The sequence below is a fragment of the Theobroma cacao genome, chromosome 3 (genome assembly GCF_000208745.1).
Source record: "Theobroma cacao cultivar B97-61/B2 chromosome 3, Criollo_cocoa_genome_V2, whole genome shotgun sequence".
In the NCBI taxonomy this organism is placed as follows: Eukaryota; Viridiplantae; Streptophyta; class Magnoliopsida; order Malvales; family Malvaceae; genus Theobroma; species Theobroma cacao.
In genome coordinates this window covers 7614618-7686706 of record NC_030852.1, presented here as the reverse complement: position 1 = coordinate 7686706, position 72089 = coordinate 7614618, and the positions used below count along the sequence as shown (strand labels likewise).

The following is a 72089-nucleotide window of genomic DNA, read 5'->3' as shown; positions in this document are numbered from 1 at the left end:
GTGAGTGAACATAGGAAGGGAACAAGCATCAATACGGGAGGTTTTAGAAATTATGATGCATTTATGTTGAAGACAATCCAATCTAACTCAATTTCTTGTCACAACGGAAATTTATCTTTGCTGCGGTGAAAATCAAGTGGAAACCATTTCTCAAGTTTTAACATTCAAAAATCAATGCAGCCACAATATAATTTCCAAAAACCTCTATATATATATATATCATATAGAAACATATATAACCACCGGCCTCGCCCCCAACTCTGTCTTAGCTTATGTGCACTACCACTCCGTACATAGCCAGGTCAGCACAGCTCATGTGCACTCATACACCGAACATGGCTGGGTCAGCACAGCTCGTGTGCACTTCTACACCGCACATGGCTGGGTCAGCATAGCTCATGTGCACTCCTACACTGCACATGGCTAGGTCATAATTATCACACAAAAATATCATTTAATGTATAATATACACATAAATATAATGTAAAAACTCATGAATTCATCATGTTCATATATCATAATATCAAAACATTTCATCAAAGGCTTGTTCCCATGCAACTTTTAAAGAAAAACCAACAAAATATTTCAAGTGGCTCAATCAAGCATAAAATCATTTATTCCAAAACATTTTAATGCAAGTTCACTCACCTGGCAACAACGAGATAGTAAGTTGCTATTTGTTCGGAGGTGTCTCTAACTATTTTCACTGGCCGATCGCTCATTATTTACTCCGACACGCCCCCACAATACTCTAACTTTATCTTTGCACTTCCTAACAATAATACGAACTCAATATATTTAATTACATATGTATACAAGCAGCACTTCAATCAATTAATCTTTACTCAAATTTATATTTTTCCTAATATCATGAAACCATCTTCAATTAACTCACATCTTAATACATTTTTACTAAAATTACTTATATCCATTGCTTACGTAATTCCTTAAATTATATCACCGGTAACTTAATTATGATGTCACGTGTCTACTTCAGCCTTTCTAAATAATTTCCACCCAAATCCATCTTATATTTCCACACATAATCCACATATATGGCAACAACAATCATTCTCACTTTCACTCAATTATTTCCTAGTTTACACGCATCGTTATCTATTTAACTTTCAATACTTTGTTTCTCAATCCTCCATCCACAATATTCCTTTTTCATTTCTTTCAAATGACATGCCATACAATTTTAACAATTTTCAACTAGCTTATGCAAGTAGATCCTTTCAACAACCATAATTTCCCACAATATTCAACCAACCGTAGGCTTTAAAACATAGTGTTAAGCTTACCATTTTCCTTTTCCACTTTGAATGTACCCATGGGTTTATTGGCTTACATGTTATCAATTTTTCTCCAATCAAGCCAATCTTTACCGCCACAAGAGATTTCTCTAAGTCACTAACTCATTTTCAAAGACTATTTAAGCCAAAAACAAGAATTCTTACCATTCCTTGCTTGAATCACCAAAACCAAGCTTTTTTTTCCTTTCTCTCTTTTTCTTTCTTCTTCTCCTAGAGTTTATATGTGCTGAAAATTAGGGTTAGAAGTTATAACTTTGGTGCACATAAAGTTGGGAGAAGAATAAAGCAAGAAGAGAAAAGAAATGAAAAGAAAACAAGGAAAGAAAATGAAAGAAAATTAATTTTCCATGGGAGAATGAGAGAATGGCGTTGCAAGCTTCAAGAATGAAGAAGAACATATCTTGCTGGGAGGATAAGGACTGTTTTGGGCTGAAGCTTTGACCTAACTTTATGCAAAATTACCATTTTACCCTTTAAGTTTCTTTCCATTTTAATTTAGTCCTCCCAACACTCATTTAACTCCAATTTCCTTCTATTATCTTTTTCTACATATGTACAAACAAAGTATGAAGTTGGTACTCCAACGCAGTGTCCCCATAATATTTAAAATATTTATTTACTTGAGCTATCTTTACTTAATAAAGACACGCGGCCCCATTAACGTCATTTTTCTCCGAAATTTTTCTCATTCTTCTTCTCCCCCACTTAGGTTGCCCATATACTCATTTTTCATGAAAAATTTTGAAACTGAATAAAATATTAATATTTTAATATTATTTTATTAATAAAATATTATTTTATTTTAAAAATTTTCTTTTGTCTCCTCTTGTCCCCTTGGTACCCAAAATACCTTATTATGCCTCAATTGACTTCCGAATCACTTTTTATCTCACAAATTCTTTTCTGAAAAAAAATTATTATTTTATTATTATTTTCTCGTGTGCAGAATATTTTATCCCAAACCATTCTTTTCATTTTTCATTATTTTTAAATATTATAATTAACCTCAATTGGCATCCAATAAGTTTTATTAGTCACTGAATCAAAGTACGGGGTATTATAATGGTCATTGGTCTCTAGGCTTTTAAATCACCCTATTGTTAGGGCAAAATGAGTGTTTAGAAATAAGGTAGATGAGCAAGGAATTGTTATTAAAAACAAAGCTAGATTTGTGGCTCAAGGATATACCCAAGAGGAAGGAATTGACTATGATGAAACCTTTGCCCCGGTTACTAGAATAGAAGCTATAAGGTTGTTGCTTGCATTTGCTTGCTTTATGAACTTTAAATTATTTCAAATGGATGAAAAAAATGCATTTTTAAATGGTTTCATTCAAGAGGAAGTTTATGTTGAACAATCCCCTGGATTTGAGGACTATGAAAAACTAGATTATGTGTTCAAACTTCATAAGGCTTTGTATGGACTAAAACAAGCTCTAAGAGCTTAGTATGAAAGACTTTCTAAGTTCTTAGTTGAAAAAGATTATGTTAAAGGCAACATTGATACAACATTGTTTATTAAAAGATACTTAAATGTTTTAATTATTGTTCAAATCTATGTGGATGATATTGCTTTTGGTGCAACTAATGAGGCTTTATGCAAGAACTTTGTTGAAGAAATGCAAGGTGAATTTGAGATGAGCATGATGGGAGAGTTGAAATTCTTTCTTGGGCTCCAAATCAAACAAAGTGGGGAAGGAATTTTCATCAGCCAAGAAAGATACATTCAAGACATGCTCAAAAAGTTTGACATGCTGAAGTCAAAATCAATTAGCACACTAATGAGTTCATCCACCAAACTTGAGGTTGATGAAAAGGGAAATGATGTTTAGCAAAAACTCTATAGAGAAATTTCTCAAACCAAATGGTGAAATCATCACAGTCCAAAGAGATTCGAGAGAAGAAAAAGGTTGAACATCCATTGGAAGAAAGTTTGCAAGTAGAAGTACAGAAGAAGAAGATAGTGTCCACTACTGAGATTAGAAAAACTGAAAAATCACAGACAAAGAAGGAATACAAAGCCGAGAAAAAGAAAAAAAAATCCTTCAAGAAAGTAAGACTTCATCTTTAAAATTTAGAAATAAATTTCTTGTGGATTAGTTCAAAAAGATCGAAAATGCACCTATTACTTGTGGTAAATCTATTGATTGGAGTATTTTTGAGGAGTCTCCTGAATTTCAAGTGGTTTTGTCAGATTATTTTGAAGAGATGAACCTGAAGAAATTTAGTACTTTCAAGAACCAATCCTACAATCCTAGTCTAGTTAAAGAATTTTATGCTAGCACAGCTTTAGATGAAGATGAATTGGAGGACTTAGAGGACTTTAGTAATGAAGGTTTAAATGTCTTTGTGAATGGGAAAGAGTTTGTTGTAACAGCAGCAGACTTAGGAAGTCTGCTTAAAATTGAATATGATGAGGGAGATTTTGAAATGCTTGAGAACTATGACCCTTCATCTCTATGGGAAATTATAATAGAAAAGAAAGAAAAGTACTCATCTAAAAGTAATGTCGGTCTCATTACAAGCCCCCAAATCAAAATTTTGCATTACTTTATTGCTGCAAACATTCATGGCAGAGGTGGCAGTTTGGCTATGTTAGTCTTCAGGACTTATGGTTCATGGAGCATGCTTTCAATGGTGCTCCATTCAATTTAGGCCGGTTCATGATAGAGAGAATGAGGGGAGCCTGTAGAGTTGACAAGATAAATCTACCGTATAGGAACATTATCACTTCCTTGGTACAGAAAAAGGGAATATGGAGCTCAAGGTATCAACTGAATTTAGTAAAAAGCAAGGACCAAGTTATATATCTTGGGAGTCTGCCTAGAAAAAGAAGCAGCCAAAGTAGAAGCACAGAAGTCTGCATCCACTGAACTAGTTCACATAGTAGAGGAGCAGTCGTGTAAAGAAAAAGAAAAACCAACTGGAAAAGGAAAGAAAATAATGGCCACCAAGACCAAGTTCCTCAAAAGAAGAAAATCCTCCAAAATAGCTGAAAAGGCTAGGCCATCAGCCATTTCTTCTCCTCAAGACCCCTTGAAAATTTTTGATAAATCATCACCTGAACCCTCACCACAAAAATCACCACCAGAACCTTCTCTTAAACCCCTAAATGTGCAATATGGCATTGATGAGTCCACTTCTTCACCCTCTTCAGAAAATGATTAAACATCCTTAGGATTTGATGATGACAAAAATGGGGAGAATTAGGGTACAAAGTTTAGGGAAGAACTAGAGGTAATTTAGGAACATTTGTCAAGCCCAACCTTAAATTATCTACCATGTTACACATGAGATTGATAGAGTGATTGTATATTTGAACAGCCTTGGAAGAATATTTAAAAGTCGGTATTGTGCTTAGAAGTATAAGTAAGTCGATTTATACCTCGAACTAATTAAAATAGGGATTTTAAGGTGAAATTAAGAGTTTCACAGTCCAGGGATGACTCAAAATGGTAATTCAAAGTTCGAGGATCAATTTGGAGTCAAACCGAAATTTTTACTATTTAGGGCACAATGATCATTTGCCACTTGGGGACAAAATGAAAATTTTAGAAAAATTTTTTTGGCCCCATTTGACTTATTGAAGTATGATTTGAGGTTGAGAAGTGAAAAATTTTAATTCTGGTATAATTTGGAGTATAGGGGTGAAATAGTAATTTTGCCACCCGAGGGCAAATTGGTAAATTTTCACCCTCGACACTTGCCAAGACCAAGGGATTTTATTCATCATGGAAATGGATAAACATGAGAAATGTGTGGTGAAGAATTAAAGAATTAAAAGTCAAATATTTAAAACTTGAACCAATAAGGAAATGCCATGTGTCATGCTTTTATTATTTTATTGTTTCTTTATAAAAAGGCATAAAAATCAACCCATTTCTTTCATATGGTCGGCCAAACCAAGAGCAAAGAAGAAAAAAGGGAGAAAAGAAAAACAAAAGCCCTAACTGGAGAAATTCAAGGAAAAATTAGTGAAAATTCAAGGAAACAAGTGAGAAAAGGTAAAATTTCTTGATTTTGACTGGTGATCTACCTTTCCCATGCATTTCTCCTTGTTTTTCATGGTTAAATTGTATGTTTTCATGATGAATTCATGGCTGGTTGGAATGGGTATGGAGAGAGAATGATGTTAGATTGATTTGATTCTAAGTTATGTTAGTGTTTTTAGTTAGTTAAGCATGTTTAGAAACAAAACAACAAGAAAAGAATCCATTTTCCCCATGAACCTTCAATGGCCGAACCCTATGTGAAGTGTAGAAGTAATGAATTGATTTTGTGATCAAGTGAATTGGTTGAAAAATTGATGAAATGATGATTTATGGTGAGAAAATAGAATGGGAAAATTTTTAGTGATAGTGCACCACAATGGCCGAAATTTTCAAGAAGAATTGTGAGGGTTGTTAGGCTGAATTTTAGATTATTGAAATTGTATTTAGTGAATTGAAATATTAGAAATGAAATGGAGCAATTTGGAGCCAAATCGGACACAATTGTCATTTAATCGGATAATAGGTCGAATTAGGTCAGCATCGCATTTAAGTGGTAGTCGGATAAGTTGCATATCACATCATGCATATACACCGAGCTTGAATTGATTTTATAATGGTCAAGCATTGATGTGGTGAATTATGTATTGTACATTGTGGATAGGTGGTGAGTAAATTACACTAGTACAAGTACAGAGATTGTGCTTAGAGACTGAGATTAGGAGTACATCGACTCCTAGAACTGTGAATAAACTTATTATCGTCTTAATTATCTAGAGTAGTTTTATACAATTCTGTGATTTTATGAAAAATGGGTTTAAATGGTAAATTGCAATGTTTTAGGAGAAATTGTGATTTTATAAAATAATTTTATAAACTTTCTGGAAAATTGAATACTGATTTTGAAAATAAAGTAATTGGAGAATGCCTGCTTGTGTTGTAAATTTATGGTTTTAAATTGAATGGCTTATGACAATATATGAGCATGAATGACTAAACTGATTTTTGGTGTTAGAATTATTTGTACTGTGTATTCAGCCTTGAGAGGCTAGGTTGCGATAAATTGCCATATCATGCAGAAAAAGATTTTATAAATCAGGTGGTAGATAAAATAATCCATAGTCACTAAGTGGTGGAGGTTTCTGTGGACTGTCTATGAGAGTGCCACGGTAACCCAATTATATATTTACCTCTGAGGGAATATGTTGGATGAAATATCTCCTGAGGTAAAGATTTGAGTGCACTTCACGTGGACCACCGCGTGAGAGTGAGACTCAGCCAACGCCAAGGCATGGCTAAAATTTCGGATGTAAAGACATTTAACAGCCTTGGCAGATCGGTTGGGATAACCCTCGATCAAGGTATCCTTGATAATTGAGTATGAGAATGATTTTTGGTACGAGCCAAGCTTTTCAGGAAATCATAAGCCTAGTTGTTTATTTGGTTGAAATGAGTTGAAAGGTAATGAAATTACAGTATAATGACTTATTGTAATTCGTCTCCATTTACTCGCCTTTAGATAGTTTAGATGGTGTCTGTTTACTCACTAGGATTTTATAATCTCACCACCCTCATTTCCTCACATTTTAGGCTCGTGGGAATTCCGTAGTTAGCTGACTTTGACAAAGACCTTCATTTGGACTTGAATCTGTAAAAGTTGTAGGTTTTCAGCTTCCGATACATTTTGGTTAGATGTGGGCCCATGTGTCGCTGTAAAAGTAATTTTATGCTTTGGTTATTTGCTTTATAGTATATATGAATATAATGAACTTTTACGCTATAAGAATTATTTACCGATAGTTTTATAAAAATTATTTTACAAGAAAATAGTTTATTTTATTGAATATTTTTATTATATTCAAATGGTCAAATTTTCACTTCAAATGAACGTTTTAGATACTTAATTTGTTTTTAAATCACTAAATATATATTTTTTGCTTACCTACTACATTTTTAGCAAGTTTTGAGATTTTTGATAAAAAATGACGAAAATGCCCCTGTGAGCCAGAAAACAATATGTTATGTTCTGATTTGAAAATGACTTGTAATCCTTCGAATTACGATATTTGATAACTATTGCTCACTGAGGAAGTGCGAAAGCTGATACGAGAACCGTGCGAGGTTTCGATCAACATTCGGGGTGAAGAATGTCCGTCGAGGCTTCGCGTCGGTTGTCATGGGTTCGATGAGAGTTCCGGGTCATGACAACATTGACTATTGTTTTTGCTTTGATAGTTGAACAATAAAATTTGACTTTGTTGATAGATGTTTTCGAATGCTGATAGACATTGTTGTTTATGTTTTTGGATGTTGATAAGTTGATGGTTGAATATTTAAATCTATTATTGAAGTGTCTGTCATTAAGTTTCTGCTACTACTTTGGTGCTGATATTGGGCTATCATGCTGATGATTGATCTTTAATATGATAATGTGAATGGAAAATGGCTGTGGATGTAAATGGATGCTAATTATACTATATTTGTTGAATAATTAATGTCATAAATAAAATCTAGTAACAATATGCTGTTAACAAACACAATTGAAATATTGGTGATATTCTGTCAATCAATCACCTATTATTGATTACTCTATATGTTTGTATAAATATATTATGAATGTATAATGTCATTGTCTGTATGACATGAACAAAAATTTGCTGAAATGAATAAGTAGACTAAGCACACACTAAGGGGGAGCACTCACTTAGGGGGAGAAATCCTCATTTTTGTGCAAAACCAAAAAAGATTAAATGGACTTTGTACTGTTAATTAAGGAATGTTTTGTCATCATAAAAAAGGGGGAGATTGTTGGCTCCATTAGTTTTTGATGATAATAAAACATTTCTATTCATTTGTGTCTAATATTTTTACTTGAGTGTATAGGACAAGAATTGTATGCCAATGATAAATAAATTATTCCAAGGGACATATCAAAAAGTACTATTTGTTGGTCCCAAATAAATGTGCTAGAGGGGGGTGAATAGCACTTTTTGGCTCTTGGCAAGATGAGGAATTAATTTGAAAAGTAATGAAAATAAAAATAGAGTAGACAATGCGCAGAAATTTAGAGTAGTTCAGTCCAAGACCTACATCCACTACCTTGATTATTCAACCAAGGATTTTCCAACTAATCCACTATGAACGGTGAAATTCACAAGCTTTCACCAAATTTTTACAATGGCTTTTACCAGACTTAGCCAAAACCTTTCACAATGGTTTTTACCGGGATCAACCAAAGCCCAAAGTGATTTTTCAAAGGCTCAACCACAACCTTTCACAATGGTTTTTTGCAAGCTCAACCAAAACGCAAAGTGGTTTTTCAAAAGCTCAACCACAACCTACAACAATGTTTTTTCACGGGATCAACCAAAACCCAATAACTAACTATTCAAGGCTAAGTTAGAACTTATACACTCAATCAAGCAATCCAAGCTTGAATTAATCTCTTAGAGTGCCTTGCACACTCTAAGTAATCAAGAAATGAAGAAAAGATGAAGTACAATTGATCACCTAACTGATCTAAGATGTACAAAGCTAAGCTCAAACACTTTTTCAAAAGATAAAAATGAAATACAAGTGAAAAGAGAAGGTTTTTAGTCTTCTAAGCTCAAAATCACTTTGGATAACTTCTCTATCTTGTTTTTGACTGTTGGAGAGGCTTTAAATACTTGTAAAATCAATTCTGGCCATTGGAGACAAAAACTAGCCATTTCTAGCCGTTATTTTATCTTTCAATATTCAATTCAAATTTTCTGACAGAATGATCTTAGTTGACTAACTGCGCTCTTAGTTGACTAAGTCGTTTCTGTCTTCTGATCCCAACTTTTGGCAGTGAGCACTTAGTCCACTAACTTCCTTCTTAGTTGATTAAGTTGTTTTTGTCTTGAAGTCCAGATTTCTGGCAGTAGGCTCTTAGTCCACCAACTTAGTTCTTGGTCGACTAAGTCTTTTCTGTCTCTCAATCCTCTTGAGCCAGCCAACTTCATTTTTAAATTTTAGCTGACTAACTCCCATCATCATCCGTCTAAGAGGCTTATGTTTTATGACTCAATTGTAGCTCTTTCTTCTTTGCTTGTTTAACTAATTAACCCATCTTGCAACTGAACAAGCATCTTGACTTGCTTACAAATATCAAATATATTAATGATTTAAGCTTTCTCCTGCACACTTAAACAATATAATTAGACATTAATGAATGAGAATATTTTGCTATCATAAAAAACATATAGAGTCAATATTCTCTATCTCTTATTTTTGATGATCACAAAACACTCCAAGATTAAGAATGGAATGTCTATATTCAATATGAATGCTTCAAATCTTTATGCATAATGAGGTGCTCCCTCTTAGTCAATGCATCTACTTTTCTTTACATAATATTCAACAAAACCAAAATTGAGCATCACACACATAAATTAAACATAAAGACCTATTTAACTCTATTTAACTTAGTCTTCCTTCTCTCTTTTTTCTTTTTCATTATTAAACAAGATATTCAAAACTCTCCCTTAATGAGTACATTAAGATTTTCCTTTAATTTTTAAATCAAACTTTAATGAATGAGAATCATAAGCACTCATATACCTAAGTCATACAAGCTTATAGATATAGTTCAATAACTTCAAGAGTCAAGCTTGTGTCTATGTAAGAACAAATGTATGGGAGTTAAATCATTTCAAGAAATTGTCAAGGATTACTCAAATAATGTTCAAGCAAATTTGATCATTTTGTCATAATCAAAACTATAATAATTTTAAAGCTAACACTATTCACCCCCTCTAGCACATTTACTTGGGATCAATAATTCAATCAATTTATTTTCTTAATCCCACTAGCTAGGAATAGCCATTATCGAAAAGGGCTCAGTAATGACTATTTCTTTCAGTAATGGCTATTCCGATCCCTTCTGAAACGGTTATTCTATTAAAACAAATACAACCTTTAACTTAATAATAAGAATAGGGGAAACGACTATTCAATTCTCCAAAACCAAACATGTTATTAATCTTAACTAGACCTATTATTTCCCCAAATCAAATCCACTATCTTTTGTAGTTGGCTAAAATTTGGTGGCTTACCCAAAAGTTGGATATTTAACAAATTTCTTTTCCGTGGAGGGAGAAAGAGGAGGGAAATATAAAAGATTTTGGCTGACTATTGAAAATTCCAATAAATCTTTCAAAGACGTGTCGATTTGCTATTTAGGACGTGTTTCTCATGTGCTGGCACAAGTAAAATATTAGCAATAGTCACTCCCCCATGGGAGTCACTTGTATCGACCCCTACAAATGAAGAAGGTTTATCTAAGTTGTGATCTAAATCTGAATGTTCATGTTGCTAAAAAAGAAATAGAGCTCTTTAGGTTTACCTTGCAAATCTCGCCTGCAAAGAACGAGTTGCGTAGTTGCATCTCGACCAAATAGAGAACCTTTTTGGCTGTTGAATGGTTGAAATTAGGTAGGCAGTTAAGCTTGGTTGAGAGACGTTGGAAACATACTTGTGGAAGCCATGATAACAGTCCAAAGAGAATAATGAGGAAACAAGTAATTTGCAAAAATTTCCAATGAAAAGAATATCAGATCGAGAAATGTTAATATCATGATATAAAACTATGACTCGAGAAAGAAAGAAGTAAAGAGAGAACTAGTAAGTTGCTGAACAAAAGTAGAGCATTCTTCTATATGCATGATGATCACACAGTGATCATATATTTTACAAAATGTTAGAGTCAATGACATCTGTAACACACCGCTTAACAGGTGTTCAACTTACATGCAAACAACACAACATTGTTCTATTCTAATATTAGAAGTATTGACAGCTAGTAAGTATGCAGATCATGCTGTCCAAGGACTTGCACGTGTCCATGCAGGGGTTATCCTTTAACACTCCCCTTTAACACTTGCAATGGAGAGATTTAGTTGAGTTCTGAGAGATTCAAATCTTGACTTCTGAAGAGGCTTGGTTAGGATATCAGCTAGTTGTAACTCTGAAGTCAATATTGGACATTTATCTTATTCTTTTCCATTGTATCTGTGATGGCATGATATTTCACATTTATGTGCTTAGTCTTGCCATGCCAGATAGGATTTTTGACAATAGCAATGGCAGACTTATTGTCAATAAACAAATCTGTAGGAAACTTTTGCTCAAATTTGATGTCCATAAGTAACTTCCTCAACCAAAAAGCTTGATTTGCAGCTTCAGCAGCAACAACATATTTAGATTCTACTGAAGATTGAGCTACTACAGATTGTTTATGTGAATTCCAAGAGAAATGACCATTACCAAGTGTAAATAAATAACCTGATGTGTTTTTTGCATCTTCATTGCTTCCTGCAAAATCAGAATCAGTATATCCACACAATGCAAATTTTGTTGACTTGGTATAGTGAATCCCATAAAATTCTGTTTTCTTCAAATATCTTAGAATTCTTTTGGCAGCAATGATATGCTGATCATTTGGTACTTGCATAAATCGAGAGAGAAATGCCACTGAGAATTGTATATCTGGTCTTGAAGCACAGATATAAAGTAAGCATCCAATTAGTCTTCTATATGCAGAAGGGTCTTCAAGTTGGTTACCAGAATCAGCACAAAGCTTATTGTTTGCAACAAAAGAAGTTGACACAGACTTGCAATCTGACATTTGAAATTTCTTGAGAACCTTAGAGATATAATTTTTCTAAGATAACCACATGCCAATTCTTAAATGATGAACTTCAAGTCCAAGAAAATATCTCATAAGTCCCAAGTCAGTCATTTCAAATTCTGCTTGCATATAAGATTTGAAATTTTGCAAGGCTTTTTCATAATTTTCGGTAACTAACAGATCATCCACATACAATGACACTATCAATAGCAATTTGTTACTTGATTCAAGAGTGTACAATGTGGCTACATTCTGACTTTTAACAAAGCCTCAATGAATCAAGTGGTCATTGATTCTGCTATACCATCTCCTTGGTGCTTGCTTCAATCCATATAAAGCCTTGTGGAGCTTATATACCTTGTTCTCACTTGATGAAAGTTCAAACCCTTCAAGTTGTTCAATATAAATTTCCTCTCCTAAGATGCCATTAAGAAATTGAGATTTTATGTCTAAATGATAGACATTCCACTTAAGTGCAGTAGCCAGAGCTAACAATAATCTGATTGTGTCATACCTAGCTATTGGAGCAAACGTTTCTCCATAATCAACACCAGGTAGTTGACTGTAGCCCTTGGCTACTAACCGAGCTTTGCATCTGTTAAGAGAACCATCAGGATTTAACTTCATCTTGAATATCCATTTGACATCAATGATGTTTCTATTTTCAGGTCTGTCAATCAAAGACCAGGTGTCGATTTTGTAGATCATTTGAAGTTCTTCATGCATAGCTCTAAACCAGATAGGATTCTTATAAGCTTTAATATAGCAACTAGGTTTTTCAATAGTCACCAAGCTATTCTGATATATGTCTTCAAGTGATTTGGCTCACCTAACTGGCAGATCATCTATACTCTCATCTTCTTGAATTTCAACTTGAGTATTAGAAGCAAAAATTGATAATGTTGGCTTGGAGATGATAGTTGAGGCTGAGGTTCATTCCAATTCTAACTAGAAGCTTCATCAAACACTACATCTCTACTCACAACAACTTTATTTTTGCTTGGCAAATAAATTCTGTATGCCTTAGCTTGAGCATTATAGCCAACAAATACTCCTGATTCAGCTTTTTCACTCAATTTATTTCTCAAGATATCTAGTATGTGCACATAACATACACAACCAAACACTTTCAAATGAGCAACTGAGGGCGTGAAACCATACCATGCTTTAAAAGGGATTCGGTTATTCAGGGCATGAGTTGGTAACAAATTCTGTAAATATACAGCAGTATTGGCAGCTTCTACCCAAAACTTCTAGGGCATCCTCTTATGATATAACAGACATCTGCTTATATCCATGACTGCTCTGTTTTTCCTTTCACTGACTCCATTCTGCTGAGGAGAGTATGGAGCAGTAAGTTGGTGGACTATCCTTTCCTGATTGAGAAAATGAGTGAATTCATTTGAAGTGTATTCACCATTATTATCAGTCCTCAAGATTCTGATTCTGTGACCAGTTTCTAGTTCAATTCTGGTTTTGAAGTTTTTAAACAAAGCAAAGACTTCTGACTTGAATTTCACGAACAAAATCCAACTCCATCTGGTCATATCATCAATAAACAGAAGATAAAACTTATTACCATTTAGTGATTCCTCACTTAGAGGTCCACCAATATCAGAGTGAACAAGTTCATGTTTTGACTTGGTTCTGTTGGTACTGTTCAAAGGAAAAGGTTTCCTTGAAATCTTACCAAGCTGACATACATTGCATATTGAAGCATTATTAGATAACTTTGGAAGCTTATCAATTATACCTGAGTTGCTGACTTGTTCCAAGGTCTTGTAATTGAAGTGACCAAGTCTTCTGTGCCAAAGATCAATCAATGAAATAGATTGTTCCTCAACTTGCAAACATAGATGCTCAAGTTTAATAAGAAAACATATATTCCTCATTGGTATAGTCATAAGATATGCACCTGAGGGGTTGTAAATTCTGCAAGCTTTATCTTTGAACAACAAAACATAACCATCTTCCAACAATTGTCCAACACTCAGAATGTTTTGTGCAAAAAAAGGTACAAACAAAACATCAGATAAGTACCTGTGTCTAGTTGAGCTTTGTATTCGAACCTTCCCTATACCATATGCTTATAGGTAACCACCATTCCCTATTCTAACTCTTGATCGATGGTTCTTATCAAGATTAACAAACACAGCTTCAAAAAGTGCAATATGCCATGAGTTGCCACTATCAAGAAGCCATTCACAGTTACCAATGTCACTTTTAGAATCTGACTGAGCCATGAACAATGCTTCTTTAGCTAATTTTGAGCTTTCATTTATCTGTGTAGTTTTATCTTCAATTGTTTTGTTCTTGCACACTTTATCAGTGTGTCTTGATTGACTACATATTTTACATTTTGCATTTGGCTTAAACCAGTAATAGTCATTTGTATGATTCCTTTTCTTGCAGTAGGAACATGGCTTGTACTTGTTTTTCTTGTTTGAAGATTGACCAGATTGAGTAATCTTCTTATCTTTGTCTTTGTAATTTTTCTTGGTAAAAGCCTCAGCTTTGGCTTTACTTTTGCCTTTAGCAAGAAAGGCTTTCTCCCCAAGAGCTTCATCTCTTATTAATGTTCTCAGTTCTGCAGCTTGCAAGGCACTAACAATTTCTGTAATTGAAATGCCAGGCAGGTCCTTTGATTGTAACAGGGATGCTATTGTAGGTTCAAACTTCCCTGATACATTGTTGAGAATCTTCTCAACTACTCGAACTTCTTTAAGCTCTTCACCAAACAACTTTATCTAGTTAGCAAGCTTAAGAATTTGGTCTATATACTCTTTTACAGACTGACTCTCCTTCATTCGCATCATGTCAAAGTGCCTTCTCAAGTTATGTGCCTACATATGCCTTATTCTAGAGGTCCCAACATATTCTTCCTGTAGCTTTGTCCAAGCTGCCTTAGCTGTTTCACACTCCATGATTCTGCTGAAAATATCCTCAAAGACAACAGACTGAATGAATGAAAGAGCTCTAAACTTCTTTGCAATTTCTTCTTCATATTGCTTAACTTGAGCAATAGGAGCATTCTCCCTTGGTGCTTGTGGTTTAGTATCTTATTCTACTGCATTCCACAGTTATAACCTTTCAAGTAAGTCTTCATTCTCACGACCCAAACTCCATAATTGGAGCCATTGAAGACTGGTGGAGGCTGATGAGTTATGTTTGGAGTTGTCCTTATAACAGGGAACTAATTCTTGAAACAAGAAGTTAAAGGAGAACCACTAAGAACATAGGAGTATTGAAGGAGGTTATTTAAGGTCCTATAGGAATCGAAAGGAGCTCTAATACTATGGTAATATCATGATATAAAACTATGACTCGAGAAAGAAAGAAGAAAAGAGAGAACTAGTAACTTGCTGGACAAAAGCAGAGCATTCTTCTATATGCATGATGATCACACAGTGATTATATATAGTACAAAATGTTAGAGTCAATGACATCTATAACACACAGCTTAACAGGTGTTCAACTTACATACAAACAACACAACATTGTTCTATTCTAATATCAGAAGTATTGACAGCTAGTAAGTATGCAGATCATGCTGTCCAAGGACTTACATGTGTCCATGCAGGGGTTATCCTCTAACAAGAAAAAGGATAGGAAAAAATGCACGGGAAAAGGGGACACAAGTTAGGCCTGCAAACATTATCCCAGCGACAACGCTAATCCATTAGATCCCATCCATCCCCCCACCTCCCGCGTATTAAAAATTAAAAATGTCCATCAAAAGAATAATCAGGGCTATTCCTTATGAAACATGACTAATTCCAAATGCACACACAATGACCTTTGTCAGATCAGCAGAAGTTGGCAAAGCTGACAAAGCACCTGACTCATTCCCTGCCTGCCAGCCATTACAACTTTGTCGTTTCTAAACAACTGGAAAGCAGAATAAAAAACTCAGAAGGAAATCTTATCAGATCATATCTATCCTGGCAAGTAAAACTTCACATACCCTGTTTTGATTGCATTCATACTCATAGATCTCTTCCTGTAGATGTAGTCGGCATCCTGGTCGGCATTGGCAAATTAGGCAGGCAGTAGGCACCCATGCGAGGGCAAAATCCTGAAAGAGTTATAAGAAAAGGAATTTGCAAATCCGTATCTCCAAAAGTGCATGCGTTCCATTTCTAATTCCATTATCCTTCCACCTCATTACGCACACGCACCCATTATTACCCTTTATGTTTTTTCCCTATATAATTGATTTGGACTCAATATCAACACAAGAAATTTATCTGAAAGAAAAATGTCACTGAACAACTACCAGCACCACCACCACCTGAAGTCTGAAGCAATTTACCTGCTGACTTATTTGCCGAGGAATCTTCAGCCAAGAAACAAAATGTCAGGTTGCCCTTTGCCTATATTGGTACTCTTATTAGAAACAATGCAATGTATGAAATAGCTAGCTAATTTTATGCCCAGATTGACACTGCACTGCACTCTATGGCATTTTCCTTTCTCATATGTAAATTGAAATCAAAATGTCAATTTAATGCCAATATATCCCAAAGAGGAAGAGAATCGCAACGAACTGGTACCTGTCCTGTCCTGTTTTTCATCAAACCGGAGAATTGGGATTAGATAGGCATCCTAGAGTTACTGGGGGTGAACAAGGAAGGAAAGTCCACAGGAACTTGTACCTGATTTGTCAACCAACGTGATTTCTTGCCTGCGGTAATCACCAACCTTTTCAATTTCATAAAAGTCAGATAATGTTATCCATTTGTGGACAACGACCATTGCTATTCAACTCCTCTTTCCAATCTCCCTAATATAATAATACTATTGAACACGTTATCTCTATTACTGCTTCTTCTATATGGTTATTGATACCTTTGCTTGTCGTACTGGTTCATTGTAAAGCAAAAGGACAACCTAGATTCCAATAATTCCCACGTGGTATCTAACCCCGAGGAATATTACAACTCAGATTCAAACTCCATCCTTCTTATTCCTTCATTAGACAAGGCTTGACCCAACTCTTGATCCATGGCATCTCTGAATTTCACTCAACTTGGTCACAAGAGCAGCAACTCCTTTGCTGAATTTGCTCTGACTCGCCATGCTCCTCCCAGTTTCACTCGTCCCACTCGAGTTGGTTTCAAGGTCTTTGCTTCGGATTCTCAAGCAGAGCCTGATTTGAGCGTGTGTGTGAATGGGCTCCAAATGCCCAATCCATTTGTGATCGGATCGGGTCCACCGGGAACCAATTACACCGTCATGAAGAGAGCCTTCGATGAAGGCTGGGGTGCTGTGATAGCCAAAACTGTAAGTTCTTTCGTTTTTGTGTTTGTTACAATTCTCCTTTTAATTATCTTTTGTACATGATTCCCAGTTGTTTTTCTTTCCCTTTTCCATGGTTGAAATAGATAGTGGTTTTACTTGAATTGTAGAACTCGATATTCATTGTTTCTTATTGGTTCTGAGCAATCAGCCATAGTGTACGTTTTAATGAGAGAAGAGAAATTTAATTCTCTTTGAAACTTAGTATTTAGATGATAGAATCAAGAAAGAGTCAGGCAGCGACTCACATTCTACCTACAAAACAATGCCTAAATATGTACCACTGAGAATCTTGGCAATGATAGCCGCGTAAATTACTACTGCTTTTGTTAATTAAATAGACTATAGCTTTTGGACCGCATTGTACTTTGAGTTAATAAACCTTGGATGAGTGTCAGTGGGGTAGGTTGCCCATCTTTTTCTTTAATGTTCTTTTGCCTTTAGCTATTTCACACACTTGGCCATAGTCTTTTTGTTGGAGCTCCCTCAACTTGAAGCAAATCTGAAATGGAATCTGGGACCTGAATTTTTTTTTTTGGTTCTTACTATCTTGGGCTACACGAAGGAGGAAGCCTTTTCCCATCCCACAAAACCCCATCCAGCTCATCCTCAGATTCGAACTGAGATCTCCAAGTTGCAGTCTCAAGTTCTATTTGCTGAGCTGATTAGGTGTCCCCTTGAGAACATATCTGAGACGTGTTATACTATATATAATATGGAAAACTGAAATGCTGTTAAATGGTATTGACAACCTTGGTTTGTAAGCATGTTTACCTTTCCCCCTTTTTCTTCTGCATCTGGAATATGCCTGTTGTGCACATTTCCATACTATATGTTCAATCTTTGATGCCAAATTATTCTGCTAGGTGTCACTAGATGCTGCCAAGGTTATCAATGTAACTCCTAGGTATGCCCGGCTACGAGCAGGAGCAAATGGCTCAGCCAAAGGACAGATAATTGGGTGGGAGAACATCGAACTCATCAGTGACAGGCCTCTTGAAACTATGTTAAAAGAATTTAAGCAACTGAAAGAAGAATATCCAGACAGGATTCTCATTGCATCTATTATGGAGGAATATGACAAAGCTGCCTGGGAAGAACTTATTGATCGAGTTGAGCAAACTGGGATTGTAAGCTGTATTCTTCATGTAGATTCTATGTTTGTTTATATCTCTCATATTTTAAAGCATTTGAAATCTAATGATCTTGTTTTAGGATGCCATTGAAATTAATTTCTCATGCCCTCATGGCATGCCTGAGCGTAAAATGGGTGCTGCAGTGGGGCAAGATTGTGCTCTGTTGGAGGAAGTTTGTGGATGGATAAATGCAAAAGCAACTGTTCCTGTGTGGGCAAAGATGACTCCTAACATCACTGACATCACACAGGTGTGCTTGCTTTCTTTTTTAATTGTGTCACTACTTATGCAACACTTGCTTTCAAATTCTGATTTTAGTATAATTGAAAAGCATGTTATCATGTATCAAGCATCTGAGGTGCTAATTTGGAAACCTATATTTTTGGCCTGTTTAACATCTCGTCTCTCTCTGCTGTGCTTAAAATTTCTGTGATGATTCATAACAATTTCCATTTGTTGCAAGCATTTATGTGCAACGGTGACTATTCAATTTTGTATCATGTATGTAATAGTTCTGTAGTCAGCTCCCTGGGATAAAACGTCAATATTGCAAAATTCAAGACATTTGGATATTTTGGTTAGGTGAGCCACCATTAAGCTCCATTTTCACCAACACAATCGTTTCTGAAAAACCACTATGAATTTTCTTATCTATAAACAGAGGAAGACAAAATCTAAGTCTTAATTCCTGGCTGTAAGTAGAATTTTGACTGACAAAAGGAATTGAACAGTGTGCTTTTTCCATGTTGATGCTTGTGGAAATTATTGATGAAGAGAAACGGAAGTGCACATCATTGTTATTTTAATAAATTGGAGACGTTGAGGATCAATGACAAAAAAGACTACAGATCAAGAACCTATTCATTGTTGTTTTTATGAATAATTTGTCCATGATTATCATGGAAGCCAAACCAGTGAATGTAATTTTTACTCCTACTAAGGAATAAAAATTCGTTTTATGCTGTTTGTCTGTATTAGTATGAGGCTAGATTTATCATTTCTTTTGCAGTTGAAAATTCCTATCAATCTAACTGCTAGTTCAGCTTTAATTTCGTTATCTGATTAATATAATTGATGGTTTTCTTGGGAATGCAACTTAGTTACTCAGTCTCAAAACTTCATGGTTCTTTCTGATTCTTTAGCACACCTTTTACTATTCGAAAAGGGGGTTGAAGCATCATTGTTCAGAATTCCCATTAGAATGAAAGCAATGAAAAGATATCCTTGCTTGTTCCTTCTATTGTCCTTCCCATCCATCCTGATGCATGCTAATATTTTGCCCGCTAATGTCATTGGCATTGAGATTTTAGTTGATTTATTACTGATAAGTGATATTTTCCTCCTATTATGTTCTTTTAGCCAGCCAGGGTGGCTTTAAGTTCAGGATGCAAGGGGGTATCTGCTATTAATACAATCATGAGTGTGATGGGAATCAATCTTGATACTTTACGTCCTGAGCCTTGTGTTGAGGGGTTTGTATTCTCAAATTGAATAATTTTCATTTTCCACTGGCTCAGAATTCATCCCAGAAAATTTTATGTGCTCAATTTCTGTTTACAGCTACTCAACTCCTGGGGGCTATTCTTGCAAAGCAGTCCATCCTATTGCACTTGCAAAAGTGATGAGCATTGCAAAAATGATGAAATTGGAATTTAATGACAAGGAGTACTCACTTTCTGGCATTGGGGGTGTTGAGAAAGGGGATGATGCTGCTGAATTTATTCTTCTTGGAGCAGATACTGTGCAGGTAGAATCTGGAAAATAATTCTCGAAAATTGTCTTCTGCTTTAATACCTCTATTGTCTTCATGCCTCTGGGTAAATTAGTGTCCTCCTTTGGATCATATATCTTAGCATTTCAATCCAAACTTCAAAGTTACAATCTGCCATGGATATAATATGTGGGATGCATATTCACACACCGTTTTGTTGTAATGTATCACATGAGACTCAATGTGGATTTCATGATAGAAGAGTTCCTTTGATGTCATACCTGCATCTTTGTTTACTCAGGAATGGCTTTGTTTAATACATAAATTGTTTGGTCTTTGGTGAAGCAACCCTTCACAAAGGATAGGCAGTTGTTTTAATTTGATATGATATCAGCTTGTTAGAATTCCAATTATTATCTTGTAGGTCATGTCTTTCCTGTTGGGCTGGGAGCATATAATATTTCACACCTAGAACTTTGGGATGCTTTCCTGCCCTCCCATTTCCAAGTCCCGAGTGGCACTGTAGAAATGTGGAGAAAATTGTTTCCCAAGATGTTGGGCATCTAAATAGGTTTGATGTGCTGCTGTATTAACCTTCTTCTCTATGGCTACAAGTTACATTTGAAGCTACTACACATGGATTGGAATTTGTTTATTAGGTTACCTTATTTTGTGATACATTTAGAATGACAACATCTTAATTTATGTTTGAAGTAGATGTTTTTGAGCTTCAGGCAACATTTTCATGCCCAAGTCATAAGGTAAATGGTACTTTTTTATTTTATGGGGTTGTGGCAGCAGCAATGTTTGTATGACTGTGAGGAAGCAACCGCTGCCTTGATGTAAAATTCTTCTATTTCCTGCTTTTGTCATGTGACCATTGAATATGTGATAAGTGCAAAAAATACTTGGTAACAATGTGGTAAATACTTTATTGATTAAATGAAATATCATCACCCAATGCTTTCTGTTCTTGTTTACAGGCTGTGCATTCGAATAAACTAGCTTAAAAATGTTGAGGTCATAAGTTTAGTGGAATGCTATGCAGTGGCACTGAAGTACTCTTGAAATCTCGCAATATATTTTTTCTTAGCCTTTAACCTGCTAATTCTAGTATAATCCTTAACAGTTGTTAAGTTATGCAGAATATGATTGGCTGAGGGCAGAAGTTACAGAATTGACAGCTATCTTTGAGCTCATATTTAATTTTGTATCGTTATTGTATGACATTACTGAATTTCTCACTCGATTTCTATAATGTTTTTAAGCTTGCACCGTCACCTATGCTTGTAGGTCTGTACGGGTGTTATGATGCATGGCTATGGCCTTGTGAAGCAACTCTGTGCAGAGCTCAAGGATTTCATGAAGAAGCATAATTTCTCATCAATAAATGATTTCAGAGGGTATTTACTGTGCTTTATTTTTGACAAGTTACAATAGAAATTGTATATAATCTTAAAGAAAATTTTAGCTGGATACTGCACCTGTCCTTTTGTTATTTAACATGTTTTCTTGGATGGCGTCGCAGGGCTTCCCTTCAATATTTTACAACTCATACAGATTTAGTGCGAAGGCAGAAAGAAGCAATTCAAAAGAGGAAAGCTGTTAAGAAAGGTTTGCAGTCTGACAAAGACTGGACAGGAGATGGCTTTGTGAAAGAGACTGAGAGCATGGTTTCTAACTAATTGCACTACCGCAGCAGCCTTCTCTATTGTATGATTAAAAATAAATGGGGTTTTAGTTGTATCTGGTTGAGAGATGTCTATTGTTTCTTTGCTTCTCAGAAAGGGTTAAATTATATCTGAAGGTACTGATGTAAAAACAGAAGACAACATATATTTCAGAGGGAAATTGTTAATAAAGTGCAGCTGTTTTAGCCTCATGGTAAATAGGTTATGTTATCAGGCAGCATAAAAGAACAGAAATGATCTCCAGCCAAAATGAATATCTGTTTCCTATACATTTTCATTGTTGTTATGCTGTGGAGCAATAAGTCATGTCATCAATCAAAACCGAATGGTATCATGGAGCTGAAAGACATTTAGCATGCCATTGCAATACGGTTTCCTTGTTTTTGGTGTTTTCTTTTTCTCAGTTTTTCCTATCATCCATGCACAAAATTAGTGAAGCACAAATAAGAGGACAGCCAGCAGGCATAGAATGTTATGCCGCTGGCATAGATATAAGCTTAGGTATCTTCAAATGTAACATAACATCTAGGAAAGAGATTTGAAGTACCAAATTTTACATCATAGTAGGTTACAATGTTTTCGATATTGATGTTAGAGGAACTCATGAAGCACGGTGGTTTGTAATGGCAATCAACCAGCATTACTTATAGCTTAGTTATCTTTGGTACCCAATTTTTGCATGTTCTGCTTCAGCAACTGTTTTTCTGCACGTCCTGGCTGCACTACTCTACAGCATTTGACTCTCTTTTTTGTTGGTCCCTGCTCCAGTTTGAATTATTCATTTCTGTTGCCTGCAAAGCAAGTTTCAGACAGAGCAAATTAGCTATCTGTTTCTTATAATCACAGCTTTATGGTGATGATATGTTGTTAATATACAGCAAATTGCATGCAATTTAACATTTCGAAGGCTCAAAATGGGATAAAAGATAAGATTGGAGGCAATCGAGATGGCAAAAGCAAGTCTCTAAATGCTTTTGCATGAGAACAAATTTATCATGATTGGGATTTTGGATGGTAAATTTCATCTTCTTTTTATTCCCATGGAGATAGTTTGATAAATAGAACATACCAGAAATACGTCAGGTGATTGTGGATTAGTTCTGGCGAGCTCCCTTAGTTGTGAATGCATGCCGTTGATGAAAGCTACTGTTTCCTGGTGAGGCTCCTCCATGGCTTCCTTTAGCTTGCCAAGCGCCGAGCAATACGCCTCCTGCCAACATGTTACCATACTTTTCTAGCGTCCATATTCAGATCTAATTCAATCACATCAGGTTATAATTTATTGCAAAATAAGTGAACAATCAACGAGTCGATAGAAATCATAACACATTCATAGTTGCCCCCAAGGGGTAGGAAGCTCTCGTTCCCTTCACCTAACAGGTCTAGAGGCTGAGAAGTCAAAACTCTTTTTTTTTTATTTGAGAAAGGGGATTCAAATCCTATTCATTTAGAGAGAGGATTATGCACTAATTAGTAAACCAAATACTCAGAGTGTGAAATAACTCATTGAGATAAATGATTATTTCTACAAGACCCTTTTTATTTAACAAAAAGCAATCATTTTCTTGATTTTCCTCCAAAATTACATTGGGTTTGTGTCGTTCAATTATTTTAATAACTAGTCAAAAGGTTTTGCATACCTCTACGTGCACATAATAATATAGTATAATTAGGTGTTGATTGTTTTCATATGATTTATATTTTTCTTGCTCAAATATTCAATCTATATCATAGAGTATAATTGTTAGGAGTAGACAAAACATTTCGATGAAACAATGTGTTAGGGTTTTTTTTCTTTTTCTCATTCATTTTATTATGTATCAGAAAAATTGATACAAAGGACAGGCTTATACTAAACCTAGACATACTGAAAACAAGTGTATCAGTATCCCAGTACGGGATTATTTGAATACTTTACAAAACAAAATAGAGTAAAAAGAAAAAATCATTTAGCACCAGAATTAGACTTAAACCATACTCAAAACATAAAATTAACAACACTAAAATCAGACTAAACTGTTTAGGTTTGTTAATTATAAAAACTTTATTGACCTGATAGTACAACCTGCATTTGGTCATGATCTTGACTTAAGAAAGTGTGAATTCCAGACTAGTAAAAGTTGATATGATTTAAACTTAAAAATATGACTCCAGAATCCAATCAAGATAAGCTGAATCTAAAACAACCTTACCTCCAACATGAAAAAAGCGAACTATAGTAATCCAAACTAATTAAGCTGTTAGTAACACATTATCTTCATAATAAAGAATATTTAGTAAAACCATATACAAAATCAGTAACATAAATTTATTCTTCTATTAAAAAATTACCTATTTTAACTTGACACTTCATCTTCGTATCTCTTTAGGTACAAATCATGGGATGCGAAGATAAATTTTATGTGATATGAAAATGTCACTTCTCATTGTATATCTAAAATATTTAACTAAATAATTTTTTTTTTTATAAAAAAGTCATTAATATTTCTAAGAATTGCTTAGGATTAATCCCCTCCTTAGATAATTCCAAAGTGCACCTCTACTTAGTGCATTAAAAATTTTAATTTTTCCAATTGATTCCAACAAAGATCAACCCCTGGTTGATAAGAAAAATGAACTCCTATACTTATCAACTAGACTAACTTGTTTGGATTGAACAAAATAACTTTAGCTAGGGTTTAAATATAGAGCTATGAGATTATACCGAGTAAGGTAGAATGGTGAGCTTTGTAGTTGTAGTCTTGACACTAAAAAGTATGATTATGCAACTAGCGTTTAGTAGGATCAATGGTGATGGTTTGGTGGGAAGATAGAATGAACATTAAGGATACATTAAGGATACATTGACCATATGATATGTGATGAATGATGAGGGCTAATGGATCCAAGAGAACATGCCTCAAGGAAAACCTAGTGCAGCACTTAGTAACCCACCTTTTAACATTCAGGCAGTTTTAGAATCCTTCACGTAAAAGATGTTAGTGTAAGCCCTGTAAATCAATCGATTTTGTGCTTGTAAAACACTGCATTAATTAGTCATATTTCATGTTAAATACATATGAATATTTTATATAATATATGAGGTATTTCTTTATCCATAAGTTTATTTATAAAGAGTTATGAGAAACTTCTGTAGATAAAGTCCTTGGAACATAATGGCCTTGCAAAGAAATTATAAAGGTTATAATTATGAGATTCTTATGCATCAAAGCCTTGTTCCTAAATATGTTCTTAGTCATTGTATTGTCAATAATAAGGACTTTGATATTGCTCAAAGATTGGTACATGCTAAGCCTTTTTACTTTGGAAGTAAGCAACTGATCTCATAGGTTACAGTATGCGAGATATTTAGGGATAGTATGTGGGTGCTTGTTAAGGAACAAGTTCACTGAACATAACATGCTATGAGAGTTCTATTTGGTATTTTACTCAAGTATCTATGAAAATACTTTCATGTGTCAATAGTGTAAGTAGTCCTTAGACTTGTGATACCTGATCATCTTGTATGTAAATTGTCATACTTTGATTTCACCTTTACAGGTGTAGAGTCGACCAAATGCCTAAACAGTATACTTTTGGGTATGGCATGAAACATGAGAAGATGAATGAGTAGTCTAGAGAGGATTTATCACCCCAAGTGATTTGAAAGGGACATATCTAATTTGCTCCTAGCTTATATTACTTAAAAGTCCTTGACCAAAGCAATCTTGATAGGTCAATATGAAAGCTGCAGGACTAATATGGATAAGTTAGAAAGTAGACATCGAGCCAAGATTTTTATCTATCCAAGATATATGATGAAAAGATTGAATTACACCTAGATACTGTACACTGAAAGGTTAGTCAAACCGTATTGATTCTCTCAATATTTGGGTCGTCATGATGTACTGCTAGATGCTGCTCATAATCTATAAATATAAATATAAATTCTTAGTTGAACTAATTTATATTTGTTACCAACATGTTAGGTATATAATGGGCCACACACATAAAGTGAGCTGTCAAAATTAATTTGAGTTTAATTGGATGTGATCTAATTGATTTTATAAAGGCTTAATCCAATTAGGTATTGGGCTATGTCAAATATGATTTGATAAAGTATTAAATAAAGGCCCAATTAGCCCAAGACATTTTGTAATCCTTGATGGACAAGAAGTAGGTCAATTCACTCTATAAAAGAATCCTTTAGCCTCCTCTTGAACGTATGGTTTATTTTCTCATGTGTTGAGATAGGATCACAACCAAATAGAGAGAAACACAAGGGAGCACAGAGTTGAGAGTATGCTAGCACAAACTTTGGCTTAGGGATTCACACACTTTTATTGAAGAGATTTTGGCAAATCACTATGTGGATCACCATTAGAGGTAAGATAATTGTACTGCTATGGTTTGATAAGTCCTAGTTGGTGTACAAAAGTTAAAAACGAAAAGCCAAGGAAGACTCCATCAAAGAAAGCAGACATCAAACTTTCAGGTATGTCAAAATCTTTCTCTTGTGGTTTTTCTAGATTAGTTTTAATTAAAGCAATTCATGGCTTAGCGGATTAAAATTTTAATAATATTTTGTTGTGTATGATCGCCTTAGCATGATTTGAATCCCCTTCAGTGGTATCAGAACCTCTTTTAATTGATTTAATCTAGTTTTATGTTTAGTTGTTGAAGATTACAAAAACTGTTTTTTGTTTATATGTCGATTTGCTACAAAGTTTGAAAAAATTTTTAGAACAATTCTGAATGCATTTTCAAATCTGATTTATGTTTCAAAAGGTCTTTAAATTCTTGATTTGTGGATTTAAAATCTAGATTTAATAAGTCCTTAAAGATTTTATAGATTTGTTTTAAGTGAACTTGAATTTGAAAAATCTAGTAACATAATGTGATCTGTTTTGGAAACTTTTTTGAGGGACTTAGAGATGGAGTTTGTGTGTGATTTTTGGAGGGTAGAAGATCAAGAGGATGATCTCAACCTCTGAAAATTTACAGAATTTAATCACATCATTTAGGTGGTGATCTGATGATGTTTCTGTACAAACAGTTTGCTGAAAATTGTATTCTTGTGTGATAAGGACTCTTGTAAAATCATTGCTGTTTGTACTCCATATTTGCTAAGATTATGAGAGCCTTTTGTCATGATGTTTGGGGCATGGGATGTCTCTGAACTGGTGCCAAAATTGCAGCAAACAATGCAGGATGGAGCTCCAAAAAATTTGGGAGAGTATAGGTGATGCAGACCGAATAAAATTGCACTAGCTTGTGTGATTTCTTCTCTATATAATTAGGAGTTGTACTAATTCGGTTATGACTTGGATTTAGACTCCTAATTGTAGTGAAATATATCCTAAAGAGTTTAGGATTGTCCCAAATCAAATTCTAAAATTAAATTGGCAAAGAAATAGGACTCTTGCTCACAAAGATCTAATTCTAGTTTGACTAGGATTATAAAATTGAGGACAAAAAGGATTAAATTTTTTGATAAGATTAGAAAGCCTAATTAGATTAGGATTCCTTGTGAATATTAAATTTCTAATATGATTAGGACTCCTATTGAGAATAAGGATTAGATTTAAATTCATAGTCCTAAAAGGTTTAGGATTACTAAATCTATGCTCAATTGAATTCTTAGTAGGACTAGAACTTCTAAATTAGCACAAGACTTGTAATGGGATTAAGACATCAAATTATTTGGATTAATATCTTCAAAGGTTTAGTGATATTATTGCCAAATGACCTATAAGATCTTTAATTTGAATTAAACATAAGTTTTATATGTTCATTATATGATTATGAATGTATAAGGATGATTATGGACTTAGACCATTATAATGTGTTATGGATGGCTATGGTTGAATGCATTTGGTATTTATTTTATATATAGGGAGTGTGTGCCCTGCCTTTCCTCTATTTTATTCAGGAGTTATAAAATTCTCTTCTCATCTTACTCATTTCAAATGTAATTTGAGGTTTCTTTACATATATGTAATTAGAATTCATAGAATTATATTAAGAAGAAAATTTTGCATTTCCAATAATGAAGGATGAAGATGCCGAGGAGACATGAAGATTACAAGACTATATCATATGGTGATATTTGTATGTAATCCCTTTAGATTTGACCAACTGATTTCCTTCGATGGCTCAAGGAAATTAGATTAGATAAAAGTTCATAATCATCCTAGTAGTATGTATATGATAGATTTATGTTATGCAATATTATAAATGCTATGCATGCCAAATTCGATGAGACCTAAATAAGAAGATAAAAGCAACAACAAAAATCCCTCACTAAAATATTGAGTCACATGCTTCGTATGATTAAGTTCCCTTCCACTATATAACAAGATAACCAGGCTACCTTTTTAATTGGAGACTTGTTGAGTCACTCAAGGTCAAACTTTTACACAAGCAAGTTTAGGTTATTGGTGGGTCTTACTCAATTAAAACGATGTGGTTTGGATGTGTCACACTTAACCACATGGTCTTAAAGGTAGGGTTAGGAAAAATGCATATGATGCATTTAGACAATGAGTTGTTGCCTAACTAATCTAGGAGTTGCATGGGGATGTAATTGATAAGCTACGTTATGTACCCAATTAGGCTTATTGTGATTTGTTGAGTCACTCAAGGTTGCAATAATTCGAAAGGGATCTTAGCTTGCTAGAAATGCTTAGTAGGGATTTTCGTATAATAGTGAGGGCTATTAATATGAAAAATTAATGGGAAAATCAGTGTAAGATTTAATATTTCATCTTAAATTGGTTAACAACATGAAAGACTAATACAAATACTTTTTCTATGTTTATAGGTTGTTAGAATATGTATCATAATAATCACTACTTTGCTTGGCATACTTGATGCTATCAACCTAAAATGTTTGGACTGGTATATCACTTTGAGGAAAGTTTTCAATAAATGGAAGGGTACAATCTCGACAAGTAAAGAGATATTAAATATAATTGAGCTTAACATTTTTATTGCCAATCCTAATCTTGGATAATAGATTCAAGATGTGGATCATATTTATGTATTGACATAAAGGCTTTAAGGGATAGTAGAAGGCTTGGAAAAATGAGGTAGTCCTAAAAGTGGGCAATGGTGCAAATATTGCAGTAGTTGTCGTTGGGACTTGTGATCTTATTTTACCATTGAGCTTAGTGCTAAAGCTGAAAAAAATGCTATTGTATACCAATATTAACTAAAAATATCATTTTGGTTTCATACCTAACTAAGAATGATGATTTCGAATTTAGTGTGAAGGGCAATTGTTGCACTATTATTCTAAATGATATCTTTTATGGGTCCACAACATGTCATGGAGGACTTTATGATATGAATCTTGATAGCCTAATGCTCAATATAAATGTCTAGAAGGCTAGAAAAGATAATCTAAGTCAAACGTACATCTAGCATTGTACATTTGGTCATATCAATGAGACAAGGATAGCCGAGTTATATAAATAAGGTTATCTAGATCCATTTGATTATGAATCATATGGAACTTGTGAATGTTGTCTGCTTCGTAAGATGACTAAGACTCTATTTACTGGAAAGGGTGAAAGAGCAGGTGTGCTTCAGGGCTAATACATTCAAATGTATATAGACCCTTATACACACCAACCAGAGGAGGTTATTTGTATTTCAATATGTTTACAAATTACCATTCTAGATTTGGTTAAGTGTACTTAATGAAGTACAAGTCTAGAGCTTTTGAAAAGTTCAAAGAGTTTAGGGCTGAAGTTGAGAAACAAACTGGGAAGAGTATTCTTACTTTAAGATCAAATCAAGGAAGAGAATATCTTAGCTAGGAGTTTTGGATTATTTGATGGAACATGGGATTCTGTCACAATGAACTCCATTTGGAAATTCACAACATAATGGACTATTTGAGAGGAAAACTGAACCCTGTTGGACATGGTTCTTTCCATGATGAGTAGGGTAGACCTTCTAATATCTTGTTGGGGATATGCCCTAGAGACTGCTGCTTACCTTCTTAACAAGGTTTTAACCAAATCAGTTGATAAGACATCATATGAGATGTGGTATGGCAAAAGGCCAAACTTGTCTTATACAAGGATTTGGGGATGTACGGCTCATGTGAAGCGTGCATAAGCTTGGAGCTAGATCAGACAAATGAAAGTTTATATGGTATCCTAAACAAATTGTAGGATACTATTTTTACAATCTGATTGAGCAAAAAGTGTTTGTCTCGAAATATGCCATTTTCTTGGAGAAAGAGTTTTTATTTGAAAGGACTAGTGGGAGTAAAATAATTCTTGAAGAGGTTCAAAAACCACAAACTGACATCCTTATGGAACTTGAACTGATGGTTGAAGCATTAAATGCTCAAACCGGTGCTTAAGAAACACAAGTGCTCTATATCACTACAAGATGGAGACAAACTCCAGAGAGACATAAATTTATGCTAGAAATAGATGCTTTGCCAATTGACAAAGAGCCTACTACTTATGAGGAAGCAATATTTGATATTGATTCTGATAAGTGGCTAGAGGCCATGAAATCTTAGATGGATGCCATGCATGTCAACCAAGTATGGACTTTGGTTGATGCACCTAAAAGGGTAAAACCATACGATGCAAATGGGTTTTTAAGAGAAAAACCAACATGGATGATAATGTATAAACACACAAGGCTAGGTTGGTTGTTAAAGGTTACAACCAAGTTAAAGGAATCAATTATGAGGAAACCTTTTCACTTGTAGCCATGATTAAATCCATTAGAATTTTGCTTGCTATTACTGCATATCATGATTATGAGATATGATAGATAGATTTAAAGAAAGCATTCCTTAATGGGAATTTGCAAGAAAAAGTCTATATGACACAACTTGAAGGTTTTACATCCAAGGAAAATTAGCATAAAGTATGTAAACTCCAAAAGTCCATTTACAAGTTAAAGCAAGTGTCTAGGAGCTGGAACATCAGATTTAATGAAACTATTAAAGAATATGATTTTGTCAAGAATCTTGTTGATCCATGTGTTTACAAGAAGGTAAATGGACAAGTAGTTGTATTCTTAGTATTTTATGTTGATGACATACTACTAATAGGAAATGATATACCGATGCTGCCAACTATCAAGATCTGACTATCTAAACAATTCTCCATAAAGGATTTGAGAGAAGTAGCCTATATTCTTGGAATAACAATCCACAAAGATAGATCAAAGAGGCTGCTAGGATTATCCCAATCTATTTATATAGACAAGGTATTGAAGAGGTCTAGCATGGCCAAGTCCATGAAGGGACACTTGCCTATGTCACATGGCATTCATCTCTCAAAGGATATGTGTCCAAAGACACAAGATAAGAGGATGAGGGTGGATAAGATACCGTATGCATCGGCTATAGGATCCATCATGTATGTTATGCTATGTACTAGACCAAATGTGGAATATGCTCTGAGGGTATCGAGCAAATACCAATCAAATCCAAGTGAGAGTCACAAGATTACTATGAAGATTTTCCTTAAGTACTTACCAAGAGCTAAGGGTGTTTTCTTGGTTTATGGAGAGGCTAAACTCCAAGTTAAAGGATATGGAGATGCTGCATTCTAATCCAATAAGGATGATAGCAAATCACAAAGTGGGTTTATATTTACCTTAAATGGCTGTGTTGTCAACTAGAAAAGTTCCAAGCAAGCAATGATTGCAGATTCTACAATCGAGTTTGAATACATCTCTGTATCTGAGGCAGCAAAGGAGGGAGTTTGGATCAAGAAGTTCATAACTGAACTTGGTGTGGTTCTTAGTATTGTTGATCTTGTAACTTTGTATTGTGACAATAATGGAGCCATTGTGCAAGCAAAGGAACTGATGTCTCATTAATGCTCCAAACATGTATTGCGGCGTTGTCACCTGATCAGGGAGATCATTGGAAGAGGTGATATTAATATAGAGAGAGTACCCACTGAGGACAACTTAGTTGACCCTCTCACTAAAGATTTGTCCGAAGAGAAACATGATCGCCACTTAAAGGGCTCTAGTATTAGATACATGGGCTATTGGCATTAGTGCTAGAGGGAGATTGCTAGTGTAAGCCCTGCAAGCCAATCGATTTTATGTTTGTAAAGCACTACATTAATTAGTCATATTTCATGTTAAATATATTTGGATATTTTATATAATATATGAGGTATTTCTTTATCCATGAGTTTATTTATAAAGAGTTATGAGAGACTTATATAGATAAAGTCCTTAGAACATAATGGCCTTGCAAAGAAATTATAAAGGTTATAATTATGAGATTCTTATGCATCAAAGCCTTGTTTCTAAATATATTCCTAGTCATTGTATTGTTAAGAATAAGATCATTGATATTGCTCAAAGGCTGATACATTCTAAGCCTCCTTACTTAGGAAGTAAGTAACTGATCTCATCGGTTGAACTGTGCGAGATACTTGGGGATAGTATGTGGGTGCTTGTTAAGTACCAAGTTCACTGAACATGACCCGTTATGAGAGTTCCATTTAGTATTTCACTCAAATGTTTATGAAAATACTCTAATGTGTCAATAGTGTAAGTAATCCTTAAACTTGTGATACCAGGCCATCTTATACATGAATTGTCATGCTTTGATTTCACATCTATGGGTCTAAAGGCGACCATATGTCTAAACAAGGTGCTTTTGGGTATGGCATGAAGCATGCAAAGATTAATAAGTAGTCTAGAGAAGATTCATCACCCTAAGTGATTTTAAGGGAACATATTTCATTTGCTCTTAGCTTATATTGACTAAAAGTCCTTGGCCAAGGCAATCTTGATAGGTCAATATGAAAGTTGTAGGACTAATATGGATAAGTTAAAAAGTAGACATCGAGCCAAGCTTTCTATCTATCCAAGATATATGATGAAAGAATTGAATTGCACTGGGATACTGTACACTGAAAGGTTAGTCAAACCATATTGATTCTCTTGACATTTGGGTGATCATAACGTATTGCAAATGCCACTCATGATCTATAAATATAAATTCTTAGTTGAATTAATTTATATTTATTACCAACATGTTGGGTATCTAATGGGTCACACACATGAGGTGAATTGTCAAAATTAATTTGAGTTTAATTAGATGTGATCTAATTGATTTTATAAAGGCTTAATCCAATTAGGTATTGGGCTAAGTCAAATATGATTTAATGGAGTATTAAATAAAGGCCTAATTAGCCCAAGTCATTTTTTAATCTTTGTTGGATATGAAGTATGCCAATTCACTCTATAAAAAAATCCTTTAGCCTCCTCTTGAATGTATAGAAAAGTCCTATTTTATTTTCTCATGTGTTGACATAGGATCATAACCAAAAAGAGAGAAACACAAGAGAGCTCAAAGTTGAGAGTTTGCTAGCACAAACTTTGGCTTAGGGATTCACACACTTTTAGTGAAGAGATTTTGGCAAATCACTGTGTGGATCACCATTAAAGGTAGGACAATTGTACTGCTATGGTTTGATAAGTCCTAGTTGGTGTACAAAAGTCATTAAACGAAAAGCCAAGGAAGACTCCACCAAAGAGAGCAAACATCAAACTTTCCAGTATGTCAAAATCTTTCTCTTGTGGTTTTTCTAGATTCGTTTCAATTAAAGTGATCCCTGGCTTAAGGGATTAAAATTTGAATAATATTCCACTACGTATGATCACCTTAGCATGATTCGAATCACCTTCAAAAGATGGATGGCATCACATCTTATATGGGACATATGGACTATAGGTTGTCCCAAAGCATTCTAAAAGTCCAAACCTCAATCTCTCATATTAGATGTTATCAAGATGTAATATTTTTAACTCAAATGTGTTTAGATGCTCTTATTGAATTTGTTAACCTTGTAAGTTGTGCTTAAGAATGTCTATATTCTATTTATGTCCATGCTCTATATTCCATCTACAAAGTGGAGTTACATTGCTCCATGTGTTTTAAATTGATTCTTCTTTTGTACACTGAGTTATGACTTTTTTCATCTTGTAGCTTATGTGATTGCATCTTGACTTCATTTTTGCTATGACAAAAATGGGGAGAGTTTAAATTCTTAAAAACTTTAATCTTGATTTTGTAGCTTGGCATATTTTGACCTTCTTGAACCTTGAACCTATTGAGGAGAGTTTTTCAAAAATTTTAAAATAGTTTAACTATTTTCATTATTTTTCAGGCTTAACATTTTCTAAAGTTTTCATGCTTAATTTCAAGGGCAGTTTTTTTATAAAAGCTTAAGAGTTTTTATTCAATAAATTTTACTCAAAATTTTTTCATATTAAAACAGGAGAGATTGTTAACTTTAAATTGATTCTTGTTTTGAAATGATAAAAGCAAATCCAAAGTTTTTCTAATAAGTTTTATTTTGAATTCACAGTTTCTTGTAAGATTAGGAAACATTTGATACTTATTAATTATTAAATGAAGAAAATTTATATTTAGAGGAGTTTTTCATGTAATAGATACAACGATTGATCCCAAGGATTAGAACATCAATCCCTTTGAGACAAAAGACAAAAGAACATTACACAAGGCTATAAAGATCAATCCCCAAGGTTAAAGGATTCATCCATATTGGACAAAAGCTAAAGCATCTCGTGCTACTTGCTAGGGATAAATCCCCTTTCACAGATTTTTTAATTTTAGGTGCAATGATCAATCCCATGAAAGAGGGGATTAATCCCAAGGTATTTATTGGCAAAAATGAAGGTACAATTTCAGCAAGGCAATGACTCTTTTTCTTAGTTAATGCTATGCAACGTCTCAAATGGGAATTGCAAGCATAACTAGACCAACTTTAGATCCTTTATGTAAAAGAATAAGAGCAGAAATATAAAACGCATGGAGACAAAACATTTTTCATATTCTTCCAAGTTTTTCATATCATTTGAGCCTTGATTGTAATTATTTTGATAATGTCTTGTACTTTTTAAGCAATATCTACGTATTAGAGATTTTTTTTACTTGTGTAGATTATCAAAACACTCAAATCCTTTAAAGATAGAAAGGTTATGCCTTAGCCTTCAAAAGGTAGCTGTAAAGGTCATATCTAAGCCTTTGAAATATTGAGAGCTTATACTTTAGCCTTCAAAAGGTATATGTATTGATTGAATTGGATAGTGGATTATAATCCTTAACAAACTAAGGGTGAGGACATGAGCATCAAGAGAAAATGTTGAACCTATACAAATCGTGTTTGTAATTCTTTATACCTTTTATCTTTATAAGCACTAAGAGAAAAATCAAATCTTTATAAATAGTGTTTGAAATTTCTCTATACCTTTTACTCTTTATTTTTATTGCATCTATTTTTCAATTGAATTTTTATCAAATTGTTATAATCTTAATATTTGATATATTTTGTTTTCAAGTTAATATTGCCAAGAAAATTTTTAAAGATCTAAATCACCCTTCTTTTTGGATTATTCCCTATAATTGAGCTAACAATTAATTTAGGGGGTTGTAGTGATAATACTCTTTAATCAATCTGGCAATGTAAACTCCATCCACAAGTGCAATGCTTTCTATGGTTACCATATTTAGATTGTATTCCTACTAAAAAAGTCCTAAAATAGAAGGTTTTCGTTTCAAATTATAACAATTTATGGCCTTAGTTTCATTCTTTCATTGAAGATTGCAATCATTTATTAATTAATTATTCTTAGAATTGAAATTTTTTGTGGTAAAATTCTAAAATAGTAAAGGCGTAGTTAGGTGTCTTCCAAATTTTGTTCAACTTTTTTTGCAACAATTTGCCCAACTATGTTTGGCAAATGTCAAGTAAGAAATATTGGTTTATGGTTTCTGGGGTAGCCTTATGGTATTTATGAGGGGGTTAGAAATGAATATGTTTTTGAAGGTAAAATTTCTAAGAAAAGCTTCAAATTCCTATTTTTAAAAGTAAATGTCCAATAAAAAGGATATTTAATATAATCCTTTTTAACCTCATTTCCTCAAATTTAGTTCACTAAGAGGAAAGCTTCGTCTTTCGAGATGTGGAGATGTTTTGAGAAATTCTGAAGGGAAGCTAATCATAGTGTAGATGCTCTTGCAAATTTGGGTGTGGATTGAAATGAGATGTTTGTCACTTACTATTAATCTTGTGGAGTATTAGGATCTGTATTTTCCTATTTGGTTTCAAATGTGGAAGCATAATGTGTTAGCTTTGTTTTGTATTAGGTGTGCGTTTGGTTTATGTCAATTGCCCTAGAGGTGCTTTACTTTGTTTGAAGTTTTGTTGTTGCAATTCTTTGTATCTTGATTGGTCTAACTTTTGCATCATTTTCATTACTTTAATAAAATAATTTGAGTTAGCAAAAAAAGAAAAAAGAAAAGGTACTCTTAGCCTTAGTCCATTGTTTTGAAGATCCTTATCTTTAAAATTTTTTGAAAACAAAGTGTTTTGAAACTAGAATATGGATTTTTGGCAATTGATTTGGCAAACACATCTAAAACTGAATTTTTATTAATTGATTTTGCCAACATATGAAATTGTTTCCATGCTGTAGAGATTTGGTAAAATGTTTATTTCTCCATATTCATAAGAACTTATGATTTAAGGTTATTTTTCAATGAAAATAGACCTTGATATCTTCCTTTCTAGTTAAAATTGTATTTTAAGAAAACTTGTATAAAAATTTTACCAAAATTTTTTTATCAGATTTATTTGCATTGAACAAAAAATTGACCAAATTGTACATTTAAATTTTTTTCTCCCCATTGGAAAAAATTGAGCTCAAACTACATGGAAATAAAATAGGGTTCATTTAGATTTCCAAACAGTTTAAGTTCACATTTTCTTTTATGGCAAATTGAGTAAGTTTTCTAATTCTTAAGTCAATTCTAGTGTTGTTTTTAGACAAAATTACAAAACTTTCCTTAATTGATTTTCTCTTGAATTTTTTCGAATTTAATTGGTTTTCATCCTTCGTAAATGTTTTACGAATTAAAATAAAGATTAAAATAATTTTGATTTTTTGAAAAAAAAAATCATTCAAAACGCTAGAGGGGGTTTATATAAACATCACTTATATTTTAGAAGAGGGGATAAGGAAAATTTGAGGGAGGTAGTCACATTTTTAAGAGATTACACTAAGAAAACATTTCTCCCTTTTGCAACGAAACCAAACACTTTTCCCTAACATTGAATCAACCTAAACAACAACCTCAACTCATCTTAAGCTTTACCTTAACCACCAAGAACACCATACAACCTTAGAAAGTTGGGTTATTATAAGTTTTAGTAAAGACAATTTTGTTTCTTGATTTATTTCTCTTAGGCAAAACATAGATTCTTTAAACTCTTAAACATTTTGAATCAATTTTGTTTGATTGAACTTTTAATTTTCTTACTCTAGCACATTATATTTTTTTTCTTGACTTCTCCTTAGATTTTTGTTTTGATTTGATTATTTGATTGTTTTACTTGTTTTGAATGAGCACACAAATCCAATAACAAATAGGTTGTTCCAACCTCCAAGTTAAGATGCAGATATGCAGTTTTCTTACTCGCTTTGTCGAGAGGCTTACATTCTAGATCACAAATAAAGAACCAATGATGCTTAAACACAAAACCTCTTATTATCAAGATGAACGAACTAACTAATTGAATCAACTTCTCATTAGTGTTTTAAATATATATATATATATATATATTAACTATTTGTTTTAGTTTTTCTGCATGTGAATCAAGGTGAGTCATCAAAATAGGCTAAACATAGTAGAAAATTAAAATCAAGCTTGAAATCATCGAACTATGTGATATTGCATGGGATATTATGGATAAATTTTTCTATGCATTGTTATCAAAACCTTCACCTTAGTTTCAAAAATTTTAGACTTTCCATGCAATTGGCTCACAAAAACTAGCACCAGTTGTGTCATGGTCCCAAAGGAGAGCTTTGAATCCTGCATTGACTATGTATTAAAATACAACTAAATATTTAATGTTCATGTCATCTTCAACCTACAAGGCACCTTTTGTGAAACAAAACTGTGGGGCTCAATGGGCTAAAATCAAACCATACCTTATATATTGGTGTGGACCGTGACATTTGGTATTAGAATTGGCTCTAGGGGTATTAACGATGTGCTATTGAGGACAGTGAGCCCTCATTAGATTGGGGGAGGATGTCATAGTCTAAAAGAGGAGCTCAGGATCCTATATCAGTTTTGTACTAGAGTAAGACTTGGTATTTAAGTCATTTTCACCTTGTGAAGTACCTTTTGTGGACAAAACCATGAGACCAATGGGTTAAAGCAAACAATACCTTGTAGGTTGGTATAGATTGTGAAATTTGGTATCAAAGCTAGATTTATGGATACTAGTGATATACCAAAAGGATAGTAAACCCCTATTATAGTGGAGGAGGATGTCACAGTCCCAAAGGGAAGTCATGAATCCCACATTGTTATGTACTCAAGTACAATTAGGTATTTAAGTGTTCATACCATCTTCAATATTTTTTTTTAAAAAGTTAAGAGATTCATTAATCATTCAATGAATAAAATGTTCCATGAGAAGCTTAACAAACTAGGGGTCTTACTTTTGAAAAGCTATAGGCAACAACCTAAGGGCAAGCATTCTAAACCAAAAGCAAGATTTTCGACCTTGGAAGTGTTTTATACCTATACCCTAGAAGACAAAATTCTAAGCTACCAACTATACATCAAAGCTATATATATATATATACATAACCCATTTATCCTAATAGCTCAACATTGTTCAAAAATTAACAACACTGCACCTTAACACAACATGAACAAAAATAAGAAGTAAAAGTTGCAAAACTCATATCCCGCAACGCATGCGACAAAGACCACTGAAGAAACATTTTTGTGATTACGCCCCAATCATTAGACAAATTGTTTGATTGATAAGTTCTTTTTGGAATGTCACTACAAATAAATGGCAAAGATGTTGTCCTAGCTAGAGGAGTCTTAAGTATCGAAACATATATGATCAATGTTTAGACTTGTTTATTTCTTTTAAGAGTCAGAGGGGTTTTAGTGCACTATAGAATTAAAAAGAACTAAAAGAAAATATAATAGTCACCTCATTACAAAGAAAGGAATTAATTATGTTTTGTGGCGGTGTGGACTTTGTGGTCCACTTGTGAAGTAGAAATTTTATCACAAAATTTTCGCATAAAACAACAGTCTTGTGCATGTTTTGGAGATGTGATTTTAATCCATTTAAAAATTGAAAATATTTTTGGCAAATACTATAAAAAAAAGTTCCTTTCTTTGCTGTGTTTCAATTTTATTATCCTTTTTCCATGTTCCAAAAGATATGATTGATATTCCAAAGAAGATGAAGCAATGAGATGCTATCCCTATCTACTTAACAAGCAATTCTAGTCACACCATCTTCATCTTGTGATGTGTGTTTTGCAAGACAAAATTGTGAGGCTAATGGGCCAAAGTAGACAATACTTTCCAAGTTGGTATAGATCATGACATTTGGTATCACAACCGACTGTAGAAGTACTAGCGATAAGCACTAATGATAGTGAGCCCTCATTAGAGCGATGAAGGATTTCACTATCCCAAAGGGAAACCATGAATCCCACATTGGCTGTGTACTTGTAATATCCCGTACTTTGTTATTATGGCTAATAAAGCTTATCGAATGCTAATTGAGGTTAATTGAAATGTTTAAAAGTAATGAAATGTGAAAATAGTATTTTAAGATAAAATATTCGCACGAGAGGAAACAATAATAAAATAATAATAATACTTTTATTGAGGATGAATTAGCAAGATAAAAAGTGATCCTGAAGTGAATTGAGGTATAACAAAGTGTTTTGGGTGCCAAAGAGACAGGTGAAAAATTTTAGAATAAAATAATATTTTGTTAATAAAATAATATTAAAATATTAATATTTTATTCAGTGTCGTAATTTTTCATGAAAAGAGAGTAAATGGTCAATCTAAGTAGGGGAGAAGATAAACGAGAAAATTTAAGAGAAAATTGACGTTAATGGGACCTGTGTGCCTTTATTAAATAAAGATAGCTCGGGTAGATAAATATTTTAAATATTATGGGGACACCGCATTGGAGTTAAAACTTCATATTTCATTTGTATATATGTAAAAGAAGATAATGAAAAGAAATTGGAATTAAAATATTGTGGGAGGATACAATTAAAAATGGTGAAAACCTTAGAGGGTAAAATGGTAATTTTACCATTAAAGTGGTCAAAGCTTTCTGACTCTTCATCCTTATCCTTGGCTGATCCTTATCTCTTCAAGATGGCATTTTTTTCTCCATCTTCCTCCCATGCCATTTCCATACTTTCACCTTATTTTCACTTGACTCTCATGCAATTGAAGAGAAAAATAGAGAGAATCAGCTAAGGAAAGAAAGGAGAGAAATGTGAAAGGCTTGGGTAGTAAGTGATTCAAGAGTAATTAAAGAAATATCAAGTGGGTCTTAAGATTCAAGAAACATAAGGTAAGGGTTTTTGTGTTTTAAGCTCATGGTTGGTTAAATTTTTGGAAAAATGATATGTGAATCATTTTATGGCAGCTATGGTGACAATGGGTGTGAGGAAATTATGAATTTTGTTGGGGCAAATCCAAGCTAAAACCAAGTAGTAAGCTTAATGCTACAATTTGAAGCTTATGATTGGTTTAATATTGTGAGAATGATTATATGCATATGTAGTGTTATTGTGATGTCATGGGTATGGTTGGAAGGCAATTATATTAATTGGAAGTTTGGCATATAGATATGTGTTGTTAGGAAAGGTTTAAAAGGTTATGGTTGTTGGTGTGCATGAATGAATATTAATGTTATGCTTGGTGGCAACATGTAAATGAGGATGGTGGTACATGTACACTTAGAAAATGTTTTATGGAAGTAAATTTATAGTTGCTACCATATGCTAGGTAATTATTGTGGAAATGATGGATAAACTTGATAAATATCCTTAGACAAGATTTATATATGTGTTAGAGTCATAAATAAGTTGTCGGTATCCATAATCTAAAGAATTACGCAAGTAAAGGATAAATGCCACGTTGGTAAAGAATGTGTCAAGATATAAGTTAGTTGAATAAGGATTCATGATTGAAGGAAAAAGAGAAGTAGAAATGAGGTACACTAAAGATATTCAATTTGGATTGTTGCTAGGAAGTACAAAAGTAAAGGTATTGTACTGTGATAGCGTGCCGAAGGAAATAACGAGCGACCGGCAATTAGCAATAGCTAGATACGCCTCCGAACTAATAGCAATGTAACATCCCACTATCGTAAAGTGAGTGAACTTTCATTAAAATGTTTTGGAATAAATGATTATATGCTTGATTGAACCACTTGAATTATTTTACTGGTTTTTCTTAAAATTTGCATGGAAACAAACCCTTGATGAAATGTTATATGTTATGAATGTGTAATATGATGAATCTTTGTGCGCCCATATTATGTTGATATATATATATATGTTGTGTATTGATAGTTAATATTGTGTGATAATTATAACCGCGCATGTGCGCAATGTGGGGGTTGGACATGCCCGGTGATGACAGGGTGAGGGAGTGTGGATGATGAGATTGCCTATGTGCGTCATGTGGGGGTGCACACGATGATAATGATATATGCCATGTGCGCGATGTGGGGGGAGCACATGATGGTATTAGTTGTGCGCGATGTGGGGGTGCACATGATGACTCTGGCTATGTGCGATGCGAAGTGCACATGAGCTGGGTGAGGTGGTGGTTGTATACATGCTTGTTTATATATATGCTATAAATATATTTTTTATATGCTATAAAAAAGTTATGAAAATAATATGTGACTGCATTGAATATTGAGGAAACTTGATTATTGTTAATGTGCTTGATTTAATGTACAATGTGGCATGAATGGATTTTCCTTGTGGCAGTGAAAACCCCTTAGATTTTATCTGACCAGAATTTCGTTGCAGCGAGAATGCTTTTTCACTGTGGTGAGAATCAATTTATTAAGCTTGACTTGCTTGAATTCTACTAAAGTTTTCACTCTTTAACTTCTTTGTTGTTCATGGATCTTTCATCATCAAGTGATTAAACAACCAAAGGTTTGAATAAGGGGTTTTTAATAAGAAATAAACTAAATTGCATTGTTTTTGAACTTAAGTGCATCATGATTTCTAAACCTTCCTTAAAGTTGCTTGTTCTCTTCTTATGTTCACTCACTGAGTTTATACTCATATTTTTAAACTTCATGTTTTAGGGTTTCTGAGTTAAAGGTGACTGGTCCTAGGATGAGGTGCTCCTTTTTATCCATTGCTCGGTAGGTTTACCATGACACTAAATGTTAACAACTGTGTCCAGAGTTACTCCGCTGACGGGTAAGGTCTAATTATGTGTATATGAATGCTTGATGTGAAATGCTAAGACTTATTTGTCAAGCTATATATGTATATTATAGTTGATGATGCTATTATGGATACATAATTGGGTCTTATGAATTTTTTTCAAAGGAATTATATTTGAACATTACGAATTTTGGATTTTAAAGACATATGAATTAATGTATAAGATTATATAAATAGACTTACTTAGGCTTAGTGGGTTGAGCCCATTGAACTTTTGCTCCGGTCATGGGCCGAAAATTAGACTGTGACAGTACTATAGTAGGATTGGGTGTTTAAGTGTTCACACAATCTCCACCTTATGAGGCATTTACTATGGAACAAAATTGTGAAGTCTAATGGGCCAAAAGATAATACTTTGCGAGTTGGTGTGGACCAAGACAAATGGGTTTATAAAAAATCTAGTTATTTAAATGAATTTTATTAACCTAAATCATAGAAAAAAGGTGAATCCCCAAAATCACCCTCAATATATTATTAAAGGAGTCCTCATATTATTATCAACCAACAACTTATGAGAGAGAGAACAGAGAGTTTTTTCCATGTAGGCACGGAGGAGGAGGAACAGCAAGGGATAGTTAGAGATTTGGGTTTTAGGGCATAAGGATACATGGTCAATTAGAGTTGTCACGGTGGAGAAAATCTTTGTATATAGCCTTGATGGATAATCTTGTAAAAAGGGTTTCTTAGGCTAAGATTAAGGTTACTTTTGACAAATTTGGTATTATTATTGATGTTTTTGTGCTATGGGATCTTCGCGAAAGATATTCAATTTTGCATTTGTTAGATTCTGGGATGAAAAGGAATTCAGGTAGGCTATTCGGGAAAGAAATGGGATGGTTATTGATGGAAGAATGGTGTTGGTGAAGGAAGCGAATGTTTTGGAGGGAAAGAGGTATAAAGGGCCGAATGTCATACAAGGTAAAAAATAGGTTCTTTCTCAAACATTCAAGGAAGTAATGAAGGGTGATGTAAATCCCCATATCAAGGTACCTGAGAAAATTAAGGAGATGATTTTTATTTCTAAAACCAATTATTTATGGTTGCAATGCAGCGCTATAGGATCTCTACATCTTGGCTGCTTGATCAATGGTTTGAAGGAAGGTCTTGAGATGCAAGGCTTTGAGGTCAAGATCCAGTCGCTTGATGGTTATTATTTACTTATCACTTTCTTTGACTCTAAGATGATGAAAGTTTTGACTGAGAGTTATCTTAATTGCTTCAAACCGTGGCTTAGCAACTTGGTTGCGTATAATTACAATGTCGTGCAACAAGAAATGTTTTGTTGGGTGAGATTAGATGAAATTTCGTTTCAAATATGGCATCTTAACTCATTTAAAGCTTTAGGGGATAGGTGGGATGAATTTGTGAAACCGGATGCTAATACAATGGCATTGAGTAGGCTGGATTATGGCAGAATATTATTTAAAGTAAAATCGGTGAGTTCCCTTTCGGCCTATACGTTTCATATGGGTAAGATCATGTTTAAAATTAAGATGATTGTGATGGAAGTGTTGTCAGCACCGGAATGAGATAATTCATGGCTGTTGGAAAAGAAGTTATTGAGAAAGGGGTTGATTGGCCTTAACCATAGGGCATGTTTGGATGAAGAGATGCGATTTTTCTCTAACTCATTATTCAACCAATATTCAAATTCAAAACCAGAAAAGCCGGGAGCAGGAACACTTTAAAGAAGGTGGTGAATGAAAATAATTCATGCCTGAACCAAGGGGTTCCATGTCCAGCTGATTTAATAAGAAATGATAACTGCCTATTAACTTGTAATTAATGAAGAGGAGATTGTGTGTGTGAAGCCTATCTTTCCAGAAAATAGTCTGCTTGATGTGAGTCCATTAAATATAAATTTGATGAGCTGGAATGTAATGAGGTTTTAGATAAGAACTAACCTTGCTTGGTCGACTGGGAGAGAGGAAGTCGATATTTTAGCTCAAAAGTTTTGTCCTGATGAACATGTTTTTGAATATGATGAGGATAATGACATGTTTGCGATTGACAAGGTAAATTGGGAGAGTAATAAAGAAGCAAATTTACAACTTATGTTATTTGTGAGAGAGAAAATGTATGATGGGGATGCTGAGGTTGTTAGTAGTGTGGAGGAGGTTACTGCTGTGGAAAGACTGAGAAGAAAACCTCGTAGTAAGAAAGGGAGCAATAAAGGTTACAGCAAATGGGGAGCATATAAAGGTGATCGTGTCTTGTGGAGCAGCAAATGGTCCAAGGATTTAACTGATGACTTGAATCGAGAGTCAGAGTAGTATTTTACATCCGATAATAACAGGGTTGCAAAATGTGATCATGGACTGGATGCAATAAATCAATCCAATTCTGCTCACAATGAGGTGGAACAAGTATGGAATATTTGGCAGGGAGTTGCAATGGAAATGGGGGTAGATAAGGAGTTCATTAAAACCGTAACTCGCCTGGAGCAAGAGGAAAAAGAGAAGGAAGAAAAAGAAATCCGTTAGGAGGGTGTGAAATAAGGAAATGGAAAAGGACTTTTATGTATGATAGAGTCCTGTTTGTTTAGAGAATTTTAATTGGATAAAAGTCTAAAGATAATAAGTCACGAGTTCAATGAATTATAGTGCGGTAATACTTGCGGTTCATAAAGAGAAGGAACGTTTAGATAGATGGTTGAAAATTGAACCATGGATTGGTGTTTGATTAGGACTATTCTACCTCAATGATGGAGTTGAATTTTAAATCCAATTGTAGAGCTCTTGGGTGGTGGGATTAAATTGGATTTAAATTTAAAAAAGAATAACAATGAGATGACGAGATTTGCTTTCTCTGGATTGCTACTAGAGTCTTAGTATTGTGCAGTTTAAATCTTGGTGGAGTCCATGTAAGTGATGGAGGTTTGGTGCATTGTGTAGATTCCAGATTAAATTGGGATACTAGCTTGGTCAGATTAAATTAATTCGGTTTGTGTCTTTGAGTTGCAAAGCTTCTAAAGAGCTAGTTTGCAGATTGAGTTGGAGTTGGAATTGGATTTGGAGCTATATGTTAGTTTAAAATTTAGTCTTCTAGAGTTTGCGATTCACTAGGACTTCGATTATGAGATATCGACTGAACTGATAGGATTTAAATCTTTTACATGTGCTGATTGGGAGTCCTAAAACTCACGGTGACAGGATAACTGGATTGTTTTCAGCAATGTAGGGGTCCCATTGAGTGATTAATGCTTTGAAATTGTTGTCTGGTTTCAGACTTGACTTTAGTGCGAGAGTTTGCTGTCCTGATTCGGGCATTAAGTGAAGTATGGTGTGGTGCTTCGGACATGTGAGCTGTGCAGAATTTATGGTTCGGACATCCCTTAATGTTGTTCGATTGGACGATTTGGTCTTTTAGTTTGGTTTTAGTTCGGACAGCTTTTTTCCTTTCCAAGGGCCAATGTGAGTTTAGGACATAATTTAATCCCGGACATCCCTAAAACCAGGGTTTAGGAGTTTGGGGTTCTTTGTTTTTTCTTGTCATTTTATTTTTATTGTAACTGAAAGTTCATTGGCAGCTAACAATAACAATTATGTAATTTTCAAAAACAATTATTAAAGGGCATAAGATCCTTTCCTTTTTGACAACATTATTTTATCCCTATGATTGTTACCTTACTAGTAAATGGTTAGTCTCTTAATACCCACTTTCCACCTCCTCAATCTCCTTTTGACTGCTTGAGATCTTAATATCCACTTTCCACCCCTTAAGGATGAGCAATCGAGTAAGGCGGTTAAATTTGTCAAAAAATATTTTTAATTGACTAATTGATCTCTTCATATATTTTAACCGAATGAATCGACTTCCCTAAATTACAATAATAAATTTGATTTTGATTTAATTTAAATTCTTTTAAACCATGGGCTTGAATGCACTTAATCCCATTTTTTTATTTTCATTTTAATTTTTTATACTAATTACATAGTTACGGGATGTTTAATTAATTAATTAATTATAATACTATAATCACCTTTCAATTTTGGCAAAGAGTTAAGAATGTCTTTAATTAATTAATTCCGCAGATGGTGAGTGATACACTTTCATTATAAATTATAAAATTATAACATTATATATGTTATAATATATTAATATTCTTTGATTGTAATATTGTATATGCTATAATCTATTAGTAAGTTATACATTTATTTTATATATTTAATGGCTTATCCAAGTAATGATACAGATTCATTGATCACCATTTAATTATTTAATTATCTATATTAATGTAATATTTTAATATTGACTGTTTTATTTATAATCACTAATTCAATATGATAAATTAAATTTGTTTTTGAAGTTTTTAAAATTTTATGCTAATGTATAAGATAAAGATGCAATTTTATATTCATACTTAAGCATATTAAGTTGTGGTCCTTTGGCTCCAAAGTAAAGAATAAATCTCTTATTTGAAGTTCTTAATTTTTTAAATTATTATAATAATTAATAAAAGTATGTATTACTATCTTTTTCATCAAATTTATAATTTTCATTATCTAAATTAAACAACAAATTAACACTGTTTTGAGTTTAGGGTATTCTTTGCCTTTAATTTCTTTATTACTTTTTCATTCCTCACTTATCAATTTCAAAATTCTCAAAAAAATAGTGGTAGTAGATTATTATTATTATTGTAAAGAATAGTGTAGATTATTATTATTATTATTATTACTATTTTTATTATGATTTTTTGAACTTGATTTTTTGAAAATTTTCCATCGGAAAAGGTCAGTTTTTTTGTAATGACTTTAATTACAAGATTGTCTACAAGTACAAATTTGATTTTGTTTTTTTATTTAATCTAATTTAAGATCTAGAAATTCATTAATCTGAAACTTAATGAGTATGAGAAAATTACAAACAGGAGAGATTTTTCAATGGCCTAACCTTGTGAGCATGGCTCATGAAAAGGCAGTAGTGTGTGGGCCTATTTCATGGGTGACTTCAGGAGGGATGGTTGAAATTTAACACTGATGGAGCGGTTTCTGGGAGTTCTGGAGATGCAAGAATTGGTGGTATATTGAGAGATCAATGTGGTGTGACTCGGATAGTATTCTCTAATCTTACAGAGCTTATTGCGATCAAGGAGGTTTTACTTATATTTACTAGCACTAGTATGTGTAGGCATGCCAGACTTTGGATTGAAAGTGATTCTACAAATGCTGTGTTGTGGTTTAATAGGCCAGAGGCAGCACCATGGAGATTCTGAAATTGGTTACTTCAGATTGAACAATTAAAGAATTTGACCATCTACTGTAAGGTTATACATGTTTTTAGATAGGCTAATAAGGAGGCCAATCTTCTAGCAAAAGCTGGAATTAACAGGCGTGAGAATCTATTACAATTGTTTGGATAAAGCTGACTTTGTTAAAGCAATTATCTGCAAGGAGTAGAAGTTTATGGGAGTTGGACTTCTAGCTGCGTGAATCTGGTGGAGTAGTTTGGCTATTGAAGACCATCCAGCAAGAATTTGATTTAAATAGGGATAAGGTTGAGGAAGTTTAGTTGAATTAAAACGTTTTGGTGCTAAACTTGACTGCATGCTGTGCACGGACAAATTCAAAACGTTAGAGTTACATTTGTGCAGTTAATGTTCTTCGCTTTTGTTTGGTTTAGGACATGTTTACTCGGTCCTAGTATTCTTTGTTTTGCCTTATCCCAACTGGTGGCTGCTGAATTTGTTTTGGGAGATGTTAATTCTTGTAGATCCGGGTATCCCAAAGCCCGGGAGCTAGTTTTTCTAGGGTTATTTTAGTTCCACTGTGTAATAATAAAGCTCATAGTATTTTAAACTATGGCAATTGTAACAAAATTTGCTTTACTTTTTTTTTAGAAAAATAAGTGTCAGAAAATTAAAAAAAATGAACATTATTGTGGACGAAAACTTTTCTTTTATAGCCAGAAAGTCAATTAGATTTCAATATGTAAGGGGTTTTTTTTCTTTTTGGAAAAACATAAGGGCTTTTTTATATGTCAGGGGAAACCGTTCAAGCTTTTTTTCAGATAAATTTGCTCATGTACATTATTAAAGGACAATTTAATTTTTTTTGAAACCAACTTGGTGTGGTTAATAAATTTGTATACACTATTATATTACCATATAATACATAAATAATTGCAAACTTAAGCAAAGTGAGTTAATAGTATTTTTTTATATATGCTAATAAAAAACTTATTTGAACTCTTATATATGCTAATAAAAAACTCTAGACACCTTGTCTTTGTTAAGTGCATGGTAGTGTAGCCAGGATCTACGATCTCTCTCCTTCAGTCTAAAATACAGAAGAGGGATTGCATGCTCACCAAAGTTGTATAATTATAGGTTCAGGGAAAAACATGTACATGGATCCTGCTAGCCTTGTGTCATTTCCAAAGAAATGCTTTCGAGTAATAGCATGACAAATACAAAGTGACATTCGAGTATACTCCCAACTTTTGTTTCTTTTCCATTTTATTTTACTAATTATTTAACCTATGTTTAGTTTAGAGTCTAGACTGCCGACGAGACTACCACAGTACAAAAACTAGAAGGATTTACTTGAAGGAAACTCAAATGGATCAGCTAGCATTTTCTCTCCAAGGAAACTTAAAACAATGAGCAGGATTTGCAAAATAAAAGTAATAAGGATTGTACCATGAAGAGATCTAACTCTGATTGGTTTGCCATGCTAGAACAAGGGCTGTAACCAGCTTTCCTTTGATTTGTCTGTCTATTTCTGCCACTATCAGCAATGCCACCAACCTGAAGAAAAGTAGACATTGTTTCAGTGACACTGCACTATATATTCTATGATATTGTGAATCAATTCCACACAGAATGAGAAGACGTAGCCTAAACTAATTAAAAGTTAGTATCTAGCTAGGTTAATCGTTTAGAGCAACCCTAGCTATAAAAGTGAAGGCCATGTGGTTGGATCTAACAATTACAGATGGGGATATTTGGAGCAGTTCATCCCTTGGAACCGCGTACTATATTAGAAACCATGGAAGAAAAAATGTTTACCCGTCAATCCGTGATGCCCACTAACAGATCAATGTAGCTCTATTCTGATCCTGGTTACATTACTTTTTAATTTACCCTCCACTAAGACATTGTTCATGGAGCTAGAAATTTAACCGTATTAAAATTTCCAGTTTCTAATGTTGACAAACAACGTCAACAGCATGTAGCAAACAAAGAAATCCTACAGTCACGAGAATCATAGAGTGTGCTAAAGTTTAAACAAAACGAAAGTAATATCTCTCTTGAAACAATTCAGAAAAGGATCTTTGTATAATTTATATGGAAGAAAAGAAGGGACTAATCAACAAGAAGATTGTAAGATGGCTTGTAATTTGTTGATTTAAAACTGCTCAAAGCTCACACAGAGAGAAACATATGTAGAAGGGGAGAGGAGAACCTTTAAGCAGTTGAGGTGATTCTCAACGAGCCTCCCATACAAAGGGTGAGCAGAAATTCTGGTCTTGAGAAGCTCATCATCATCTTCTTCTTCTTCCTCCTTTTCTCCAGAAGAAGTGTTCCTCTTGGTCTCCATACCCAATTACTTGTTATTCCTGAGCTGCTACAACGGCTCCTAATTAGTTTCGCCATATTTGTATTTGTAAAGAGCTATAATTAGAGCACAGCCGTGGCCCGTGTCCTATCTGGTAACAAGGTTTCAGCACAGATACTCCCATTTTTGGATTGACCCATGCATGCATATGCTGAAGGGTATCAGTCAGAGGACACTCATTGAAGTGGTTCCCCTTTCCTGCACTATGTCGCTCTGTCTTTTTACATGAACGAAAGGAACACCTCAAAGGGCTTCTCGAATATTGGGAAGCCCTGATAGTACACTTACTTCTTATTTGGCCAGCGCTTTGCCCGTCTTTATTTGACCTTTGTACTGCTCATTCTCCCACTTTTTGGAGCAGAAAATCCAAATTCGTTACTGTTTGTGAGGGGACTCTTTCATCACTTTGGTTTGTTCGCACTCCCAGAAGGACCTTGTTCTTTCACTGTTCATTGGTTCCTTCACTTTTAAACATGACAGTTCAACATGCAGTATAATTTCCCGATATGTATATAATATATATATATATATATTAAATTAGAATGTTTTTGATACAGACAATCGAAAGCAGACGAGACGAGCTCAGCAAGCTACTGTTGAGCCTACCCTCTCTAATTATTTTAATTATTTGATGGTTTTTTGGCAAAATTGCATAATGGGCCTCCTCCCTTCAAAGTGTTCCGTATCTGGAATACCTTTTTAATCCTCTCCACATGCATGAGATCCAGGATCAATACCTTTGCCACTGTGGCCCTGCCCTGGGCCTTCATATCATAACTCTTTTTCATCGTTTTTCATCAAGCAATACACATTAATCAACCGACGGCTCCTCACCCCCTTCCCTACCATGTGTTTTGGATTCAAAAGTTGTCCATGCATGTGTAGAGAGATTTGGATTCTCCTCAATGTACCAAAGATTCATTTTTCTCAATTTTACCTTTCTTACATCACATAATCCCAAAAATCCTTCCTATCACATCAATTATAGACCTTACCCCAACTAGTCTTCCTATGATTAAAAATTTGCTATACCAATGGACGAAGTTGTTATTATTAACTTGTGCACCAATCTATACTAATGTGTCAAATTTAACTGACTTGGTATACTTTGATTGGTTGAGTTTATATAGCTAGAGGTGTTTGCGGAACAAGCAAACTAATTAGGTTTGCAAGTCCGACTTGACTAGCTAGGGGCGAGCTTAAGCATGTGTTTCAGGTTCTACTCGACATATTCTTGTATTAGTAATTAATTAATATTTATTTAATTTAATTTTAAAATATATTTAACAATATTAATATCGAATATTTTGTATTCTAATCATAAATATAATTTAAAAGGTGAATTAAGTTGGGTCGACCTCTAACATATGTTTTAGAAGTATCAACTAGATCTGACCCAATTTATAAACACCATTATTTAAAACTTAGGTAATAGGAAGAATCTATATTCTTTTTTTAATCTTGCTTTAGTTGATATGATTAAGATAGCCCAACATTTTACACTAAACCAATGGTGAAAAATTACTTAAATATTTAAAAGGTTTTTGCAAAACAAATACTTGTGTGCATGCGTGACCAAGGCTATGCTGATATTTCTAAAACATTATTCCTACATTATTCTTTTATCCTTTTTAATACTATTAAATTAAACATAAATCTTATTGAAACTAAATTTTAATGTAATTAAGAGCAACACAAGAAGGATGAAATGAATTGGTAAACTTTCTAGGACAAATAAACTCAAGTGAGGGAAAAATCTAAAATATCCTCTCAAAACACTTCAAAAGGATATTTTGGTCTCTCTAATTTTAAAATGATGTTTTTGGTCCCTTTACTGTTAATACTATTAGTCATGTTAGCCTTCAGTTGCATTATGTTTTGATTTGACAAAAATTATATGTTATTTTGAAATTAATGTCAAGTATTTGAAATTGTCTCAAATACATTTTTAATCTCCTAAAGTCATATAATTGTTTGAAAAACCATGCATAATTAGAAAACATCATAAAAGCTTTCAAACAATGCATATTTAGCTAAGAAAGCAAGAGCAAACATGCCTTGAATTGTTATTTGATTGTAAGAACAAGGCAAAGAAGAAATAGTTGAAGAGAGGTGTCAAAAAGCAAAGAAATCCTTAAGAAACAAGTCAAGAGTAGACCCCAGAGAAGCTTAAGTTAATTCAAAGGCAGAAAGAGTGCAAAACTTGAAAAATATAAAGCCATAGGTTAACCCTGTTTCAGAAAGCTTAAGAAAATGAAGATTTGAACAAATATAGTCAACCCTGACAAGTCAAAAGCATGAAAAAGTGGACTTTGCACAAACATAGTCGACTATAAAGAAGGCATAGTCAAGTATAGCAACTTAGACTTGCAAAAATCAAACTTGCAAGAATTGGATCTAGTAAAGAAAGGTTATAGTCGACTATAGAGCCTTAATTTTGAGAAATCTGAAAAACATAGTCGACCATATGAGCGTTGTAATCGACCCTCAAGCTTCAGTAATGGTTAGATTTTATTCAAACTTGTGTTTAACTACTCCAAACTTCACACCAGCTATAAATAGCTGCATTTGAGCTATTTGGAAGCAACATAAGACTTGAACCAAAGCTTCAAACCTAAGGAGATCTCCAAGAGCTTATCATCACTCTCTAGCTTCATTTTAGTCTTCCACTAAGTTTACAAAAGTTGAATAATTGTTTCATTTAAGATAAAATTTCTTCACTTACTGCACTCAAGCTTATAGTCTTAGCACTCAACCTTATAGAGGCATTTATAATTTGTTAAAATTTGTACTCCATTGTAAAGGTTCTAGCTTAATCTTGAAAAGCTATTTGTAAAGGTTTATGGTTGAGCCTGTAAAAACCATTGTTGATGGGTTATTGCTTGATCCTATTAAAAAACAAGAATTCTTTTGTGGATTGTGTAAGAGTGTGAAACCTTGACCTTCATAAATGTGTAAGTCAAGGTGGAACTTATGTTTAAAGGTTTAATTTGAGCTAATGATGCTAGTTTTACGTTACTTATAATTATTTTATGTCGTTATAGGAGTAGGATCAAAAATAATTTTAATTGGTGAAGAAAGGTGTATAATGAACAGTAGCTCTGTTTGCATATGTTTCGGTTTTGCAAGTATATCTCCCACTACAGAAGTCCAAATGATATGATGTTTTGATCATTAGAAAGATAAGAGGTAGGACTACAACTTTTATGTTCACCACTTTTCCCAGTTCTGGCGGGAAGGTGGTCAAATTTTTGTCGAAATGAAAGGACTGCGCCAAAAGAATAGAAATTGGCAGAATGTTTGAGCGTCGTGGCGCTGGAAATTAAAAGCCGCGGCCCTCACCATAAATTCCACAAATAACAAGATTTTGGGGTTTTTGAAGTTAGGACTTTTGGAGGCTACTTAAGAGATATTTTTCAAAGGATTTTGGACTTTTTCCTAGTGTTAAAAGAGTAAAAGATTGCACAAGAACAAGAGGAAGACAAGTGGCATTGCAAAGGGCATTATTGTAATTTCATAAACAATTAGATAAGTTTTAACTATAAATATCTTCATTCTCCAGCACCTTCCTAAGATTTCCAATACTTCATCTTCTTTTTCTTCCTCCCATCCCACATTTCTTCACCTTCCATGGGAGCACTCTTCAAGCTTCCATAACCCTCTCAAGTTAGCCTTCATTTTCATGCTTTTGTGCATTTTTTTTATACAACCTCTTATGCTCTTTCACTCTTTCACCTTAAAACTCTTGAAATGTCTTAGATCAATACTTTCTCTCACTAACTAGGGTTTTAGAGAGAGAAAGAAAGACCTTCATAATAGTTTGAGAATTCTTGAGGAGATATTCAATTACAAATCTAACAAGGTGAGAATTTAAATTGAGTTGATATTTTAGTTGTTGAGAATGATTAATAGTCAGATTTATGAGTGTTTTGTAGTTGAGGTAGTTTATTCATTTTGGTGTGATTATAATAGTGCAAATAATTAACCACTTGATGGTAATTGGAAGCTAGTTAGGAATAACTAGTGGAACATGATTTAGGAGATAGCTTTTAGAATTATGGTTATGTGATTGAGTTAATTATGATGCTAATGTGTGATAGGTTCCACCAAAACCCCATATCACCATTCAGGGAATTAGTGGAATTTGGAGCTANGTGAGTAGACTTGCATTTCAAAATTTGTTTTGGGAATGTGAAGGTAATTGTACAAACATTTGAAAGATTTTATCCAGCTTTTCTTTAAAAATGTACCTTGGGAACAAGCCTTTGGTGAAGTGTTTTTATCTTGTGAAAATGTGCTATATAAATGGTTTATGTGTTATCACAATATGATGATATGTATAATATGCATTGGGTGTTTCTTTCGTATGTTGATGTGGACCCGGCTATATGCAAGTAGGAGTGCGCATACGCCGATGATGACCCGACTATGTGCAAGTAGGAGTGCGCATAAGCCAATGATGATCTGTCTATGTGCGAGTAGGAGTGCGTATAAGCCAATGCTGACCTAACCATGTGCTAGTGGGGAGTGCACATGAGCTAATGACGATGGGAGAGTGTGCATGGTGATGGATATATATATATATATATATACATACATAGATGTTTGCACATGTGTGACTATAATGTATGTGGAATCCTGCTTGCTGAACCTTGAGCATTTTTTTTAGTGTTCCAAATTGATTTGCATTGCAATGAAATGGTTTATTTGGGATGAAAAGAAATTTTTCTTGTTGCTCTGTTTCTCGCTACAGAGAGAATGAAACTTTCTGTGCCGCTTATCACTTGGCTAGTTTTTGCCATATTTTCCACTTCTCCAATTTCATGTTGAATATGAATTCTCTATCATCACATGATTTATCAACCAAGGGTTCAATTAAGGGTTTTAATAAGGACTTAAGCTAAAGTGCATCGTTTTCAAATAAGTGCATTATGATTTCAAACTTTTCCTTATTATATTGCTTGTTCCTTTCCTTGTTCACTCACTGGGTTTATACTCACCATTTTCAACTTCATGTTTTTAGATCAAGAGGCAGTTGGTAACTAGGTCGAGGTGTCTTCGTATGTTCGACCCTTGGTAGGTGTCTCGGCATTCAATAGCTGTACATTTCTTCAAGTCTCTCCGCTGAAAGTCGAGTACTCTTTTTTGTTGTGTATAGACAGACCTAATGTAAATTATTAAGACGTATGTTTAGATAATACATGTATCTTTGATTGGTAATGCCACTACGAGTTGGCAATGTTTAGTATTATTTTAATTCGAAGTTATGAAATGTGATTTAGCAACTTTGATGGAACGATGAACAAGTCATATTAATAGGCTTTCTTGGACTTAGTGGGCTATGTCCATTGAGCTTTTGGGCCGGTCATGGCCGGGATTTGGGTCGTGACAAAGAGTTATCGCTTAATCTGGTGAAAAGCCGATGTAAGGGTTATCACTTGATCTTGTTAAAAAGCAAGAATCCTTTTAGTGGATTGAAAATTCCTTGGTTGTCAAGGGAGTGGATGTAAGCATCAAAAAAGTCAAATCACTATAAAATCTTTGTGTCTTTTTTTAATTTTTTGCATTATTATTCATTGCTTGCATTTGTTTTAGGAAATAGTTTTATAATGATTTGTTATTTTACACTTAGGAAAATATTTTCACTTTATTATTCATAGTTTGTATTTAACTTAGAAATTTTTTTTACTTTGGTCTATAATTTTTGTGTTGTAATTTATTGTTGAAAACTTGTTTTTGATACTAAAAAATATTTTTGGCTGAAAAAGTTTTGACTTTTATACTTAGTTTTTAAAAAGAATTTTTAAATATCAATTCATCTCTTGGTATATTGTTCTTTAAGACTTCTACATCAACAATAGGTATCAGAGCTTGGTCTCAAATTTTGTAAGTCCAATTGCCTTTAAGAGATCCATTATAGAAGCTCAAACCGACAAAAATCGAGGTGACAACAGCCATACTTGGTGAAGGGCAATTGATCCAAAAGTCACCTCTCTTTGTAGGTAATAATTATCTTTATTGAAAAAAGAAAATGGAAATGTTTATTTAATCTATAAATTTGGATGTATGGAATGTGATGTTAGATGACCTTAATGTTCCATATAAGTTAGTAGAAGGAAAATTAGTGATTAAACCTACAGATGAGCGGAATGATAGAGATAAGAAACTAGTCTAAACATATTGTAAGGCATATAATACTTTCTTTGCGCTTTGAGTGCTAGTAAATATAATAAAGTGTCTATGTGTGAAAGTGCTAAGCAAATTTGAGATACTTTAAAGACCACGTATGAGAGAACTAACTAAGTTAAGATTCAAAAATTGGATTGCTTATCCATGATTATGAACTCTTTAAGATGAGAGAGAGTTAATCAATAAGTGAGACGTTTGAAAGGTTCATAAACATTGTAGGAAGCTTGAAGGCTTTAGGGAAAGACTTCCCCAAATGGCCAACTAAAAAAAAAGATCTTATATAGCCTACCCAAAATTGGAAAACCTAAAGTTATGGCTATAGAAAAAGCTAAAGATCTAAATGACTTTAAATTAAAAGAACTTATAAGATCCCTTCTCAGTTATGAGTTGACACTAAAGTGTGAGAGTGAGACAAAAGAGTCTAGGAAGCAAGAAGTCAAACAAAAAAAAAAGTTACCCTCAAATCCATAAATGAAGAAGAAGAAAAAGTCATAAAAATTCATAGTGAGAGTGAAGAAGACATGGTCATGTAGTTAGAAAATTCAATAAGTTCATGATTAAAAATTGTAAAAATAAAAAGCATACAAAGAGAGATGAGCCTAAAGTGGAGCATTAAAATGATAAATTGATATGCCATGATTACAAAAGGCCCAAAGACACCAAATATGGGTTCCCAAGTGTTGTTCAATTTTCTACCCATGCAAGTATACGTATCGCAAAGATAATATAATGATGAGTAAATTATTGTTTCCATAAATAATTGTTTTAATTCTTAATTGTAAACTACTAAAATTGACACACCCTAATTTTATTCAAACAATAAAAATTGAATTGAAAAGCAAAATCTAATCAAACTTTAAAACTAAAACTAATCTAAATTTACTTGGAAAAATTATTTTATTAGACTTGATTGACTTCTAGACCTAAGATTATGATGTCTCTCAATATCTCATCTGATTATTGTCTTTCTCTTTTAACCTGATTTAATGGATTAAGTTGCTAACTGAGAGTCCTAGATTATTTACAAGACTCTGTTGAGTTTCTTATAAAAATATTTCTTCCAATTAATTTACTATATGTCTATGTAAATTAAATTGAAGAAAGATTCATTAAGTTTGTGCCTTAATCCTAGCTACGCATGGCTTATAGGTGTATGTCTACCTTATATGCAAATCCCACCACTTAATCAACTAAGTATACTCGATCATACACTATTCTATTCAAGGTCTACCTAAATCTCTTTCGTCAAGGTTTAACTTAGAGAATAAACAACTAATCAACTAATTATTTATCATACACTATTCTATTCAAGAACAAAATAGAATAAACAACTTAAAACCATAAAAAATATGCAAAAGAGAGATAAATAATTTAGACTACGTATTGCGTTCAATCATAAGCTTAGATAAATAAAGTAGTTCCTTATCACATCACACATCATCATCAAATTAAGTTTAATCATCAAAACCAAAACAAAAAAAAAAGAGTAATAAAAAGATAAAATAAACCCAAGAATTGCAATCTTGATCTTCAAATCTTCTTGAATCCCTTGATTTCTTCTTGGCTTCAATGAGACTGTTTTTTCAATGATGTTTATGGCTTAATTCTCAGCTTCCAATCTACCATTTTGTGCCTCCAAAAGGTTGCTTTTATAGGGATTTGAAGTTGGGCCAAGTTAGGTGAAGAAAGAAGTAAATTCTAATTAGGATTTTCTCATTAGACTATGTGAGTCACAGCCAACCTCCACCAAGGCCACGGCCTCAGCCATTTAATTAGGAAAAATTGTAATTGCTCTAGGATTGCTACAGTACTTCAAATTCAATAAGATTGTTGAATACTTTTCAAGCCGAACTGGGAAAAGTGATAAACATGAAAGTTGTAGATGTTTCTCTCAGCTTTCTACAGATTTAAATATCATCTCATTTGGATTTCTGTAGAGAGTTATGGTCAAATTACCAAGATATGTGTAGTAGAAATCTGCACCTCAAAATTGCTCTCCTTCTTCCATTAAAAGTCTTCCTTCAATAAACACCTACAAAAGTACAAATAAATCAATAAGAACCTATCTTAAGCACATTAACACCAATTTAAGCATAAAAATAACTAAGATGAAATTGACTCACCTAAATTAATTAACTTAAAATAATTAGATAAAACATACTAATTTCTATGCAATAATACAAAAACTAAGCCAAATTATTATCAAATTTAAGACCAGATAACTCTATATCATTGATAACTCTATTATCAAATTATTATCACAACCCTAAATATAGCCCTTGAGCAAAACATAGAAAAGAAACTAACCTATGAAAAACAACTTAAATGGTGAAGACAAAATAAATAAAGCACTACTAGAAATAAAGTGCACCAACTCAATGATTTCTCATAATTTCCTCAATACTATGCTTATCAATCTTAAACTAAAGGAAAAGTATAGGCATAATCCAAATTCATATTTCAATTCCAATGTAGGCACATTCTCGAATGAATTTTCATGTGTGAAATCTTTTACTAAGAATATCATTACATCTGGATGAGTTTATCTCAACACAAAATTCAAATAAGTACTAGAAGTCCATATGTTTAGTTTTCATTTCTCTCCCCACTAATGTAGACTAACACAAAGCTAGGGATCAATTAGACTTTATAGAGCTTGTAACGTATGGCTAGGGTCAAGGTAAGATAAAGGATATAATGTGGCTCAAATCACCCTTAACACATAATTATTCTAAGACTTATATATAGAGCTCTATTTTCCTTCTCCAAGTACACCTTTCCCTTCCACATTTGAACTTATCTTTTGTTCAACATTTTTTCTTTTTTTTTTTTCACAATTTCACAATTTTACACCCCCAAACTTATTTCTTTTTTATTGTAGATAGTGGGGTGAATTTTAATATTTTGAACTTTTTTTTTGACATCAACATCACCTCTCTACCATATACATTTAGTTCAATATGTTTAGTGTAAGCCTTGGATGAAATAGCATATGTTAAATATCAATTGCATGAGATGATTGATTTGATTCGCATATAGGGTAGGAATACACTTACATGTCATACATAGCCGTAATTAGAATTTAAGGTTAATGAGTCTTTCTTAATTGCAAAATACATAGGAATATATTCGATTGGTTAAAAGAGATAGTTTTATAAGAACATCTGAAGAGACTTATAAATATATGAGAAGTATAGGTTAACAACTTATATGTTTAGTAAGTAAAGCGAGAGTAGAAGAAATTTAAATAAAATGTTGAGGGGATATTGTGGTTGTAGACTTTGTGTAATTGATGTTTGTAGTGTTAAATTGCTATACTTGTTATTAGTTTTAGTTATTTTAATCTTCAGTATTAAAATTGGTTGTTTGGACAAGATTGAGTTGTGTTAATTTTAGTACTTAACAAAATTTTAGTACAATTCCTCATGGGATCGATACTTTACTCTTCATTATAGTACTTGTTAATGATACGTGCACTTGCGTGGTAAATCCGACAACAAGTTTTTAATGCCATTGCCAGGGAATTGTTTTCATAATTTTTATTAATATTAATACCAAGCAATCTTAGTCTTAATTCAAACTTTTTTTTGTTTTTAAGTACTTTTGGTCGTTCTATGCGAAGAGTTAGAAATTTGGAAATTATTCTTTTTGACCTAGAAATCGAAAAGACTTTTCGAAGACTTCAGAGGGAGAATTTACAAGCTTTGACTCACCATGGTAAAATGGTTGATCAATAAGACGAAAGCAAGTCTTTATGAGAATATGTTGTACCTTTCATATAAGGCATTCATTCTAGCTTTCGTAAACCTATCATCCAAGCCCATAATTTTGAGATTAAGCCAACAATCATTCAGCTGATTCTTACGTTAGTTCAGTTTGGTGGATTGTTGAATGGTGATTTTAATGCATATATTATGAATTTCTTGGAAATTTGTGATACATTTAAGACTAATGGCATTTCTGATGATGCCATTAGATTAAGGCTCTTCTAGTTTTCATTGAGAGACAAGGCAAAGAGTTGGTTGAATTCACTTCTAGCTAGGTCCATTAGTACTTGGAATGATTTAGCTTAGAAATTCTTGGGTAAGGATTTACCATCAACTAAGATAGCAAAGATGTGAAATGATATCACCTTCTTTATGCAATTGATTCAGAATCACTATATAAGGGTTGGGAAAGGTATAGGGACTTAGTTAGAAGATGTCCTCACCATGGGTTACCTAAATGGATGCAAGTACAAACTTTCTATAATGGTTTGCAAGAACCAATTAGAACCACCATTGATGCTGCAGTAGGAAGGGCACTAATGGGTAAACCGATTAATGAGGCTTATGAATTGTTAGAAAAAATGACTTCCAACAATTACCAATGGCCATCTAAGATATTGGGACTAAGAAAAGTTACTGGTATTCATGAGTTTGATGCAATTAATGCCTTGATTGCACAATCAACTACTTTCATTAAGAAAAGTAATACACTAGGTGTCCATGTTGTTCAAGGTCCTTTTTCGACATGTAAGTTATGTGGAGATAAGCATTCTAGTGATCAGTGTCATATTAATGCTGAATTTGTATAGTTTGTTGAAAACTTTAGTAGACAGCAGAATAATCAATACTCCAACAACTACAATCCTAATTGAAGGAATCATCCTAATTTCTCATGGAGTAATAACCAAGGATCTTTATCAGCAGCAAAACCAAATTTCTTCCTGGTTTACCACAAAAAATTAAAGCTCTTATGCTTAAAAAAAAGTCAACGATGGAAGAGATATTCATGTAGTATATGGCTAAGAATGATGTTATCATTTAAAGTCAACTAGCATCACTTAGAAATCTTGAGACACAAATGGGTTAGTTAGCTAATGCCATTAATAGTAGACCTCAGGGTACTTTACCTAGTGACACTAAACCCAATCCTAGAAGAGAAGGTAAGGAGCATTGTAAGGCCATTACACTCAGGAGTGGTAAAGAAGTAAAAGATAGTAGTGTGCATTATGATGATCCAGTTAAGCCTATTGAAAGGGAGGTGGAAAGTAGCAATGTTGAAAATGAAATTGTGGTTGAAAATTTTGATGCAGAAACTCAAAGGGAGAAATCTCAATTAAATCTATCATAACCACCACCACCCTTCCTTCAACGTCTTCAGAAGCAGAAGCTTGACAAGCAATTTTAGAGATTTCTTGAGATATTTAAAAAGCTTCATATTAATATTCCTTTTGCTGAAGCTTTAGAAAATATGCCAAGCTATGTGAAGTTCTTGAAAGATGTTTTGACCAAAAAGAAGAAATTTGGTGAATTTGAGACTATTGCACTTACTAAAGAGTGTAGTGCCATAATTCAGAATAAGCTTCCATCAAAGCTTAAAGATCCAAGCAATTTTACCATTTTATGCACTATTGGTACGTTGTGTTTTGCAAAAGCTTTATGTGATTTGGGTGCAAGTATAAATTTGATACTGCTGTCTATTTATCGGCAACTTGGTTTGGGAGAGATTAAGCCTACTTCTGTGACTTTACAACTTGCTGATCGAATCCTCACCTACCCAACAGATATTGTGGAAGATGTTTAGGTAAAAGTTGGTAAGTTTATCTTTTTAGTAAATTTTATTGTGCTTGACATGGAGGAAGATCGTGAAGTATAGATCTTTCTTGGGAGACCATTTTTAGCTACTAGTTGAGCTTTTAATGATGTTGAAAAAGGTGAACTTACCTTATGGGTTTAAGACCAAGAGGTAACTTTTAATATTTTTAGAGCTTTAAAATTTCCAACAGATTTTGATAAGTATTTTACAGTTAATATGGTGAATAACATCACCAATGAGGTCTTTTTAGAGAATTATTCTAATGATTCACTTGAGGCTTTTTTAATTTCTACTTATGAAAGTGATGATGATAGAGTTCTTGAATATGAAAAATTATTGGATGCCCTATCACTCCTCATTAAACATCAATTTGAGTCTTTGGAATTACCAGCATTTTCATCTTCATTAGCCAATACTCCCATTGAGGAGCCACCCACACTTGAGCTTAAGCCATTTCCTAATCATCTAAGGTACACTTTTCTGGGAACCTCATTTACTTTACTAGTCATTATTACTTCTTCTCTTACTAACGTCCAAGAAGACAAACTCCTTTGTGTGGTAAGTGAATATAAGAAGGCAATAGGATGGACCATTGCAGACATTAGAGGAATTAGTTTATCTATTTGCATGTATAAGAGCCTTCTTGAGGACAACCATAAAGCAACCATTGAGTTGGTATTGTATCTCTTATTTTAGATAGTACATGGATAAGTCTAGTCTAATGTGTGCCAAAAAAAAGGAGGCATGACTATAGTTATGCCAATAATGAACTTATTCCTTCTAGAATTTTGACTGGTTAAAGGGTTTGCATAGACTATTAAAAGCTCAATAAAACTACTCGAAAGGATCTCTTTACTTTTCCATTTATTGATCAGATGCTTGATAAACTTGTTCGTAAGATTTCTACATCTTTTTGGATGGTTATTTTGGATACAACCAAATTTCTATTGCTCCTTAAGATCAAGAGGAAACCACCTTCACTTGTCCTTATAAGACTTTTGCTTTTCGAAAAATGCTATTTGGACTTTGTAATGATCTAGCTATTTTTCAGAGATACTTGATGGCTATTTCATTGATATGGTTGAGCAATGTTTAGAGGTATTTATGGATGATTTTGCAGTTTTTGGAGTTCTTATGATTGCTTACTTAATCTTGCTAAAGTGCTTAAGAGATGTGATGTCAAATCCCATTCATGGTGGAACCTGATCGACGCATGAACCTAAAAGGGCATAGCCCGCAAAGCCCGAGCAAGCCTCCTTTACATTCATCATTAAACATTTATCAATGCGAAAGCATACATAAACATCCATAGGTTTACAATATCAACTCATGCATACCATCATACGCAACATTACACATATATGGAACTTCTCAACATATTAGTGTAAGTGCAACATTTCATATATCATCAGAGTGCCACAATTTCTAGTGCACCATAATATTTCATATCTCAACACCTTCAGGTGTCCATATAGGCTCTTGAGCCACTTTACACATTTAACATAATATTCTTAATGTAATATACCCAAACATTTGGCTACATTTGTCACAACCTGATTTCCAAGCCGTGACCGGCGCATGGACTCAATGGACGTAGTCCATTAAGCCTAAGCAAGCCTATCTATATAATCTTGCTCATTATTCCATCAAAGTTACTAAAGTCACATTTCGTATTTTCAAACCAAAATAATGCTAACCATTTCCAACTCTTAGCAGCATTCCAATCCAAATATACATACATTATGTAAAATATATGTCTTAACAATTTACATCAAGTTTGTCTATACATATAAAAAAGAAGACTTGATTTTCAGCGGAGAGACTCAGATAAATGTACAGCTACTGAATGCCGAGATACCTACCAAGGGTCGAATATACGAAAACACCTCGACCTAGTTACCAGCTACCTCTTGATCTGAAAACATGAAGTTGAAAATGATGAATATAAACCCAGTGAGTGAACATATGAAGGGAACAAGCAATATAATAAGGAAAAGTTTGAAAGCATAATGCACTTATTTGAAAACGATGCACTTTAGCTTAAGTCTTTATTAAAACCCTCAATTGAACCCTTGGTTGATAAATCATGTAGCGATAGAGAATTCATATCCAACATGAAATTGGAGAAGTGGAAAATATGGCAAAAACCAGCCAAATGATAAGCGAAAGAAAAAGTTTCATTCTCGCTGCAGCGAGAAACAGAGCAACAAGAAACACTTCCCTTTCATCCCAAATAAATCATTTCACTACAATGCAAATAAATTTGGATTACAAACAAAAATGCTCAAGGTTCAGCAAGCAGGATTCCACATATATTATAGTCACACATGTTATTCATAAAATACTAATTGCATTAGTACATGTGAACATATGCAAACATATATGCATATATATACATCCACCGCCTCCCTAGCTCATGTGCATCCCCCCACATCGTGCACATAGTTAGAGTCATCGTGTGCATCCCCCCACATCATGCACATCTAATGCCGTCGTGTACATCCCCCCACATCGTGCACACGGGCAATATCATCATCCGCTTACATCACCACCGTCATTACCAATATGTGCATCCCCCCACATCGTGCACACAAACGGTTATATCCATTACACAATATTATCTACCAATGTACTATACATATATATATATATATATCAACATTATATCAAAACACATGGATTCATCACACTTTCCATTTCACAACATAAAAACATTTCATAAGGGCTTGTTCCCAAGCACTTTTTTTTTTCTATTTTTTTCTGAAAGAGAATTGGATAAATCATTCAAAATGTTTGTCCCAATACATTTATATATCCCAAAACAGTTTTGAAATGCAAGTTCACTCACTTGTCTTTGATGATTCTTAAAGCAACTCCAACTTCCACTGATGCCCCGAATGGTGATGTGGGGTTTCGGTGGAGCCTATCACACATTACCATCATAATCAACTCAATCACATAACCATAATACTAAAAGCTATCTCCTAAATCATGTTCCACTAGTTATTACTAACTAGCTTCCAACTACCATCAAGTGGCTATTTATTTGCATTATTATAATCACACCAAAATGAATAAACTACCTCAACCACAACACTCATAAATCTAACTATTAATCATTCTTAACAACTAAAATATCAACTCAATTTCAATGCTCACCTTGCTAGATTTATAATTGAATATCTCCTCAAGAATTCTCAACTATTATAGAAGGTCTTTTCTTTCTCTCTCTAAAACCCTAGTTAGTGAGAGAAAGTATTGATTTAAGACATTTCAAGGGTTTTAAGGTGAAAGAGTGAAAAAGCATAAGAGGTTTTATAAAAGAAATGCACAAAAGCATGAAAATGAAGGCTAACTTGAGAGAGTTATGGAAGCTTAAAGAGTACTCCCATGAAAGGTGAAGAAATGTGGATGAGAGGAAGAATAAGAAGATGAAGTGCTGGAAATCTGAGGAAAGTGTTGGAGAATGAAGATATTTATAATTAAAACTTATCCAATTGTTCATAAAATTACAATAATACCCTTAGCAATGCCACTTGTCTTCTTCTTGTTCTTATGAACTCTTTTACTCTTTTGACACTAGGGAAAGGTCCAAAATCCTTTGAAAGAGATTCCTTAAGTAGCCCTCAAAAGTCCTAGCTTTAAAAACCCTAAAATCTTGTTATTTGTAAAACTTACGATGAGGGCCGCGGCTCTCAATTTCCAGCGTCGCGGCACTCAAACATTCTGCCAATTTTGGTTCTTCTAGCGCAATCCTTTCACTTTAACAAAGAATATGACCACCTTCCCCCTAGAACTGGGAAAAGTGGTAAACATCAAAGTTGTAGCCATGCCTCTTAGCTTTCTAATGGTCTAAAAAATCATATTATTTGAACTTTTGTAGTGGGAGATATACTTGAAAAACTGAAACATATGCAAATAGGGCTACTGTTCATTATGCACCTTTCTTCACCAATTAAAATTATTTTTGATCCTACTCCTATAACGACATAAAATAATTATAAGTAACGTAAAACTAGCATCATTAGCTCAAATTAAACCTTTAAACATAAGTTTTACCTCGAGTTATGTGTCTATGAAGGTCGAGGTTTCACAACATTATTATAAAATTCTCATAATCCAAAAAGACATGTTCATAGTCTGTAAACATAAATATAGCATAGACTGACTCGTCAGTGGAACATGAACCGACTCGCTAGGCATCAAGAGGCTACTAGACACCTACCAATGAGGAATGAATGGATCACATCTTCGTGACACTAGCTGCTAACAAAAGAGTTATCCTTGATTTACAACAAAAATAGATAAGGAAAATAATGTGTGAGTCACAAAGACTTCATGAGTGGATACGGGAAAGAGGCCAAGCCAGGAGATATGAGTTTTTCATAACCATGCAATTATAAATACATATGATTCACAAATCCTTTCTCAGTACCATGATATTCATGAAACATAGCATCTAATCATACTCTGAATAACATTGCATGGAAAACATCTTTGCATAATTTATTAAAAACCATTTAGTCTTGAAAACCTCTTTAAAATCACTTGAGAACCCAATTCTGCAATAATTTTATCGATACAATTTGGAATGTATCGATACATGCAAGGAATCTATCAATACCCTTGGTAATGTATCGATACATTTCATACAGACTGTCGTCTGTAGCATTCTGTTGAAAATGTGTCGATACTTTGGCCACAGAATCAAACGTTTTGGACAATTTCTTGAATCTAACTCATTCATAAGTCTTTCTAGCATTGAGGAATCATTCCTTAAGCTAAGGTTCTATCTAACCAAGTCAGTATCACCACATTACAGTGTGAATAGCATCATCAATACTCATATGGTCATAAACTGGGTACTTAAGCATAAATCATGAAGCAATACTCATTCAATCATTTCTCTAACTCATTAATCTCATTAGTCATAACATTCTAACTATGAGTGGGTTTGCCCTATTCTAGTGAATAGTGGTCTAACCCCCACTATTTTGGGTTCCTAGTGCACTCTTGTGAATGGCATATCGACCTCATCCACGATCATCATAAGATCGCTTAAGCTTAGGATCGTTCTCATCTTTAGCATGCATCGTGAACATATAACATTTCCATATATTATCATCATACGTAGCCCATAATGTATATGACTATCTCAACACATACATCTCATAGCATACATTTCATAACCTTATAAATCACTTACATGTTTAGCCCATAATGTACATGGTATACTTAACACATACATCTCATGGCATACATTCCATAACCTCATAAATCAGTTACATGCTTAGCGCATAGTGTACATGATATACTTAACACATACATCTTATGGCATGCATGTCATAACTTTATAAATCACTTACATGCTTAGTCCATAATGTATGTGATATACTTAACATATACATCTTATGGTGTTCATGTCATAATATCATAAATGGAACTCATGCATCGAACATTCTTATCATGCTACATCGTATCTAACATGTGCATAACAACTTTCATACATTAACCATAGAAATATCTCGTACCCATACTAACCCGAAGGTCGAAGTAATCAAGTGCACTACAAACATAAAAGGGCTTGTCCCACCTTGTTGAAACCTAGTACATTGTAGCATATTTACATACATAGTATATTCGTAAGCAATTTGAAAATCTTTGTGTCACTCATATCATAATCATTATCAAATCAAGTCATTTGAACATTTTCTTGAAAACTTCAGGACACCTTGTAATTCAAATCCTTTAATAAACTATTTATGAAAATAGGTTTTCAACATGCTTAAACAACCATTTTCATAAAAAATCATGCTAACTTTACATATTAAAATACTTGAAAAGGTGTATCCACTCATCTAATTGGAGAGTCTATTCTTAGCTCCAATCACAACTCTATTTCGACGTTATCCGTGGAGTTTTCAAGTGGTCCTATATATAACAATCATCACGATCATTTCCCTGAATAAAAATCTAGTAATAATCATTCTAGGTACTTTCGACTTACTTGATTTTAGCTAAACAAATTTTCTAGCCAAAACCCATGCTTAGAAACCCATAAATCTTTCATCCTTAGGTGAGCTTAGATGTTTAATAAAATCATAAAACCTTTAAACTTTAATTGCCAACAAAAAATCTGAGCAATAAAATAATTATTTAAGTTCTAAAAATCCAAGACCAAAAGATTCAAAGGCTCAAAATGTCATCGTTTTCCATAAAAACCCAAAACTAAGCTTTAGAATCATGAAATTGAGTTTTGAGCTAAAAATGAGTTAGAAGAGCTTAAAAGTTGGGGTTTTACCTTGCAAATACGACTAAGGGTTGCCAACCCTCTAAAAATGGGATATATATATATATATATATATATATATATATATATATATATATAAATGGGATATATATATATATATATAAGCTACGGTGTGAAAATACGTTTTTACCTCTTTTATTTTTCTGAAATCGACAAAATGTATCGATACATTGGGCCATGTATCAATACATTTGGTTATGGGGAAAATGTATCTATACATTATGAACATTTGTCGATGCATCTTTATTAGAAACCATTTCTGAACTAAATGTATCAATACATCCTAAATATGCATCGATACATTCGAGACAGAATGTAGTCTCTAAGGTAGATTGCCTATAAAAACCTACCTAGCTTATTTACATTAAATACCATTTAAGTAAATGGCCTGTTTACTTTTTACTCCCCATTTACTTAAGATATTTAAAGTAAATATGCAAATAACCCCCCATTTGGATTCAATAAAAATTTTAAAAATATCAAAATCTAAATTTGGTTTTCAAGAACAAAATCAATAAAGTCCAACTGAATTTAAATTTGCGGCTCCCATATACCATAGCAATCGTTTTCCGAAAGTTATGAAAAATTCATTTTTGATCATCTAAAAATCAAGGGAATCATTACTGCCATTTTTTATTGACAAAAGATTACTTTATAAAAATCACATATTTTGACCCCTTCTAGACTTAGAAAATTTTCTGCTTCAATAGTAGTAAACCACTAAAAGTGTCAATGAACTCTTTTGAAGATTAAAACTAAGTTTGATGTTCAAAATATGTAATCTATATGCTCACCTAATGCTTTCGTAAGTTGACCTCTTGCTCAGTGTGGGATTTCACAAGTGAAGAAACCAATTTGGTGCTGAATTAGGAAAAATGTCACGTCATGGTGCAAGAAGACATAGTTCTTAGATATATAGTTTCTAACAAAGGTTTAAAAGTAGATAAGGTAAAGATTGAGACAATTGACAAACTTCCACCTCTAACAATTGTCAAAGGTATTCAAAAGTTTCTTGGTCATGCCGGTTCATCAAAGATTTTTCTAAAATCTCTAAGCTATTATGCAACCTTTTGGAGAAAGACACACCTTCCTACTTTGACTATGAATGCCTTAAGGCATTCAAAATTTATGGTTTTTAAAATCACAATCCTGAATTGGAGTCTTCCATTTGAGCTTATGTGTGATGCAAGTGATTATGCGATTGGCACAGTCCTAGGCCAACGGAAAGAGAAAATACTTCATTCATTTTATTATGCTAGCAGAACATTGACTGATGCTCAGATAAATTACACCACCACTAAAAAAGAGCTACTTGCTATAGTGTTTACATTTGATAAATTTCACTCTTACCTTGTTGGCACTAAAGTCATTGTTTATACTAATCGTTCTGCAATCAAATATCTAATTGAAAGGAAAGATGCTAAACTACACTCGATAAGGTGGGTGCTTTTGCTACAAGAATTTGACTTAGAAATTTGAGATAGAAAAGGTACAGAAAATCAAGTGGTAGACCATCTTTCAAGATTGGAGAGTGGGACATAAGCTGTTAATTCCACTATGATCAATGAGAGTTTTCCAAATGAGTAGTTGTTTCAAGTGAACAAGTAGGAAAGATTACCAAGGTATATTGATTTTGTGAACTTCATTGTAAGTAATCTTTTCCCTCTCAGTTTGAACTCTCAGTAGAAGAAAAAATTCTTGCATGATGTCAAATATTATGTTTGGGATAAGCCTTTCTTGAATGTGGGGATCAAATTCTTAGAAGGTGTGTTCCAAAGGATGAAATTGATAATATACTTCACCATTGTCACTCTTCGGATTATGAGGGACCTTATGAAGGTCAAAAAACTGTTGCAAAGGTTCTTTAATAAGGTTTTTATTAGCCTACCTTTTTTAAAGATGCTCATTATTTTGTTGAAAAGTATGATAAATGTCAACGAGTTGGCAACATCTCACGAAGACATGAGATGCGTCTCAACAATATCCTTGAGGTGGAAGTTTTTGATGTTTGGGGAATTGACTTGATGGGTTTGTTTATTCCTTCATACAATAATCTGTATATCTTGGTTGTCGTTGATTATGTGTCTAAATGGGTTGAAGTTGCAACATTCCCACGTAATGACTCTAAGGTGGCATTGAACTTTTTGAAAAAGAATATCTTCACTCATTTTGGCACCCCTTGAACTATAATTAGTGGTAAAGGTTCTTATTTTTGCAACAAGTATTTTGAGGCAATCCTTGCTAAAAACGGAGTTAAACATAAGATTTCCATAACATACCATCTGCAAATGAGTGGCTAAGCTGAAGTGTCCAATAAAAAAATCAATAGAATTTTAGAGAAGACTGTGCGTCCATCTAGAAATGATTGGTCCAAAAGGTTGAATGATGCATTGGATGATGCTTATAAAACTCCAATTTATATCTCTATTTAGATTGGTTTTCGACAAAGCTTGCCATCTTCTGGTTGAACTTGAGCATAATGCATATTAGTACATCAAGAAACTGAATTTTGATCTTCAAGCAGCTGATGAGAAACATCTTTTGCAACTTAATGAGATGGATGAGTTTCATCTTCAAACTTATGAGAATGCAAGTATTTATAAAGAGAAGGCAAAGAGATGGCATGACAAAAAGATCATCGAACGTCACTTTGAACTAAGGCAACATGTTTTTCTTTATAATTCTCGATTAGGATTATTTCCCTGTAAGCTCAAGTATAGATGGTTGGGTCTTTTCATTATTACAAAAGTATTCCCTCATGGAGAAGTGGAATTGTCTAAAGGAAACATGAATTGGACATTCAAAGTGAATGGTTAGCTGATCAAGCACTATTGGGGAGGTGAAATTGAATGCCATAAGTCCTTAACCACTTTGATAAAAGACAAGTGAACTTGAAAAAGACAAGCTGATGACTATAAATCAAGAGCTTCTTGAGTGGTAACCCAAGCTATCTAAACTCAAAATTTTTTAAAGTTATTTTTCATTATTTACTTTTTATTTTCTAGTTAATTTTATTTCATTTGCAAGTATTATTTAATTTTTATCTTAAAAAAAGGGTTAACACCATGGCACTAAGAGCTTGGCAAAACAATTTTTGAAACAAAATGTCTAGTGCCGCAGCATCAAAACCTAAACCGCATGCCCCCGCCACCCAAATCGAAAAGCTACCTTTGCGGCACTGTTTTGCCCTTTTTTAGTTAGAAACCTTAAAACCAATAAACTCTCTTCAATTTTCTCTCTTAGTCTCCCATAAACTTTCTCCCTTTCTAAAACGCTCACTCCCACTCAAACTCTTCAATTTTTTCCATCTAAATCCATCAAAACTTCATCAAATCTTCAACACACAAGTTGGTTGCAAATTTCTTCAAGTAAGTTCTCTCTCTCTTGAAAGATTTTAACCAATATTGAAGAATTTGTGCTTGGTTCTTGATTTTAAGGGTTTGTTGATTCGTTTTGATAAAATTATGCTTTGATAATATAAGGTTTGTTGGAATTGTTGAGAATTGTGATTTTGGTGACTAGATTTTGGATTGAATTGTGGTTTAATTAGTGGGTGGGTTAATTGAGTTGATTATTAAGAATTTGAGAGATATTATTAGTGTTGCAATTTTGTGGATAAAATTGAGAGTTGAGAACTATATAATTATGGTAATTGTGGTGGAGTAATTATGTGAATTAGGTAGTTGCTGTAAATTGTGCTTTATTGTGCTTTGCTTTGTTTTTTTTTTTTAAATTATTGCAGAAAATTTGATAATGGCACCAAAAAGAGAGAGAAGTAGTGCGAGTGGTTTTTTTTATAGAAGCAAGTTTGTGTCTATGGATGTTGTCACTAGAGATAACAACTCCCTTGTCAACAAAGTTCCAATTCAAGAAAAGGGTTTTGATAAAGCTTTAATATGCTACCTAGGGATACAAGCTCGTATTGACAAAAGGAATTGACAGAAATTCTATGCCTAACCAGTGATAGTCGTCATATTGATGGTAAGAGAATTTTATGTCAATGTTTTTTAACATACTAATGGTGTAGCTTTTGTGCAAGGTAAACAAGTATCTTTTCATAGCCAAGCCATCAATGATTTCTATGAGACTCTTAACATTGAGGATGATGGTTATGGGCAATATCTAAGAGAGCATTGATAACTCTATGATATAGAGTTATTTGGTCATAATTTTAGCTATCAACTTACTAGGTTTTGGAGTTTTGGCATAGATTTTTGGTGTTTTTAGTTATTTATTTAATTTTTGTTAATTATGTTGGGTCAATTGAATTTAGATTGTTTTATGCTAAGTTAGATGATAAATTACTTAAGGAAAGC

General features: G+C 33.6%; 3 protein-coding genes and 2 long non-coding RNA genes across 5 annotated transcripts in view; 2 read left to right on the top strand and 3 right to left on the bottom strand.

The window, feature by feature from the left end:
* Positions 1-1703, bottom strand: part of LOC108661224 — an 11861-nt gene extending 10158 nt beyond the window's left edge. The window contains exon 1 of the long non-coding RNA XR_001926974.1: positions 1461-1703. This is a non-coding gene — a long non-coding RNA (uncharacterized LOC108661224). The remainder of the gene's footprint in view (positions 1-1460) is intronic.
* LOC108661131 lies at positions 14044-14880 on the bottom strand. Its single transcript, XM_018117020.1, has 2 exons — positions 14830-14880; positions 14044-14703 (listed from the first exon to the last, which is right to left on the bottom strand). The coding sequence occupies exons 1-2, from the start codon at positions 14878-14880 to the stop codon at positions 14044-14046; spliced, it is 711 nt and encodes a 236-aa protein (XP_017972509.1).
* On the top strand, positions 16797-21983 carry LOC18604415 (dihydropyrimidine dehydrogenase (NADP(+)), chloroplastic). The gene is made up of 7 exons (XM_018118086.1): positions 16797-17239; positions 18121-18384; positions 18470-18640; positions 19750-19862; positions 19951-20137; positions 21395-21504; positions 21630-21983. The coding sequence occupies exons 1-7, from the start codon at positions 16961-16963 to the stop codon at positions 21784-21786; spliced, it is 1281 nt and encodes a 426-aa protein (XP_017973575.1). The 5' UTR covers positions 16797-16960; the 3' UTR covers positions 21787-21983.
* On the bottom strand, positions 22222-49937 carry LOC18604414 (homeobox protein knotted-1-like 2). Its single transcript, XM_018118087.1, has 4 exons — positions 49542-49937; positions 48776-48883; positions 22862-23002; positions 22222-22583 (listed from the first exon to the last, which is right to left on the bottom strand). Exons 1-4 carry the CDS (start codon positions 49674-49676, stop codon positions 22515-22517), a joined length of 453 nt encoding a protein of 150 aa, XP_017973576.1. The 5' UTR covers positions 49677-49937; the 3' UTR covers positions 22222-22514.
* Positions 40050-42233, top strand: LOC108661415. The gene is made up of 3 exons (XR_001927215.1): positions 40050-40226; positions 40302-40368; positions 41988-42233. It is a non-coding gene; the product is annotated as an uncharacterized LOC108661415 (long non-coding RNA).

Bases quoted from the DNA above. Each gene is read 5' to 3' on its own strand.
- LOC108661131 (XM_018117020.1), bottom strand. From the start codon at position 14,880: ATGGAGTGTGAAACAGCTAAGGCAGCTTGGACAAAGCTACAGGAAGAA. The intron at 14,704-14,829 runs GTTGGGACCTCT...CTTGCTAACTAG, and splicing joins CAAAGCTACAGGAAGAATAT to ATAAAGTTGTTTGGTGAAGA.
- LOC18604415 (XM_018118086.1), top strand. From the start codon at position 16,961: ATGGCATCTCTGAATTTCACTCAACTTGGTCACAAGAGCAGCAACTCC. The intron at 18,385-18,469 runs GTAAGCTGTATT...ATCTTGTTTTAG, and splicing joins GAGTTGAGCAAACTGGGATT to GATGCCATTGAAATTAATTT. The intron at 21,505-21,629 runs GTATTTACTGTG...ATGGCGTCGCAG, and splicing joins TCAATAAATGATTTCAGAGG to GGCTTCCCTTCAATATTTTA.
- LOC18604414 (XM_018118087.1), bottom strand. From the start codon at position 49,676: ATGGAGACCAAGAGGAACACTTCTTCTGGAGAAAAGGAGGAAGAAGAA. The intron at 48,884-49,541 runs GTTCTCCTCTCC...ACTTTTCTTCAG, and splicing joins ATCACCTCAACTGCTTAAAG to GTTGGTGGCATTGCTGATAG. The intron at 22,584-22,861 runs GTATGTTCTATT...CTTGCTTTGCAG, and splicing joins AATCACCTGACGTATTTCTG to GCAACAGAAATGAATAATTC.